Raw genomic sequence first — 69,006 nt, 5'->3', positions numbered from 1 at the left:
TAAATAATTTTGAATTTAAATATATATGTTTTATACATTGCCGAATTTGATTTGTATATAGATATACATTGGCAAATTTGAATTGTTTATAGATATACATTGTCGAATTTGATTTGCATATAGATATACATTGCCGAATTTGAATTGTTTATAGATATACATTGCCGAATTTGATTTGTATATGGTTATACATTGCCGAATTTGATTTGTATATGGATATACATTGCCAAATTAATTTGTATGTAGATATACATTGCCGAATTTGATTCGTATATGGATATATATTGTCGAATTGATTTGAGCATTGGATGACTTGTTTCGTGCACGAATTGATTTAATTACGAAGTCGAAAGCTCCGAATGAACCTTAGTAAATGTATTGGATATTGATGTCATGATATTAGAACTTCCGAGGTGTGATTTCGTGTAAGACCATAGCTAGGCTATTGGCATCGATTTGAGATTCTCTGTAAGACCATAGCTAGGCTATTGGCATCAATTTGAGATTTCGTGTAAGACCATAGCTGGGCTATTGGCATCGATACGAGATTTTCATGTAAGACCATGTCTGGGACATGACATTGGTACGATACATTATGTATGAGTTTTCCCAAGTACACTTAGTGTTCCAAGTGGTCCAACGGGTAATCTAAAGATTATGTCAAAGAAAAGACAATGTATGATCATGTTGAAAGGATACAAGTATGTACGAAAAATTCATGAGTAATGAACTCGATGTATATTGGACATTTTGGCAAGAATGTAAATAAGTAAATCATACTTATGAGAATGATCTTGTGATGACCTTGTGATTATAGGTCTATACTTATGAGGTATAAATATGTGGTAAATTTGATTGATGAATGTGTGAGGCTTTTAGGCCAAATTAAATTGAGACATGATATGTTTAAGTCTTTGTTGTTGATGTATAGGTGAAATTGGCCAATGAATGGCATGTGAATATATGATAATGATTAGCTATTGGAATGGCTAGTTATGGATATGCTTTGGTGTTATGTGTGTCGAAATAAATGTTAACACAAAGAAATCATGAAAGATTAAAAATTGCAATAAAATAGTTTTGAACAACAACAATTGTATAACTTTGAAAACTCACAAAAAATTGTGGAAATCGCATTAAAGGTTGAATAATACATTAAATTAAAGCTTATTGAGTCTAGTTTCACGTAGAAGAAACGATGTAAGCAAAAGAATCTCATATTATGAGATATTTGAATTTTTGTGAGATAAGGTTAGAATAATTTCGGAATCTCCTATTCTGACTTTGGAAAATCATTAAAATTTGTATAAAATAATTATGGGTTAGAATTTATATAATTAGAATTATTAATGAGTCTATTTTCAAGATAAATAAACGGAAACATCATCCGAATTCCATACTAAGAGATAATTAATTTTTAGAGAAGAAAGGCCAGAACTGTCAAACAGCAGAACAGAGACGACTTTGAAGAATTAACTGTACTTATTGGCAAAACCAAAATTTTTTAAAATTTTATGATAACAAGATATGTGAGTCTAGTTTTGAAAAAATAAGCGGATCTTAATTTTAAGTTCCGTAGCACAAGATATAAATAATTTAGTGACTATGACTCGAGTAGACAACTTGATGTGAACATGAGTAAATATTGGAACTATGTGCAATTATGATTGTATTATATTGAGAACATATTGTGAAGATTGATAAAAGCATGTTAACAAATTATTTATTATTTACATACCAACTTACTAAGCTATATAGCTTACCCCATTTATTTATTTAAACCTCTATTGGGTCATAAATAATACGAATCAAAACTTTTGGGAGTGGCTTATCTAGGTTTTCAAGAGGGGTTCTTGTAAACAGTGCCGACTTTTTTGCTGTGCTTTATGGTCAATCTGGAGTTCAGGGAATCAGCTAGTACATGAGGGAAAGAACACGATGGGAAGGGAATTATCACAGAGAATACATATGTATATGGCAGAATTATATGGTTTGGGAGAAAGGAAGACTACCTCAAATGAGGATAGAAGCCACAGAAAACGAGAAGGGAGCACGAGGGTGACGATTCAGTTTGATGCAGCTTTTGACAAAAAAATTCCAAATCGGCTTCGGGTCTGTGGTTCGAGGTCTGATGGGCGAGATTCTAGCATCGAAGACAACCCTACATAACGACATTTCCTATCCGTTTGCGGCAGAGGCATATGCAGGTTTACAGGCCATTAAGTTAGGAATCTCAATGGGTATCCTCTCAGTAACAATCATGGGTGATTCATGAACAGTCATCAAGAAATGCCAAACAGCAAAGCCAGATAAATCGGTTATTAGGGTGATTATTATGGATTTTCAAAGAAAAAAATCTCGTTTTCAAGAAATTATTTTTCAATTTATTCATAGATTAGAAAATGTTTGTGCCTATAAACTTGCACAAGAAGCTTTAGAAAAGGGAGAAGAATCGCACCTGATGAGAGTAGTTTCGGATCACAATTGATCTACTCCGGAAGGAAGATGGTCGAGGAACCCTTATTGAGGAGGCTTCGTGGAGAAATAAAAGCAAAACATATAGCAGGTAAGGAACATATCTTGGAAATGGCTATTGTCTGAACAGATAGGACAAGTGATGTGAAGAGACGATGGAGTTATAGTGTCCAGCTGTTGCGGTTGACTGGGTTAGATATTTGGTTTCCTTTTTATTTATTGCTTTGTCTTTTGCTTTGGTGTTTTTTAGGGGTGTTCACTGATAACGAAATTGCGAGGCCCGATTTTACATTTAGGATTGATTTGTTTTAATAGGCCTAAGCCCAGCTTCTAGGAAACAGCTTATGTTTTTCTATAATATAATTTTAATAAATATCCAGCCGATTTTATTCAAAAAAGAATAATTATTTTTATTAATTTATTATATACAATTTGTTAAATTATTGATTTTGTTAAATCTTTACATAAAATAATTGAGTTATTGATTTTTAGGAGCGATTTAATACAAATTTTAACAATTTTCAAATTTCGGAAATGATTACAAAATTATGATAAATTAAAATAAATGAATTATCTTTAAATAATGCATATATTAAATTATGTGATTATAATAATAACTTTAACACTGTTTGAATAGTAAAGGATAGGAAATAAAACAATATTTTAATAATAATAAAAAATAAAGATCCCTTGAAATTTTTTAATTTTCTCTTTATTACCTCAATTCGAACACGGTTAGTTTATAAAACAATATTTTAATAATAATAAGTGTTATTAGAAATGATTGAAATTAATAAAATATATTTTTTATAAAAATAATTATTGAACCAAATCGAATTTTCTTTTTCAGCATCATGTAATGATCGCATTCATAGGACACGTGACAGCATCAGTAACCACCAGATGGACAGATATCTATTTCTCGACAAAATATTTTTGTAAGCATTATGATTTGTGAAGGCAAAAAGACAATACAGACACAGTAGAAGCAGAGAGGTTCGCCACAGAAACGCAAAAAAGCAAACCCACAAAAAAAGAAAAAGTCGCTTTCAGCTGGAACTTTTCGAGTAATGGCATCGGCAGCACCATTATTAAATGGCCTGTATCAGTTATCAAATTATCAAGCCACTCTACTTCACTGCACAATACTCGAGCAAAAATGGCAATTCCGATCCCCAGTCGGCAACTGTTCATCAACGGCGATTGGGCTGAGTCTTTGCTCAAGAAACGCATCCCTATTATTAACCCTACTACTGAAGAAATCATCGGTTTCTTTTTCATTTTCCTGTTACTTTTCCTTTAGTCTTTATAAAAATTGTGGTTTTCTTCTTAATTCTTCTTCTTCTTCTTCAGGTGATATTCCGGCGGCGACTGCTGAAGATGTGGATGTTGCGGTGCAGGCTGCTCGGAGCGCACTTACTCGGAACAAAGGTAAAGATTGGGCCTTTGCTTCGGGTGCTGTCCGTGCTAAGTATTTGCGTGCCATTGCTGCTAAGGTAATTGCTATTTTAAGTCTTCCTTTGTTTTCTTAGTTGTTATTATAGTTAATATACTACTTGATTTTGGTTTCAATGTTGAATTTAATACTGATTTTTAATTTCATTTGGGTACCTGAGTTTGGCCTCAATAGTCAAATTGATACCTGAGTTGAGTTTTTTCTTTTTCCTATTAAGCACCTGAATTTGGCTCCGATCTGGTACATGAGGTTCTTTTTTTTCAAAATTAACCATGCTTTTTTTTTTACTAAAGCACTTATAAGAACATTAATGATTTTTTTTTATTACTAAAGAACATATATAAATATTCATTGGATCACTTGATGTTATTTGGTCTGAGTGCCAAATTGAACATTGGAGCCAAATTTAGGTATCAAATTGGAAAAAGAACTGAGATACCAAATTAAACATTGAAGTCAAAGTCAGCTACATAGTGTTATGTTAACCTTTGTTATATTTGCTTTTGCTTTTATTTATTTATTTTTGGAAGAACTTGATGAATTGTTATTTAGCTATGCTGTTCGCTACCAGAGATCATATCGCTAAAAATTACCGTTGTACAATTAATCACAATCTTCTAAAATATGAGATAAAATCCATGGTTTTTAAGTGGTGAACTCTTGGGTAATTCTTCAACTTTTACTGTTTAGCCCTTTAGTTAGTTGCTTTTTATCTTTTTTTGGAGGAATTTTGCTATAGAATGTAAAGCAATAGCAACAAGAAGAATTATAACTTAATTGGAATGGTTAAACAATATAAAAGTAACATCATTCAATCATAATGGTCGTGATTACTAATGAAAAATTGGGAATTTTTTTCCCTTGGAAAGCTGGTTATTTGAAAAAGAGCGCTCAAATGAAGTGTTACTTCACTACTTGCCACTGTTTACTAGTGTAAATAATTGAAATAATGAGCCTGATTTATCTGAATAATGGTCCACAATTTTGAAATTTCACTTCTGCAATAAAGCCTAATGTGCGAACTCAAGCCCAGATACATCAGTGTAACTTAGCAAAAATTGTAAATTGCACCCTTTTCCTACGATTTTCTTTTTAATATCTCAGGCTTATCCTTCCTACAAAACAATCTGTTTGCTTTCATGAAATTTATGAATACGCTATTGGGATTATGGTCAGACTGAAATCTGTTTCCTTTTCTTTAACTAAAAGTTCCTTCTTGTTAGATTCATTACTTTAGTGGACTGAAAGAATGGCTTCAGATATGCCAGGTGTAATTGATTCAAGTGTAACCATTCTTGGTTCAACTGATGAAGAACTTGCGTTGTCCTTTAAAGCAGAATATCAAACAGAGTTTACTTTTAACCATGATACTTGTATGTTTATTAGCTTTTGCAATTGTTATGCTTTGTTGATGGAAATGACTGCAACCTTTTTAATGTCATGACCTATATTCAATGTTTTTTTTTCAATAATGCAGATAAAGGAGAGAAAACCAGTACTTGCGAAACTTGAAACAGTTGATTGTGGGAAACCACTTAGTGAATCTGAAGCAGATATGGTATGCCTGTAATGAATTTGCAAATGTTATGTTACTATTTTTTTGTTGGATTTTGACCTTTTCTTTTTGTGAGTTTTAGGATGATGTCGTCGGATGCTTTGAGTACTATGCAGACCTTGCTGAAGGTTTAGATGCCAAGCAAAAGGCTCCTATCTCTCTTCCGATGAAGACATTTAAGAGCTATGTGATCAAGGAACCCATTGGGGTTGTTGCGTTGATCGTCCCATGGTACTTCCAGTCTGTCGCGGTTGTTATTTTCACTTCTGTTTTTTGTCTTAATAAATTTGCTGCTTACTTGGCCTCACTGCATCTGTTTTCCTGATGAACAATCCTTGAGTATTGCTCTTCTCCATTTTCCGATACTTAGTTGAGATATCTGGTTAACCTGGTTTCTTTGGTTTGCTTTATGATTTGCTTAAGACTAGTTCCATTTGCTATATAAATGAGTGAGTGGATGTGGTGGTCTTTAACTTCTATGTCTCTTATTAGTGGACCTAGTTAGTAAATAAATTCGCTTAATTGTTTCTCCTGATATTAAATTATAAACTTATTATGGATGCCAGAGGCTGCATGTTTTAAGCACAATACCTTCCTAAGTGTTTTTATTAAGATGATTTATGATGATTGTGGTCCTAAATCATCTGAGGCCATTTAAGGGCTTGCAATAGTTTGGTGCATTGTTTAGTGCATAAAATTTATGTGGACTCATGCAGTTTGATATTTAGTGACGGTGATCTTTATCCTTGGCAGACATGGTGCTCTATGGTTCAATGATTTTTGTCATCTCATTTTTAATGGTTATCCTGGTATTCAATAACTAAGAAATTTCTTTTGTTTTGAAGGAATTACCCACTTTTGATGGCTACATGGAAAGTTGCTCCAGCCTTGGCTGCTGGTTGTGCTGCAATACTGAAGCCTTCTGAGTTGGCATCTGTGTACGCTCTCCATTTACTTGCTTCAGTTTCATGTTACTTTCTCATTTGTCTTAAATTATATACAGAAATTTTGGCTTGATTTTGCATTTGAGATTAATGTTGTCCTCTCATTTTTTTATCCCTTTTCCACTTCAGAACCTGTTTGGAGCTGGGAGAAGTGTGTAGGGAGGTTGATCTTCCTGCTGGTGTCCTCAACATTCTGCCCGGACTAGGCCCTGAAGCTGGTGCATCTTTGGCATCTCATCCCCATGTTGACAAGGTTAAATCAATATTGATCATTTTGTTCAATGATCCTTTCTCCAAGACTGAATTTCATTAGATGATTGGAAGTTATTTCAATTCTAGTTGCTGATAATTTGTTGCTAACAGATTTCATTTACTGGAAGCACAGTCACAGCGGTTAAGATAATGACAGCTGCTGCTCAAAGGGTCAAGGTTTGTTGAAGTTCTAGCATATGATCACTGAGTTCTTTTTTATGATCCAGTGCGTAAAATCTTCTTTATTGTTTCTACGGCAGCCTGTTACCTTGGAGCTTGGTGGCAAAGGTCCAATAGTTGTGTTTGAGGATGTTGACATTGATAAGGGTTAGTGCCATGTGAATCACTTTTAAGCCTTCATATTGCCTGTATATCTCTTCAGAATTGATTGTTCATATTTTACTCATATGAAACTGTCAATGCAGCAAAATAGTCTCTTTATTCAGTTTCTAATTTAGCCACCTGTGCTTGTAATAGCTGTTGAGTGGACCATATTCGGTTGCTTTTATACAAATGGCCAGATCTGCAGTGCAACATCACGCCTTATTGTGCATGTAAGTCCTGGACCCATTTTGTCCTTTTTAGTTAATAATATATATTTTTAATTTCATATTACATGTGGCTTGAGGTTATGATACATATGAAAAAACTGTTTTAATATTACCTTGTTCACACTTGCCACAACTAAGAGGGGAACCAGTCCAGTCCTTTCATAAACTGATAAACTGGCTAGACTAGGCACGTTAGCAAGCATTACTTTTGGGTCCACTTTAGCAAGCACCTAATCCAGGAAACCAACCCTCGTAAGCATAAATTCAAAAATTTCCAAACACCATTGGACAAGCATTACTATGTTATGGAAGTACTCCAAAGATATCGACAGCCTAGAGAAAACAGAAACCATCCCAACCTCATGGACTCTTCCATCCTTCCTTCCTCTTGTGGATGCAGTAGTTTGTGCATTATCTAGCTGTGAATAAGTATGAACAGATCTCTTTAGTGGCTCCATGTTTCATTGTTATTTTTACCTATCTGATAAGCTCCTAAAACAGGAGTTGTCATGGAAATTATTCTATTTCTCCTTCCTCATAACTTCATAACTCTTCTTGTATGGGAACGTGGTTGGATGAAAATTATTGTTTTTATGATTCAAGTCAAAGTCACACCTTAGATCCAAGAAGGGAACACTAAGATTCTGCTACCACGAGTTCTTGAACTAAGCCTGTAGCATGTCTTCGTCAGTTTTGTTATATATATTTTTTTCTATTTCCAATTCATGACGAGGCAAAGCTTGTTATTTGTTTGGCAGGAAAGTATTGCGGCAGAATTTTTGGACAGGCTTGTGAAATGGAGTGAGAACATTAAAATTTCAGATCCCTTGGAAGAAGGTTGCAAGCTTGGCCCCATTGTTAGTAGAGGGCAGGTATTATTTCATTATTTTAACTATATATTTATGTTGGATGAAAATTATTTTAACTGATGTAACTCAAAATATAACTGTTGGTAATATCTAAGGTTTCATATTTGGAAAAGAAATTTTCGATTTAATATTTGATTAAATTGCTGCAGTATGAGAAAGTAATGAATTTCATTTCGAATGCTAAGAGTGAGGGAGCAACTATTTTGTATGGTGGGAATCGTCCTAAGGTATAATTGTCTGCTTCTTAATTATTGACATTATTCTCCTTTTAAAATCCTTCACCATTTCCTATTCATAAATGCTTGCCAGCATTTAAAGAAAGGATTCTTTGTTGAACCAACCATCATCACTGACGTAACAACCTCCATGCAAATATGGAGAGAAGAAGTTTTTGGACCTGTTCTTTGTGTCAAAACATTTACCACCAAAGAAGAAGCCATTGAATTGGCAAATGATACCCAGTAAGTTAACATATACAATCCAATGAGTTGATCCTTCCATATCGATAATGAGAATGGAGTGTGATTTAGTAATTTATTTTGTCCTTCCTCTATCCTTTTAACCAATTCTGACCTCCACTCCCCAGACTAGAAAAGCCACTTACTGTTTTGATCACAGAATTCAACTAATTCCTTTCTAATATTTACTTAGTTATGGTTTGGGAGGTGCTGTGGTATCGAAGGATCGAGAAAGATGTGATCGTGTAAGCAAGGTAAGATCAATGCTTGAAGCATCTTCCAAGCATGCAACCTAAGCATGCTGTAAGATTAAATACCTTTGCTTCTTTCATACAGCTTCTGCAGAATGGTGCTGTGTGGGTCAATTGTTCACAGCCATGCTTCTGCCAAGCTCCATTCGGAGGCACCAAATGGAGTGGCTTTGGGCGTGAACTAGGGGAATGGTATTTACCCAAACTTCAACTATTATTTTCAGATAACTATTATCTCAACTACTTGGAATATCCTGTTTGTCAACACTCAAAACTCAGGGATTTAATATCTTCTTCCTCTTGCTATTTTTATGACTAATCGGATTTGTAGTACTGACTTACTTTTGGCTTTTTAAAAATATTGTGGCAGGGGACTTGAAAGTTACTTGAGTGTAAAACAGGTAACAGAGTATGTCTCAGATGAACAATGGGGTTGGTACCAGCCTCCAAATCAATGAAGTTCAACATGGAAATACAAATAATATTTACTGCTCTACCAAAAATAACGGTAAAAAAGTGTGGAGAGCCAATTTGTTTTCGAGTATGTATGTTTGTACGTATGTTATCCCGTCCTGTTGGAGGTATGTCTATGGATTTTAGTTTCACGTTTATACGTATGTTTGCATGTACGTAATCCCTTTGGGGGCTATGTCAATGGCATTGAGTCTCGTTTGTATGTATATTCTATATTACATTTTGGCTGACCTGTTTGGAATGTAAGTTACGAATGCATGTTACCTACTAGTTTTGTTTTGCTGGCTCATTGCGTGGGCCAATTTTAACCAAAGTGTCACCCGAGGCAGGCAGTTTGGGGTTTATTCTAAATCTTGCCGTACCTTGCTTCGATTCTGATAACATAGATAATCTATGTACCTAATAGAGATTACATTAATTTAAATTTCCACAGGATTATGTTGGTGGTTGTGACCAAATTGCAACCAAAAGAATCACTATTTTATTTTATTAGGGATTCGTTGTTATGTATGTGAACATGAAAGTGAATGTATTCTATTCTAATTTTATTGTATTGAAATTGGTGGAAGGTGTAGATATAAAATATAGTTGATACTCAACAGTTAAGAAGTACCAACTACTTGATGCTTTGCTCTATGGTCTAATATATGTCTCCACAAATCTCGGTGCAATCGATAGGTAGTTTATAATTGTCACTCCCCAAAGTATTACAAAGAGAAATTATGCCATTCATCGTATTTATGAGGTATATTAAAAAATATTTAATACCAGTTGATGAGTTATTGTCGGTGTAAAGAATTTGAACTCTTAAAAAAATTTAGTAACAGAAAATATGCTTATAATGAATAAGAAAAAATCTAGTTTTGTTTAAAGTTAGTATGGGTCGAATTGTATTTTGTTTTTTAATTAAAAAAATTGTCTATTGATTTTTATATTTTTTATTAAAAAAACTGTGTATTGAATCAAAGATTACATTGATTATTATATTAAAATTTACATCTATTTTTATCAATAAAAGTTGTCCTTATGTATCAGGATTGGTAACTTGATTATTTTATCAATTACATTTCAGTGATACTAAGAGATGCCTATGATATTTTTACATCTAATTTCCCATCTCGATGTGGTTCATTATTTTCAAAGAAAGCAGCTAGGCTAATGCTGTTGTTCAATATCAAATGCTTCCAAGTCTACGGTCTAAGAATAAGAGTTGGAGACTCGTTAATCCGCTTTAAATGAAGGGGCCAATTCTGAATGCATGCCAAGACTTTTGGTGTTATAAGCCGTTCTTTCCACATTTTTCTCAATTACACACATTTACTAATATCCATATTTTAAATATCTTTAGAAAAAAAGAGAGAATGATATATCATAGCTCTTGATTCTAATAGTTAATATATATATGTATATCAAAAGAACATGTGATGATTGTCCATACCCTGAAGTCAACTACTGATAAGTCTTATCTATGGTAAAGAATAGCTGATTCTTTGACACACTTTTAAAGTCTTTTTAGCTGCTCTAAGGAATCATTTGGCAGGTTAGGTATCCATTGCTTCATACTTTCAGTGTACGCAAAATGCAAGTTGAAAAGACAATAGTCCCTCAGTCAACGTGTGATCATATCCTCTTCACTCATCAACAAAATTGCACAGTAACAGTAACACCTTAATTCTATATTGAAAATTCACAAAATTTTAGAGTTACATGCGAAAAGTCTCCTGCATTAAAGAAAAGGGATATCTGTGAGTCAGCCTAATAATAGGAACCATTCATTCATTCATTGGCATTGGCGTTGGTCTTGCCCTGACCCTCTTTTAAAAGCTGTTATTCTCAATGCATTAAATTACTAGGGTCATATTGTGACAGGATTTTATGACACCTCCCTCTCTGTACACCAAAGCTAGCTCACGACCTCAGTGAAAATTTAGTAGTATATGTGCTCTCCAACCCATCTTATCTCTTTGTATTTTTCTTTTGTTCAAATTCTTCGTATTTAATACTAATGGAGACAAAGTTTGTATCATGCAAAAGCATTTACTTTAATTGTTTACACGGCAAAAACCGACACTGCACCCACTGAAAATAAAATGGCATCCTGTATGTGTGCTTCAACTTTCAATACTTGCAAGTGTTGGTATTTTCTGTGAATCATCACACTAGACAACAATAAAATTTAAATGTACCTAAAAATAAATTTGAAAGTGATTAATATTAACTTAATTAAAGCTTGCTTCATTATTGTTCTTTTGTAAAAAAAAAAAGTTTAGGGTTTAAAAAGTATCATGAGAAAATACAGTGCAAAAACTTTCTATAAGGGTAAATTCAACTATTGGTATTTCTTTTATCACCCAACTATGAAAAGTTATAAAATGATCACTTAATTATTCAATTTTGTTTTTTTAGTCACCTAGCTATCTTGGATTTTCGGCTGTTTCAATTTTTACATTAGTCCGCTTGTAACTAAAAAAGATAAAATTGAATAATTGAGTGACTATTTTATAGTTTTTCATAGTTAGATGACAAAAATTTTTTTTTACTAATAATTAGTAGCTATTAGTGCAGTTTATCCAAATATGAAAAATAAAAGTGTCTTTTAATATATAAGTCAACTTTCATATTGTAAAAAAATTATTTTCATTCATCTTCTTTGAACTCGAGTGATGCAATTAATTTAATTCCAGGGGTGTAGACATGGACAGATAATGACATTGTCCTAGAACAAAATGAAAAATATACACTTTAAATCCTTAAAAAAATTATTATTTATTTGTGTCCCTAAAACAATTTTTTTGGCTTCAGCTTATGGGTAGGCTAAAGGGTTATTAACCCTAATTTTATTATTAGTTGTCAAATAAAGCCAGTAGGCCATTTTTAACGTTTAGCATTGTGAAAAAATGGAAATTTTAAAATCAGAAAATAAGCCAAAATACACTACTTTTTTTCATGCTTTACGCAGAAGGTCCAGACACATTTTAAGTTGTTTGCAGTTGTCTCACTGTGAGTTTTATAATTACCTTATTAATCAAAGGCCAAAAGGAATCGATAATGCGGCAATCAAATCAAAATTAGAAAAAAGATTCCTCTTCTTTTAATGTGCTATTTCTTTATTTTTAATGATCAAAATAATCTGAATTATGGTATAAAAAATAATATCTACATAATTTAAATTTCAAACTAGGAATTATTAAGCTATTAAAGGAGGGACATTATCACCTGGGATATGCACTTTTAATAATCTATTTCACCCTTTAACTCCTTATGGACTTTAGGGACCATATAAGAGAGAAAATAAAATTTAAAAAAAAAAACAGAGGAAAAGCTATGGTCCAACAAGGCAATTATTGCAGCCTCGATTCCTTTGTATTTTAGTAGCCTATTGGTTTTTCAAATATATATAGAGTGGGTTTATTTATTTATAGTATACAGGAGAATTGATATGATGTGTGGCCTACTTGCACAAAACAACAATTATTATTGATATATACCTACCTCTCACTCCCTTTGCCTTCTTATATTCATATTCTCTCAATTCATTTGCTTTCTCCCTTCCTGGAACTGCCTTCTTTCTGTATTTCATTTAATTTAAGATAAGATAAAACAAATATCTGATTTCTATAATGTCAAATGAACAAACACCTTACAACTCACCATCAAGGTTGAAGTGTATAAATTAATTTGATATTTAGATTAAATTTGTACGGATATATTAATTTTATTTAGGCAAGTAACCAACTAATATATATTTTAATTACAGTACATTGATGGTACTGATATATAAAAAACTTCAAGAGTTGTATTGAGAAAAAAACACTAACATTCGATTACATAATAGTGCTGGATCACATAACTCTGGTTTTTTTTTTTTTGGATGTACAATTATGCATAGCTCAGATCTGCGGCATGAAGAAAGTAGTGGGGTTTTTTTTTTTTTTTTATGATTTGCTAGCGTATACCTGCGATCCTAAGTGAGAGAAACTGTATTTGGTTTTTTACAGGTTAAAAAAAAGGCTTGGGTCTCTTATGCAGTCATTGATGTGCCGAAATATCAATCATCCTTTTAGCTTGCTGCCTCAGAGATGCTTTGTAATGAAGGCTGCCATGTCTTTGATCTAGAACCGGTGTTACTTGATGTTGTTGACCTTGCTCTCTGCCTGTCATGTTTGCTCACCTGCAGATGTTTCAATATTTTAAGCATATATAACAGGGATCCAAATTAAAGATAAGATATAATATAGGTGTTTTTAGGGAAATTCACCTTATTTTGTTTATCTGGTTCAGATCTCTGATCAGCTTTCTCATTTGGGTCTGATTCTTGTTGGCTTTTCTTCATCTTTGCATGTTTCTTTGCATACAATCCCTTCATAACCTCTAAGAACCCCAACAACTCAAAATCAGATCACAATCTCAAATAAAAACATTACCCTTTATTACCAATACCAAAAAAAATGGATACCTTGAGTGGTGATGAGCCTGTAAACATGGCCAAGAAGAAGAGTATCAGTGGGGCGGAGAAGCTTAATCCTGGTTAAACGAACAGGGTTGACGTTGGTCTTGCTGCCGGTTCCTTGTGGAGCTTTATCGTTGTTATTTGGATGTGAATGATATAAGGTGGTAGAGATAAGCAGAGCAACATAATGACCAGGGTTCGTTTTCATAACCTCACGAGCACTCATCGGCCAATAAAACCTCTCGACTTTCCCACACGGGTGTTGAAGAACCAGAGTGGCTGCATCAGTAGCTTGGCAGTTCCCCATTTTTTGTGTGTGTGTGTGTGTGTTCAAAGGAAGGAAGAGGGAGGAGGTATTTGGCTGAGAAGGAGAAATATGCTATTCGGTATCTTTATAGAGAACCACATCCACCCACCAAACTTAATATCATAGGGAGGGACTTAAATATTAATAAATCGAAGGTATTGGTGAGTCAATTAAAGTGGGAATAAAGCAGTGACTTTGGTCATTTTAATTGAGGCGTTGGCCCTATTATGCAATGATTTAGTGAGCTGTGACTGGTTGTCTAAAGGGACAAAGGTGAAAGCCGCATGCCCACAGGCTATACTTTCTCCTAACCTCTCTACTTTAAAGTTTTTTTAACTTTTAAGCGATACGTTATTACTAAAGCTGCCAATATATTAAAAATTATTAAATTACGTTTCAGTCCATTACACCATTGTCAAACATCACTGTTCCATAGAGGCTATAACATTGCCACGTCAACCGAGTTCATCCAACTAACTCATGTTGGAATGGACGGTTATGAATGGATACGTGGACTACATTTTTTTCAGCAACGTGGCAAAGATATATAAATGTTAATTTATTTATTCAAGCAGTTTTTTATAAAAAAATAACATTTAATGAGTCAATTCAAATTCAACATTGATCTTTTCTTTTTCTTTCTTTTCAGTATGGTGCTGACTATTTTGCTATTCTGATCATTATATTTTAAATACAATTTTTTTATAAATTTAAATTATTTAGATTTAGGTTTAACAAACCCTAATAGTAATATTTTACAAAAAAAAAGCGAAGTAAAAAATATTGATAAGAAGTTATGATATTTATAGTATTGAGTTCGAGATAATTTTGATTACTAAAATTAATATTTCAAAAAAATGCTTTATTTATATTAAGTATTGTAAATATTTAAGCATTAATTATATTATCAAATTAATATTTAGATACTAAATTAATAAGTTTCATAAAAAGAATCAAATTAAAAACAACTTTAGAAGGGTGAAATATAAATTTATTTTATTTTTAAACATTGATTATAAGATCAAAATAAAACAAAAAAAACTTTTAAAACTTAAATGCTACAACATTTAGGAGGCCTTCTTAAATTCGACCTTGATCCCAAGGGTAGGTTAAAGAGGGAGAGGCGAAATGTGGGTGAATGAAAGAATGTTAATGTAGTTTAATGTAAGTTCACCCATATCCTAAACAAAGATATTGTATTTTATAACCATCAACAATCAGTCGATAAGATGTTTAAAATAAAAAGCTCCTTAGAATATTTACTTATCTCAACTTGCTTTAGCCAAATCTCATCCATACAAATGTTTATCTTAATTTGGTCATCCAGGTTTAATTATTATTTAAATTTGTTTGATTTTTAATTCAAACGATAAAAATATTACTTTTGTTTGAAGTAAATAGGTTTTTTTATTTATTTTATAATTCTTTATAATATAAATTTGATTAGTATTGTAGAAAATAGAAATAGTGCAAAATATACAAACCCAATACAAAAGTTTGCTCCTTTGGAAGGCAACAATAATTGAGACAAGTATAGAAGAGCAAACAGGCACGCTCCAGTGATCGAGAGAGTGTGACGCCGCGGTGGACCATGGGCCATTTCATATGGATCTGCCATCCAACCTGAAAATCTAGGCGTGAAAATTTATGTGCGTGCGTGTGAAAGGACCCTCAAACGTCTTCTTTATAATAAAATATATATTACATTAAAATAATAAATTTACATTTTAATTAAATGTGTAATTTAAAAATTATTATTATATTTGTATATCTAAATTCGAGTCTTCCAATTGAGAGTTGCCACGTATAAATCTCCAATTCTACTATTTATTATTTAATTTAATTATATATTATAATTATTTCATGGAAATCTGGATATAAAAAAATTGAAAAAAAACATGCATGAGCGGCGTGATTACGACTGAGGGAAAATGGAACTCGCCTGTAAAATTTTTCGGAAAAAGAAGGATCCAATTTGCCTAAAGCAAAGGCTTTTTTTCTTGCAGGCGTGACCTACTAAAGGCACATTCTTTTCCTAGATTTGATAATTTTATTTTTATAATAGGCAAGTAGATTAGAAAATAATCTTTTATATCACAGACTAAGCTATTTCATACATTAATGGTTTTTATAACAAATTTTAATATAATCATATATTATGATTGTATTTATATTTTAATAATTTCTCATATTATATTAATATTGTATATAATTACATTTTCTTTTATGATAAGCTAGATCTACTTTTAATTGGAGCGCACGCTATGATAAAAAAAATATTTTCTTGATTTTGCATGTTAATTTTTACTACATTGTCAAAGGAATCAAGTTGTGTCGTGTGGATGCATGAGGAAGTTATATTTTGTTCAAACATCATTACTACTTAACCTACGTTTGTTTTTTCTTTTTTTCATTTCAATTTTTCAAATAACTTATGCTTATAATCATATAAAAATTATTTATAAATTAAAAAAAAGTAAAATTGAATTGGAAATTTAGAATACATATAAAATATTAATAAATAATTTGTAATTGTATCATCTTTATTTAAAAAGAACTATTATTTTGATATACAAATGATCATAATTGTATAAAAAAAAATAAGTAATCGGGTATTCCTTTATTAATTTCCAATATGTATAAAATATATTATATTATCAAATTAATTTCTTTGGAATATTTAAATTTCAACTATTTATCTACATATACTAAATAGTTGAAAATTAATGATTTTAATGATAATTTTCAGCTTGAGTTGACCATGCATGACTTTATTGTGTGTACTTTTCAAGCACAAAACGACTCCATGAGATCAAACAAATATGATTATGTTTTATACTTAAAGAGAGACCGTGTGAGTTTTCATGCTTGGTTGGTGAAATCGGAAACGAAAACAATTCATCATTTGTCATATGAAATTGTGGGGTTATTCAACCTACCAGATTTCTTTTATGTCCCTGAAATTTGATGATAAAATTTTAAAAAAAAAAACAGTTACAATTAAACATGATCATGGGCTTGATTAAAAGCAGTTACAATTAGACATGATCACGAGCTTGATTATCTATTGAAGTTTGAAGGCCCACTCGAAAAGTAAGAGTGTTTGGATAAAAATATAGGTTCGAAAAATAGATTTGGACAAAAAATAATACTTGTTTTCTAAATGAGTTGGGCATCGGATAAGATTTTTTGGCTCGAGCCCAACCCGAACTTGCCTAAATTTTTTGTCACTGATGTTTGTTGTCATTTTGATGTTGTTTTGTTGCCATTTTACTATTATATTACTACTATTTTAAAGGTATTTCCTTGTTAAGTTGCAACTATCTCAGTGTTATTTAAATATAAAGATTTTTTTTAAATGCATTTTCAATTTGTTGGGAAACATTTATTTTAATATTTTTTTGTGTATTTGTTATATTACATTTTTTAAATTTGTTTTTATATAAAAAAATTAATACAAGTGGGTCGAGCCAGGCTCGGATTTAGCATTTTTTTTATCTGGACTAAGCTTGAGCAAAATTTTAAGTCTATTTTTCGGGCTGAGACAAGCCTGGACCTAAAAAATAGGCCTAAAATTTTGTAATAATCCGACCTAAAATCGACTCAACCGATGATCAAGTTTAGTTGCAATGTAATATAATAATTGTTATTTTGACATTTCAATTTTATTTGTTACCGATATTTTTAATTCAAGATAATACTCATTATATTCACAATTGTATTAAATATAAACGCGGCCAAAAACACGTTTATTATTATAATTTAAATCTTGGATTTTATTTTTTAGTTGAAACACAAGATTTTTGGGACAAAGTCTTAAAAGATTAATTCATAGCAAATCTCACATAAATCTCCTAACTTTAACCTTTTGGACCACAATAAATCTCATTATGTGTGTGGTTCACAGGCTGCTTAATTTCCCTTTTCTTCAATCCCTCTCAATGTTGTTTAATTATGATTTGCAAAGCAGAATTCTCCAAACCACAAAATATTAGAATGCATCTGTCAGTGTGTATTATAAATCTTTGGTTTGGTATTTTTATTTGTAGACAATTATTCTCTTATGCCTTTGAATTGACTATTCCTATATGGCCTAAGAACAATGTATTGGTATAATTAAGACTAAGACCATACCTAGAAGGAAAAAGAAAATAAAAGAAAAGAAAGCACCCATTTTAAATGCTCTTTGCAATTTTCCCCTAACTTGATAATATTAAAAAAAAAACATTAAATACCAGCAAGTGGTTGGGTGTAATGACAAATCACATTACACTTTCGATGGGAAGATTCAAGTTTAAACTTTGAAGACAGTATTGTTCAGAGGCGAATCCAGGGGGGCTGGCAGGACCCCGATCTCCTCTAAAATGGAAAATTATTGTTTTGACCCTTTAGAAAATTTTAAAATTTTAAATTAGTAAAGGTAAAATTACACTTTGACCTCCCTAAAATTATGAAAATTTAATTTAATCCTTTAAAACTTATAAAGATATAGACTATTAAAAATTAAAATTTCATTTCGACCCTCCCGAAAAAATTTCCTGACTTCGCCCCTGGTATTGTTAATATATAAACGAACAAGAAGTAAATAAATAAAAAAAGACATTGAAGAATATCAACATCTGATATTTTATCTTGTTAAATATTTTAAATATTCATCCGAAGAGTTAATAGATCTTGTTAATTTTTTGTTTAAATATGCTTGTGCTCTTCGTAAATTTAAAATTTAATCGATGTATTTTTATTTCAAGAAATTTAGACCCTTTACATTTAGATTTAAAAATGTAAGTCTAATTGTTGAAATTGTCAAAAATTATTTTCTTAGATTCAGGTTAATTACAATGTCAATTTTTTCAGTTATGTGATTACCAAACGAGTATTTCTTTTAATTTCAAAATGTAACACTAATAAATTTAGTAAAAAAAGTTAACGTGTTAAACGATTGAATCTGAAATCTAAAAAGTAGAGACATTAAAAACTTGTAAATAAAAATATATGGACAGAATTCTAATTTACTAAAAGTATTGGACTTAATAGTATATTTTAACCTTAAGCTTGTTTCTAGCACATGCAAGATTTTCTCAAACCAAATAAATCTAAATCACATGCCAAATTGAACTGCAAAGCCATTTCCACGACCTAGCCATAATCGATCAATCTGCAATTACTTAATGGGCATTTAAAATATAAAAACCTCTTGCAATTTGGTCTCCTGTACAAGAAGCACTTTTAACACTTCAATTATTTTTTTATTCGTAACATTTTGAAGTGATGTTAGTGCAATTGTGCAAAGAATGACTAACTCAAAATTATAGCTTTTTGGGTGGAAAAAATATATTCATAAAAATATCAAAATTAACTGTATTCGATTTAAATGGTAAAATTAGGGTTTTGTTGTTCATGAATCAAGACTCGTTAAGTTCAAATCTCATCACGGATGATTATTCTTTTAAATTAAATTTGAAAAAAAATTGGCGGCTTAACTATTTCTCAACTGAATTAATATTCGATTAAGTCGTGACACCAACTCAAGAGCTTAAATATAATTAAATTAATGGTATGCTATATGACGTAAATAAAAAATAATGTGACAAATATATTTATTAAAAAATTACGTAAAAAACTAATTAATTACTTTGGTTACGGTAGTCAAATTAATAATTTGTATTGCATGATGTTCCGAGTTCAAAATCCACTAGAGTTCAAATTTTATTGATTTATTATATTAAAAAAGAGACAAAAACACTTTTACAAAAATATAATTTAATTCGCATATGAAAATATTTTTAATAATTTCATGAATTAATATCTGATTGACCAATGATATAATTCAATATAACACATATAAATCATGACTTCATAAGACTTTTATTTTGGCTTAAATTAAATTTCCGCTTCGTTTCAATAAAAATAAACTATCATTTAGTTAAGGGAAATACAAGTGTCAATAGATTTTAAAAATTTTACAAGTAAGGTTGATATATATCAAATTTGTGAAAATTTGTAAAATTAAAAAAACTTAAAATAATTATGAGCTGGTCGAGGGATTTTTCCTGTGTATAATATCACACTGCCAATTTGAATAGTACCGCAACCTGTCTTGTCTTTTCTCCATTTGTTTTTTCACTAGATGACAAAATAAACCTTGAAACAATTTGAATAGTACCGCATTTACGCTGCTTGAGTTTTATGCCATTACGCTTCACTGGGCTCCTCTAGTTTGGTTGGACAAAGCTGAATTGCGATGGCACCTTTTTGGAGAATCCAGACTCTGCATGTAACACCCCTTACCCGTATCCAACACCGGAATAGGGTACGAGGCATTACCAAAACACATACACTTGTAAACGTATTTAACCGAGTTATAAAATTTCATCAAAATTAAAACTTTCAAAATAATTAACATGTTTCTATAACTTTTCACAATATATCCTCAAAATATTATAATCATAATAATTAGGGCCTGCGAGACCCGATACATACTCATGCAATTTAATGCTTCATTTCCATTTCATTCAATTCGCAATTTTCTCATGCTCATAATTTAAATCATATCACTAGAAATTTCCATTTAATTCACGTACAATTCAATGACATCAAATTCAAAACTAATACGTATTTACCATTTAACTCAATGTTTATTGATTACACCATTCAATAACACATTTATGAAATTCTCAATTTAGCAATGAAAATATCACTTTAGTTTGAATAACAACATCGTCCTGATATAAATACACTACCACTTATCCATTTACTTTAATTCTTTTGGGCCCATTTGTCACTTACCATCCTTAATCAAATTAGGGAACGGTCACGGAAAATTGAGTACTTCACTTTCACTTTGCCATAGTATAACTATGGTCTTACGTATGATCACTTATCACTTGTCCCTGATCAGATAAGTGTAGCCACCTATCACTTTGTTTCTTGATCAGATAAGTGTAGCCACTTATCACTTTGTCTCTTGATCAGATAAGTGTAGCCACTTATCACTTTGTCTCTTGATCAGATAAGTGTAGCTAAAGCTATCACTTATCACTTTTCACTTGTCACTTGATCAGATAAGTGTAGCCGAAGCTATCACTTATCACTTTTCACTTGTCACTTGATCAGATAAGTGTAGCCGAAGCTATCACTTATCACTTTGTCACTTGATCAGATAAGTATAGCCGAAGCTATTACTTATCACTTTCCACTTGTCACTTGATCAGATAAGTGTAGCTAAAGCTACCACTTATCACTTTGTCACTTGATCAGAAGTACTCAAATCCGGCGTTCCGCTCAATTTGATCATTTATTCATATATCAGGCTTACCAACATGTGTTAATTCATAAACCATTCATGGTATTATTTCATGCCAAATCATATACTGAATATACCATACACACATACTATGAAACTTTATTTTCACACATGAGCTTAAACCATGACCAATAATGCACAAAAATAAGCATCATTCATATTTCATCGTTTATGAGTTATAATCAAACATATGACCATTTATACACGAATCATTCATATATTTCCCAATTTTCCTCCTCCTCCTCTCCATTCCACATCCTTAATGTGTATAACACACTTAAACAACATTAACCATAATTTCAATATTCACTAACATGTATATTCAAAGCTGTTTATCCGAGTCAGAGTCACTAAATTATTTTTATCTGGAGCTACAGAGATCCAAATTAAGATTCGTTAATTTTTCCTGAAACTAGACTCACATATCTTCATACCATAAAATTTTCATAATTTTTGGTTCAGCCAAATAGTACAGTTTATTCTTTAAAGTTTCCCCTGTTTTGCTGTCTGACAGTTCCGACCACTCTTCACTAAAAATTAATTATCTCATTGTACAGAATTCGGATGATGTTTTAGCTTGTTTCTTATAAAAATAGACTCATTAAGGATTCTAACCATATAAACTATAACTCATAATCATTTTTGTACAATTTTTAATGATTTTCCAAAGTCAGAACAGGGGAACCCGAATTCATTCTGACCTTGTCTCACAAAATCTATTATATCTCATGATTTACAATTCCATTGCTCACATCATTTCTTTTATAAGAAACTAGACTCAATAAGCTTTAGTTTCATATTTTATTCATCCTCTAATTCAATCTCTACAATTTTTGGTGATTTTTCAAAGTTACACTACTGCTGCTGTCCAAAACTGCTTTAGTGCAAAATGTTGATTTCCATTTTGCCCCAAATTTCACAGTTTATACAATTCGGTCCTTTCTCAATTAACCCCTCAATTAATCTAATTTTCTCAATTAGTACTTTACTAGACATTATAAGTTGTTACACAACTATTGAAATTCAGAATTTCCACATATAACTCTATCTTCAAACTCTTTTACTATTAGGTCCCAAACATTCACTTTCTATTCAATTCTTTCAATAAAATCAGCATATGAACAATTTAAAGCTCTAATTTCATGCTAAATCATCATATACTTCCAGCACATATTCATATCAACTTTCAACTTCTTTCATAAAATCAAAAACTAATGGATTTAACAAGTGGGCCTAGTTGTAAAAGTCATAAAAATACAAAAATTTCAAGAAATAGTCAAGAATTGAACTTACTTGTAATAAAAATATGAAGAACCAGCTTGAAGAAGCCCTTCCATGGTGTTTTAGCTGATGAGAATTCAGAAAAATGAAGAGAAATCTGGATAATTCCACTTGGGTCCTAACTTTATTAAGCAAAATTTGCAATTTTCCAATTTTGCCCTTAATTCTCCTTACTTTCATGCCTCTGCCGTCCAGCCCAAATAGACCTTGGGTCTATTTGCCTTTTAAGCCCTCTTCCTTTTATCATTTAAGCTATTTAATCATTTCCCAAAATTTTGCATTTGTTACAATTTAGTCCTTTTTGTTCAATTAATTATCGGAACTTTAAAATTTCTTAACGAAACTTTAATACTAACTTTTTAACACTCCATAAATATTTATAAAAATATTTATGGCTCAGTTTAAAATCCCCGAGGTCTTGATACCTCATTTCGATTCTAATTATTTTAATATTTATTTCTAGTGCACTATTCACTATTTCAAAAATTTTCCTAACTTCATATTTAACTTATACTTACTAAATTAATAATATTTTCTACCCATTTGTCGAATTTAGTGATCTCGAATCACCGTTCCGACACCTCTGAAAATTCAAGCCATTACATTTTTTTTCGTCGGATTTGTGGTCCCGAAACCACTGTTCCGACTAAGCCTAAAATCGGGCTATTACACTGCATGTTCGGGAAATGGATAGTGAGATCACATCAATTATATTTCAATATGGTTGCGAAAAGCCATAGTCATTCTTTTGGGGTTAAAAAATGAAGCCCAAGAGTTTGACTTTTATTTTTGTAATATATAAAACTGGTGATGTATTGATTGATCTGTATATTTTACTTTTAAGTTGTGGTTAGGCATTTAGGCCAATAATTGAAAGTTGTTGCAGCCTCCCTTTGTTATCCTTTGCTTCCCACGATAAGTAACAACACGAATAAATTATTTATTTGTTAATATACAAAAATCGCTTTCAAATCCTGTACATAATGTCATGGCAGTTGAAATATATTCCATGTAAATTTTTTTAAAAATTGAACAATGTAATTCCATGAGCATTAGCTAAAGTCCATGGGAAAATTAAGTCAAAGCTGTCATATGGTATTAAATCGCTAAGAACTCCTTGTTGTCTCCGGGTTTCTGCCCAAAAAGACACGAATCTTTACAATCTAGCTTTGCAATCTTCGTCAACCAACAACAATATTTCGTGATTTACTCAAGAAAGGTATGACTTCATTATGCTATCCAATTTTCATTCCTTTGGGGAAGCATTGCATCGTCTTCGGATCAACGACAAGCCAAAATTCCAATGACTTGAACGGTAATTACGAAGAACTACGGCCATGAATTTAGCTCTAAAACTTGTATCCCTGCTTTCGTGTATTACGACGTGGAGCAGTGTCCTTGCGTTAATACCAATTATAGGCCAGTACTACCCGAACGAACAAGCAGCATTGTGGCAATTGAGGGACTCCGTTGGTTCTTCCAACTTGTACTCGAACTGGACGGGGCCTCCTTGCATGAACAACCAAAGCAGATGGGGTGGCATTGCTTGTTCGAATGGCCACGTCGTACATCTCGTCCTTGATGGGATTCGGCTAATGGGATCTCTTCCGCCGGCGTTTTTAAACAACTTGACTCTCTTGACTAAACTAAGCATGAGAAACAATTCGATTTCCGGACCACTTCCGAATCTGGGCAACCTCGTAGGTTTGGAATATGTTTTCCTTTCGCGTAATCTGTTTACGGGTTCAATCCCTTTCGATTACGTTCAACTGCAGAGCCTGAAGGAGATAGAATTGCAAGAGAATTATTTACAAGGAAAGATTCCGCCTTTCGATCAGCAAAGCTTGATCGCCTTCAACGTCTCGTATAATAGTCTCGAAGGCCCGATTCCTCAGACCGATGTGCTTCGAGGGTTCCCGGAAAGCTCTTTTTTACATAACTCAGGTCTTTGCGGCAATCCTATAAAGAAGCAATGCCCAGTTCCGCCTGCCCCATCACCATCGCCATCGCACAGCGGTAAAAAGAGTAGTTTTGAAACACGGGATTTGGTTTTCATTATCGCTGTCTCTGTCCTGGTTCCTTGCGTAGTTATTTTCGTCTTCTTATGGTATTATAAGAGAAGGCATAGAAAAGAAACAGCCAAAAACTCAGGTATGAACAAGTACCATGTAGATTTCAATTATAATTTCTTTGAATTTTATGTTGCTACGTACTGGCTCCCCTGTCTTAGCAATTCTTTATTTTAATGTAGAACTAGGAGAAACTGCTATAGAGTTGGAAACTAAGAAAATGAATGCTTCTCAAAGGGCATTGGATCCAGAAAGAACAGCTGAATTAGAATTTTTTGAGAAGAGTATACCAGCTTTTGACTTGGATGATTTGCTAAGGGCATCGGCTGAAGTTCTGGGCAAAGGGAAATTAAGCACTACGTATAAAGCATCGTTGGAATCAGGACTTGTCGTTAGCGTGAAGAGAGTTAAAGACATTAAGGGGTTAAGCAACAAGGAATTTATTCAGCAGATGCAGTTGTTAGGGAAGCTTAGGCATGAAAACCTGGTACAGATCATTTCTTTCTACAATTCCAATCAGGAGAAGCTCATAATCTACGAATTTGTACCTTCTGCCAACTTATTCGAGTTATTACACGGTCAGTTTAGTTCTTTCTTCCCCTCCATTTTCCTCTTTATTGTTTTCTTCAAAATTTTAAATTAATTTCACCATTCATTCTCAAGACCCATATTTTAAACTAGGTTAAGATGCATTTAATCTTTCATAAAATTTCAGATTTATTCCATATATTTAAATTTTTAAAAATTAAGCTTTTTTTATTTTTTAATTAAAAATTCTTGGTCCAATCATTAATTTCGTTAATATTTATCAACTTGACATATTAATTAAGATGTATTCATATGACGCTGTTTTTGTCTGTGACTAACAAAAAATAAACATATTGACGAATGTCGACAAAGATTATCAAAAATGATAATGTTTGGACTACGATTTTCAAATTGAAAAAGTAAGATGGTTGGGATTTTTAATTTTAAATTATAGGGATTGAATCTCAAATTTTGTAAAAGTACAAAGACTAATGTCATATTTTAACCTTTAAATTACTCTCTAAACTTTAAAAGGTTTTAATTGAATCATCATAGTTTTACTATCATATTGATTAGGTTTCTCCATTAATTCAACCGTTAATGTAAGGAAACATATTTAAAACATGTGAACCAAATTGTATTATATAAACTGTTCGAATTTGACTTATTGAAGAAAAAATATCTCATAAATTTTATTGATGTTGTCTACTTTTTTTCAACTTGTAAGATCCAATTTGTTACTTCATAAATCTAAATTGAAATTTAATGCTTAAATTGATGGATAGTTTTACGAAAGAAATGTTATTGATGTAATATTAATACTTTGAGGGTTTAATCAAAATAATTTGAAGTTTAAATACTAATTTAAAATTTGAGGGATAGTTTAAATGCATGCTGCAATTAAAACTTACATTGGTATATGGCATGCAGAAAATAGAGGTTCGGCAAGAATACCACTAAATTGGGGTATAAGACTGTCTATAATCAAAGATATAGCAATGGGCATGAATTTCCTGCACCAGTCCTTACCTAATCACAAAGTTCCTCACGCCAATCTCAAGTCTTCAAACGTTCTGGTCCTTCGCCAAACCCAAAACTACCATTCCAAGATCACAGATTATGATTACTACCCGTTGCTATCATCTCGAAGATCCTTAGAAAAGCTAGCCATTAGCAGATCACCAGAATTCTGTGAAGGAAAGAAATTAACGAACAAGGCCGACGTGTATTGCTTTGGTATTATGTTACTGGAGATCATAACAGGCAGGATCCCGGGAGACGAGATTTCGTGGGGGGATGAAGAAAAAGCTGAAGACCTGTCGGAGTGGGTTAAAGCTGTGGTCAACAATGATTGGTCGACGGATATATTGGACGTAGAGATTTTAGGAACGAAAGAAGCACACGATGAAATGTTGAAGCTTACAAATCTGGCTCTGGAATGTACCGCCGCCGCACCGGAGAAGCGGCCTAAGATGACTGATGTTTTAAGAAGGATAGAAGAGATCGAACAAAGAAAAAGTGATAATGATTGACGCTCTTTTTTACTATTTATTAAGGTTTAAATGCAAAATTCGCCCTGAAATTGTACATTTTTTTCACTCAAGTATTTAAATTTTTTTAAGTATACTTAAATTATCATTTTCTTCTCATTTTATCTTACTACGTAATATCAATCAATAAGAATATGATTGTCAATATTGCACTCAATACAATCAGATTTAACATCGTATGTAATTAATAAAATATCAAATTTTGAGTGTCCTAAGTGTAATATAACATTTTTATATGTAAATTAATATATCTTTGTAAGAATTTAAATTGATTTCTTTTATAAATGATGATTTCATAGATGATCATCACACTTAATTAAAAAGGTTTAAGATGTTGAAGGGTTTTTTTTTATTTTTAAATAACAACGTAAAATACAATATTTTTACATTAATTCTTATCACTAAAATGCCACTTATAATATCAAAAAGTAACTTAATCCACATCTTTAAAAATATAAATTTTATGATAGTTAAAGCTTTGAAAACGTAAACGATTGATTATGAAATGTAGCCACCATTTTCATAAGCGGAGATTATACTTCTTACCACAAAATTAAAGAATAAAATGAACAACTATGGGTCCACACTTGCCTCATTTTTTTTCTCGTCATATTCTAACTTTTCCTTAAATGGAATAAACTTTAAATGTTAATTATCCAATTTTATAAACATTCAGGTGTTATGCATGTTACAATTTAAAATCATTTTACGTTAAGAAGTTTATTTAAGCTGTGATGCTTGATTAATTAAAAAAAATATATTTAGCCAGTGGGTTAATCAGACTCTATTATTATGGGACGAGGCTGAATTTTTGAGAGCATTCAGTCAAACTCTTTGTGTTTTCTCTTTCTGTGGATTTTTTCTTTTTTTGAGTTCTTTTCTCTTTCGAATTGTTTCTGCTTTGTGTTGGTGTCTTAGAGAATTCTAAGAGAATTTTAAATTTTGAAAGTTAAGTTGACTTAGGCGTTTTTGAAATGAAGAAATCATTTAAGACTACACGGATTGTGAGATGAAAATTCTAATCTGTGACACTAATATTTGCTTGTTTAGGAAAGGGATAGTGAGAAGAAAAGAATAGAATAGATAGAATAAAATACAAAGAGTTAAACCAATCTAATGGACTTCCTTATTAGCATTCTCAAATTCTCCTTTACTTTGTATGATATCTTTGGAAAAAGGCAATCCCATTAATGAACAATGAAATTGATGGGGGTATCTTTTCTTGTTTGTAAGAAATAGAATTTCCCACCAATGAAACTAAAGAATAATGTTCCTTTTCCTCTTCCTTTTCCTACTCTCACTACCTCTCTCTTTATATAAATTCTTCCAACTAATAACACAATATTCATGTCTGATCTTGACATTGTTAAATTCATAATCGTTTGTGCTATTATTTGCTTTGCTTTTTTCTTTTTTTCTTTAAACTAAAATGGCTTCCAGACAATCACTCAAACGATCGGATACAATAGCTGAAAGCATGCCTGATGCTTTAAGGCAGAGCACCTCCCATATGAAGATATGTTTCAGCAGGTACATACATAACATACATACATTCACACATTTATATATAGTTTGATCCTCTAACTAATAACATGCGAAATCGAAAAAAAAGGTTGGTCGAATCGGGAAAACGGCTACTGAAACGTCAGCAGTTGATGGACGAAGTTGAGAATTCGATAGAAGACAAGGCAGAGAGAAGCAAGATCCTGGAGGGACTAATTGGTTTCATTCTTGTATCCACGCAGGTCTTTAAGTTTTAATTAATGCTATCATTTTTGGGGGGTATAGCTGGTATGCATGCATGCATTTTAGCTGTAAATTTATATATATATTTTTTGCAGGAGGCTGCTGTCATTCCGCCGTACGTTGCTTTTGCCGTAAGACCGAACCCGGGATTCTGGGAGTTCGTCAAGGTGAACTCGGAAAACCTCCTTGTTGATGAAATTAAAGTTTCAGAATACTTGAAGTGCAAGGAAATGGTTTTCGACCAAAATTGGTACATAATTCATGTTACTTATCTCTGCAGTTTAAATTGGATATCCCTAGAAAGTTCTTTAAGTATCATATTATTATGCTATGGTGCAGGGCAAAAGATGAGAATGCTTTGGAAATTGATTTTGCATCCATCAACCACAGTACCCCTCATTTAACCCTTCCTTCTAGCATTGGCAATGGAGCCAGCTACATCTCAAAGTTCATGTTCTCAAAGTTATACGAGAGCTGCGACGGTGAGAAGCAGGTGTTGGACTACTTATTGTCCCTTAATCACCAAGGGGAGGTAAATACACATGTGCACATACACATACACATACACACACATATGTTTGTATTGCAAACAACATTGAGAATCATACATGAATGTGCTTGGAGTTTCAGGATCTCCTGATAAACGGAAATCTAAATACGGTTGACAAGCTTAAAACAGCTTTGAGGGCAGCTATCAGTATCATTTCGGAATTGCCCAAAACAACACCATATGAGAATTTTGAGCCAAGGTTATATATATTTAGATTGCAACTACTACTTCATGCATAATTTACTTATTTTCTGAATGGTGGCAATGAATATCAGGTTGAAAGAGTTGGATTTTGAGAAAGGATGGGGCGATAACGCAGAAAGAGCTAAAGAGAGTATGATGACACTTTACGAGGTGCTACAAATGCCGGAACCGGCAAATTTTGAGTCACTCTTTAGCTGGCTCCCGGCTGTGTTAAGGATCGTAATCCTGTCACCTCATGGTTACTTTGGGCAGTCGGATGTCCTTGGCTTGCCGGATACTGGAGGCCAGGTACAACATAATTAACATAAAGATGTGGTTCAACTGAGGTAATTAAAGTACTTACACAGAATTTTTTTTGCAAATGTAATAGGTGGTTTACATTCTTGATCAAGTAAGAGCTCTTGAGGAAGCCTTGCTACGTAGAATAAAATCACGAGGCATGACCGTAAAGCCTCAGATTGTTGTGGTAACTCGCCTTATACCAGATGCTCGAGGAACCAAATGCAATCAAGAGATCGAGCCGATCATCAATACCAAGCATTCCCACATTCTCAGAGTCCCGTTCAGGACTGATAAAGGGGTGCTTCAGCAATGGGTCTCACGGTTCGACATCTATCCATATCTAGAGACATTTGCACAGGTATATACTGTCTTGCCTCTGTTATGTTCTAATTCCATGGACTTAAAACTTACTTGTTATCAATGTGTCTCTACGACTAGGATGCTCAAGCAAAAGTCCTTCAACATATGGGATGTAAACCGGACCTCATAATCGGAAACTACAGCGACGGAAATTTGGTGGCATCTCTAATGGCTTCCAATCTTGGAATCACTCAGGGAACAATAGCTCATGCTTTAGAGAAAACCAAGTATGAAGATTCAGATGTGAAATGGAAAGAGGTTGATGCTAAGTATCACTTTTCATGTCAATATACAGCTGACATACTAGCAATGAATGCAGCTGATTTTATCATAACAAGCACCTATCAAGAAATTGCCGGAAGGTTATTTAGCTTTTTATATGTTTATCATGTTATACAACATTAGACTGATTTTATATTAACTAAAAAGTGGTGAATTTCCTATTTGAAACAGCACTGAAAAGCCTGGACAATATGAAAGTCATACAGCCTTTACCATGCCTGGACTATGCCGGGTTGTCTCTGGCATCAATATATTTGACCCCAAGTTCAACATAGTTGCCCCAGGGGCTGACCAGTCGGTCTACTTTCCCTACACAGAGAAAAACAGGCGTTTATCCTCTTTTTATCCAGCCATTGAAGAGTTACTCTACAGTCAGGACGATAACAATGAGCACATGTAAGTACGGAGCGATTAGTATCTGCATTGTATGTTCGTTGTTAGTTGGAATTAAAGGCGATTTTAATCATGTTATGCTTGCAACAGAGGATATCTGGCGGACAGGAGGAAGCCGATTATCTTCTCTATGGCAAGACTTGATACTGTGAAGAATATTACAGGTCTAACTGAGTGGTATGGAAAGAATAAAAGGCTTAGAGATTTAGTAAATCTGGTTGTGGTTGCTGGTTTCTTTGATCCATCCAAGTCCAATGACAGAGAAGAACAAGCAGAAATTAAAAAGATGCATAGTCTGATGGAGCAATATCAACTTAGGGGTCAATTCAGATGGATTGCAGCCCAAACTGATAGACATCGCAACGGGGAGCTGTATCGATGCATTGCTGACACGAAAGGAGCTTTTGTGCAACCTGCCTTGTATGAGGCCTTTGGTCTAACTGTTATTGAAGCAATGAACTGTGGATTACCCACCTTTGCAACTAACAAAGGAGGTCCAGCAGAGATTATTGTGGATGGGGTCTCGGGTTTCCATATCGATCCGAACAATGGAGACCAATCCAGCAACACCATAGCTGATTTCTTTGAGAAGTGCAAGATGGATGCTCAACATTGGAACAGGGTGTCAACTCAAGGACTTCATCGCATACATGAATGGTACCAAAACCATACACTAAAATAGCACCAATGAACAATTTTCATTGAAGGAATAGCTTCAATTGATGTCTGTTTTTTTAATTATTTGAAAACCGCAGCTACACATGGGAGATCTATGCAAACAAACTGTTGAACATGGGATCCATGTATGGATTTTGGAGGCAGTTGAACAAAGAACAGAATCTAGCTAAACAAAGATACATTCAACTGCTCTTCAATCTGCAATTCAGGAAGTTGGTGAGTGAACTTAGGCCATTATTATTTATAAATGGCAAGCGAATACAATTTTCTCACACAAGTTAATGTAACAGGCAAAGACTGTGCCTGTTCCAAGTGAGCAAGCCCTAGTATCTGTTCCAGTGCCACCTGAAACTCCTAAACCAGATACAGTTCCCGCTCCAGCACCTGATGCAGGACAACCCAAATCACAACCAGCTGTGCCTAGACCAAAAAGGCATGCCCTAACTTTTGGCTTCTACTCAAGCTTATATAATCTATAAGTACACTTAACCAAAAATATTTTGTCACAGGTCTCCAAGTTTGCGGAACATGGATGGCTCTCTTATGGAATTGTGCGTCATAGTTGGTTTCTTTTATCTTGTTTATTATTTCATAAAAAAGTTGTTTTACGGGCTTATGTGGTAAATGGTGATTGTATAAGTTGATGACAGACCAGAGCATTCTTTCAATTTGTATGCGTTAGTTAATGAAGAATAAGATACTTTCAAAGCTTTAATTAATACGTGATCAAAAAGTTCTTGCAGAAATGTACTGACTCCCTAGTTAGAATATTTTCATCATTTTTACTTTTCATAGCTTTTTACCATTAAATATGCTTCTAATAGTACGTCTTTATCCAAATGCTTGTCAAAAGCTGAATCTCTTGGCATTTGCTAAGATCTAAATTCTTCAAATGTTTTTATTAAATTGACTAGATTGAAAATTTTTTTATTTTTAAAAGTCCGATTAATGGATCAATACCAATCAAGTAAAAGAACATTCCTTAAATGAAAATTTTTAAATAATTAATGATTATTTTGCAATTTTTTAAAGTTGAGTGACCAAATAGTTTAATTACCTTTGATGTAAGCTACCCTTAATAAAATAAATAGAAAACGACGGGTACATCTTTGCAATTTCAAATTTCTATTCTGAAATTGTATAATGATTTTGTTAAACAGACTGACAGACTGCACAAACCTAGTGAGGAAGCAATCTATCTACAATTAGTTTAACTGCCAAACTAACATCTTCTATCTGTTTATTTGTAAAGCTTAACAACATAATATAATAAACTGAATTGAAATCCAATAATAATCTGTGAAACCTAAACATCCTACACCACAACACTAGGATAATTGCCTTTAACAAACCCTCAAATGGTCTTCTTGGGGGGGGGCACATAGCACACCACCAACTCTAGGCTGAAACTACCAGGGTCTCTTCTTTGCACCGAGAGATACAGCATTTGATCCTGATATCATAGCCCGGTTACCGTAGCTGCCACGTCCTCGGGCACGAAAGTTTCCTCCAGAACCTAAAACCAAAACAAGTACCATTGATCATCTAGAACCAAGAATATACCCAGGAAGTCTTGTTCACACGTTTGTTTTGCCAATAAGCATTCAAACAAAGTATTACCTCCAAACTTCGAACCTGCAGAACGAGCCAATGTAGACAATGCGGGGGAGACAACCTGCCCAGCATCTTGCAGGAGCTTGATAAGGTCCCTAGCATACTTTGCATTTGCCTGTGTGAAGAAGGTAAAAGCAGTTCCCTTAGCTCCTGCTCGACCAGTTCTACCAATCCTATGTACATAATCCTCCAGACTCGAAGGAAAATCGTAGTTGATCACACACTTTATGTCCTTCACATCTACAAGGAAAAAGAAGGAACATTAGCACAACAGATGTACTGAGTAAGACATAGGTAAAGATGTTATAAATTGAAGGCTCCAAGAAAACCCAAGTAACTTGTATGCTTGAAATAATTTACGAGACAGCCCAACAAACAGCCAGCTACTAAGATTGACATTGTTTTAATATTGAAGGTCATTAAAAACTTATATTGCATGCAACATTCTTTTCATAAGCAGGCTCAATGCATAAAGAACCCTAGGAATTTTCAAGAACTCCCTTATCCCTGCACCCTAAGATCCAAATGATCAATATTAAGATAACACATTCACTAGATAAATGTGCCCACCTTAACTTTGCAGGGATAAGGTCTACCGCCACCATTTCTGTACCCAATCAAGGAACATAAGCAAATCTGAGTCAACCAGGCTGCCACAAAGACCAGCTCCATAACCGTGGATGGGCGACACTACAACTTCAACCATATTACTTACACTTGATTATAAGGAGTCGTGCCAATTCAGACAATTCAAGCAAGTACATACAACTAGACATAACAGAGCTTTCTAATTTTTCTTTTCCCTCAACCTAAAATCGGGATATAAAACTTCTCAAACAAAGGAACAGAGTTGCCTGAGCTTTGTATTGCACAACCATCCAAATTATAGATCACCACCTCAGCTGTCTAAGCAAATTATGCTCCTTGTGTCCAGTAACTCCCCTAAAGTGGAGGATCATGCCTATCAGTCAAAAATATAAATGTACATCATGGCAACTCGCACCCAAGCCACAAATTACTGTCTCAGGAAACTGGAAAGCAGCCGGCAGACTCGCTTATCTTCACCATTTCAAGACCTACATGAATATGCTAAGACTCCTAAAACACAGTGATCCTACCAAGACCCCGTGCAGCCACATCAGTGGCAGTCATTATAGGACTTCTGCCACTTTTAAATTCAGCCAGGACCCAATCTCTTTCAGCCTGGTTTTTATCACCATGGATCGACAGGGCAGGCCATCCATCCATTCTGAGCTGCCTAGTAACTTGGTCGCATCCCTTCTTTGTCTCCATGAATATTAGTATTCGGTTCCCATCCATCAGATCCTTCAGCAACTTGATTAGCCTGCCCAGAGAGAGGTCAATATTTAATATCACAATACAAATAAAACTTTCCCGGAACAAGTTGCAAAGACAAACCTGTTGTACTTTTCTAAATCTGTTATGACTTCAACAACTTGGTTAATAGATTGGTTTGCTTTCAGATCAGGTGATCCAATGATAACCTGAACATCATAAGAATTTGGGCATCCCAGAATAAGCATCTAGGCACATCAAACATATAATATATATATGAATCAAATAAAAAAGGATGTGCAAACATAGATGCCATGAAACTTCTTTACAAAACCTTATATGGGTTGCTTAAAAACTGCCTTGCTAAAGATTCAACTTCTTTAGGCCACGTTGCACTCCAATACAATGTTTGTCTATCAGGCCGAATCTGATCACGGAAAAAGCCAAAATTGTTATGTAAACCATTTTCTTTTGACAGGATGTGATGCCTAGGATTAGTAAATAAGACCAACAGTCCAAATAAAAAAAGACAACCATATAAAATTAACTAAAAAACATCAACCTTAGAAACAAAAGATGCAATTTGGTCAAAAGTGTAAACACAAAGAATCAAAATTGATTTAAAATATGCAGCCTTGTTCTAAACTGAAAAAACAGAACATGTAAGCAGTTTCTCTGCTTCACAGTTTAATCTACCTTCCACATCTAAATCATTGAACTACACAGATTCTAAGATATTTGCAGAATTGAATGCCTACTATCTTTTCTACAATATATACATATATATAAAAGATCACCCGTGCAATAATTAGAACTTTTTTAATTTCTACATTGCTAAATCCGGAACAAAGTTATAGCTTCAACCTTGAAGAACTGATTAGATACAAAATATTTCTATAAATGGGCAATGGACACTAATCCAAAAGAAGACAAGTGCTACCTGAGAATCAATCTTTCTTATTTGAGGCTCAAACCCCATGTCCAACATTCTATCAGCTTCATCCAGAACAAGGTAAGTCACTCGTTTCAAGTTTGTGTTTTGAGCTTCTAGCATATCTATCAGTCGACCAGGTGTGGCAATTACAATCTCAACACCTAGCATAGAAAACCTTCAATTCAATACTGCAGTAACAAAGTGCATAAAGGTACTCACATTTCAAAGAGAAAATTAGGAATACCTCTTTTAAGATCCCTAGTTTGTGGTCCCTTAGGAGCACCGCCATAGATGCAAGTACTCCTTATGCTAGCATTATTCGCAAACTTTGCAGCTTCTTCTTGAATTTGAACAGCCAACTCCCTCGTAGGTGCTAATATTAATACAATAGGACCCTCACCATGCACTATACAAGTATAGAAACAAAAATGAGCAATTGTATCCGATAATTGAAAACAAAATGATCTGATTAATGGCACTAACCCAATGGTGGCTGTGCTTTAACATGCACCAATGCCGGCAGTAAGTATGCCAGTGTTTTTCCAGAACCAGTCTCAGCAATCCCAATGAGATCTTTACCCTTTAAAGCCATAGGCCAACCCTGAGCTTGAATTGGAGTTGGCTCAACAAAACCCAAATTGGCAATCACCTCAAGACAGCAATCTAATGCACAGTTTTAAAAATAAAATTAAACTCAGATCAAACCAAATTTTAACTTTAAAAAGGAAAGTGAATAGGAATGAAAATATAAATACCAGGAAAATTAGCATCACGGAACATCCTTATCGGTTTTGGAACATCATGTCCTTGAACTTTAATGTCCCGTGTTCTACGATAAAACATTACTTCTTGCTCTGTCATTTCTCTAACTGCAGGACTTTCGATATAAAAGTTCTTCTCAAAAGGAACCAACTTGCCAAAATTTTTCCTTGGAAGCGAAACATTGTCTAAATCCCCTCTAGAGGACCCTCCGTGCCTCCCTCCATAACCTCTTCCGCCGCCGCCACGGCCGCCACGGCCACCACCGCCTCTACCGCCTCCACCACGGCCGGCTTCACGAACTCTTATCCCATCACTTCTCCTGTCTGCATGAGAATGACCTATGTCCCCACCGCGGCCCATCTCGAATCTTCCCGCGGGTGGCCGGAAGCTCGAGTACGAATCGAAATCCCCTTGACCTCGAACGGGCCCGTGCACTCTTCCATGAAAAGACGGAGGGTGCGCTGTTGGAGGGCCACCGTAAGGAATTTGTCCGCCGCGGGGGTAAGAGGACGGCATGACCATTCCTGGACCCATAGTAGGTGGACCTACCGGAGGCGGTTGGCCCATAAAATCACTGCAAATAAAGGCAGAATTTTGCAATCACAAAAATAATATATCATAGAGGGAAGATAGATCTGAAAGACGGGAGTAAGTACCTTCTACGCTGACGGTAAGATTGGGGGTCGCCATATCTTCGGTCGTAAGGAGTCATTGGGGCCGTAAACAAAGATTCAAAGAAGAGATATTTCAAGAAAAAAGAAGACTTTAATATTAAAGAAATAGAAAACACTGGTTTCCGAGTTGGGAGATTTTTTTTTTCTGAAAGCTCCGAATTTGTGAGCGACGGAAAGACCCGGACTGCGCTGTGTGAAATATGACCTAGCTGATTGTTATATGTTGGGCTGGGAAGGAATAAGGGTGAGTATTTGAGTTGAGTATATAAAAAGAAAAAAAATTTTAAGTTACATTAATACTCATTTAATTATATTTTTTTCACTTAATTATAAAAAAATAACAGAATAATCATGGAATTATTTTTTATCACTCAATTATCTTATATTTTTAGTTTTTCCATTTTTATGTTTTTAAATTTTATAAGCTTGGTTTGGTTAAAATATTTACTATGGTAATTTTTTTATTAAGTGCATATTAAATTATATTAACTCAATCAATAAAAATATACCATACTAAAATTATTTTCTCATTTAATTATAGTGTGTTCTTGTTCTAGTGACAAATTATTAAATTTTTTTTATCATTAGCATTATGAAATTTGACTTTTCTTATCATTCCTTTGTTAAATATATAATGAAATGCTAACGTGGATCATTTTGATACACATAGATGCATTAAGTGGATTAATTTTTATTACCTAATTTTTTTTAAAATTTATATATTTTGTCATTCAGTTTACTCACAGTATTCTTTGCTCTTTTCACAAGATACATAATTGATACGTGTTGATTGGGTTAAAATGTTTACTATGATAATTTTTATTGTGCGATATCGATAAAAGAAATTATTAAATTAAATGATAAACTACCTTAATAATTACTCTTCTTTATAGAAAAAGTTAACATGGATATTAGAAATGATATCATTGGAAAATATATTCAAATTATTATTTTTAAGTGAATCAATGCTTTTGGTTTAAAATTTTTATTAAGTAAAGTAGACTGTTTTTCTCAATTCTAAGAAAATAAATCGATTTTGTAAAGAAACAAAAATCACGTCTTATTAGAAGCATTTTTTGCTGAGGTGGTAGCCAAGAGTTGAAAGTTCTTTCCAAATTTTCAATACACATAAAAAAATTTCCCTTAGCTGACTCTTCACTAAAAAACGTTTTCAGTTAGGGGTAAGTATTCAATTGAGTCAAGTTGGATTGAGTCAAAAAATTTTGAGTTAATCGAGTTGATGAATCCTAATTTAGCAACCGAAATCAATTTGAATTTTTCTAAATCGAATAAAGTAAAAAAATTTCGAATCGAGTTAAAGAATCCTATTATTTATACTCAATGTTGCGTTTACATGGACAGATTATTTAACTAGTAGACGAAGTGCAAGATAATTTAATTACATAAACAATATAATGATTTTACCTTTTAACTACATAAACAATATAATTATGTAATTCATATTCGAGTTAAACTAAAAAACTTGATTTTTTGTATTCAAAATGATTCGAATAACTCGATTAACTCAAATAACTATAACTGTTTAATTCAAATTTAAATTTTTTATCGAGTTTTTCGAATCGAATCGAATTCCTCCTATTTCCAATAAAACTCGTTTTTTATTTTTCTCCTCAAAATCAAATTATTTCCTTAAACTTTAGAAAAAAAACCGCCTACTTCGCTTATTAAGTTTTAAAACATTTTTTTTTGCTAATTTACCCAATGTTTTTAATGGTAATTATTTATGGTTAAATATAAAAAGAAAAATGTTGAAAGAAAACATAGGTTAAAAAATATTAAAAAAGTGTAATGTATATGAGTAGGATGTTGGAAAGGTGGAAGGTGGTGTCATTAATGGGACTTAAGAATTGTGAGAGGCGATAATATTAATGAACAGGTGATTGATTAAAAATAAAAATAAAAATAATTAAAGAAGAAAGTCGTTAGTAAATAAATAAAGGGTAAACTATACCCATGGTCACTTTTGTTTCCTTAGCTTACATTTCAGTTATTTATGTTTGAAATGTTACATTTTAGTCACTTACGTTATCATGTTGTAACATTTTAGTCACTGAGCCGTTAATTGTCGTTAATGGTGCAATGGTAAGCTGACGTGGCACGTTAAATCCTCATTTCAAACAAAAACTTTAGGTTAAATTATACAATTGGTCCCCATAATTTTTCTTTTGAGCAATTTAATTCTTTTATGTTCTTTTAACTTTCTTTTTTTTTCTTTTTTTCATTCTTTTCTGCTTCTCCCTCTGTTTTTCTACATTTTTTTATTTCTTTTAACATACCAGGAAGTCGAATTGGTAGTGAAAAAAGAAGCATGGTATGGGTTTATGGGTTTTGGTTATAGGCAAATGATGACAGTCGACTTCCTACTTCTTTTTTCATTGCCAATTCGACTTCCTAATATGTTAAAAAAAAATGAGAAAGGTATGAAAACAAAGGGAGAAACAAAAGAGAATTGAAAAAAAGAGGAAAGTTTAAAGAACATAAAAGAAAAAAATTAAATTACTTAAAACGAAAAAAATATAGAGATTAATTATATAATTTAACCTAAAATTTTGTTTGAAATGATGATTTAACATGCCACGTCAGCTTACCGTTATACCATTAACGACGATTAATGGCTCAGTGACTAAAATGTTACAACATGATAACGTAAATGACTAAAACGTAACATTTCAAACATAAATGACTAAAACATAACCTAAGATAAACAAAAGTGACCATGGGTATAGTTTACCCATAAATAAATAAAAGGCAAAAAGTTTGTTTTTGTTGGAAACTGAGAGAGAGAGCTTGCGCTAGAAGGAAATTCCGCGGCTTCCGATCCGTATGCTCTGCTACTCCCTGAAGGAGAAACAGAATATGGAAACCTTCAACATAATAATACCCCTACTATTATCCTCTCCCATTCCATCCTTTCTATTTCCTTAATCTAAGACTTAGGTTTACATAACTTCTCTTTTATCTCTACATCTTTCTTCCTATTCATTGCCTAACCCATGGAATCCGATCTCGTTATCAAGGTTCTTTTTTTTTTTATAATTCATCCATCTTTTTTTCAGGCTGCTTTTTTTTTTATTTCGTTGAAAAGTTTCTATTTTACACTTTACAGTACTCGGCAGTCTTAAGGACTTTCCATTTCAAACTGCCCGTTGTCTTTTCTTTCATCATTTAATTCTGTTTGTTTCCCGAGGAAATGGGGAAGTTTTTTTTTTTCCTTTCCAAAATGAGAATGCGATTGTGCTCATAATTTTTGTTTTCATTGTTTTGAATTGTGGTTATCGCATGCACGTGCAATAGACGTCTTTTTTTTTTTTTACCTCAAAACTATGAGTTGAGGGGAATTTCATGTACCTGTGATAATTTCAATGACGTTTCCCTATCTCCGGGGTGATACATGATCACCCCTAACTGTTCTATGTGAAATCTTTAAATTGATTTCTTGTTCCCTTGATTTATATATGTCATCGAAACTTAAACCGTAATCCATGATGCTTTGTTTAAATATCTTTTATTTTATATTCCTTGTTTATAATTTTTTGTTTTCTTTTTTGCTTCGCTAATGATATGGATACAGGTTAAGTATGGAGATACACTAAGGCGTTTCACTGCTTGTATTGATGATGGTGAACGTCGTGGTCTTAACATGGCTGGACTGAGGGCAAAAATTTCTGGGCTTTTCAATTTTCCTGTTGATACTGAACTTACTCTGACATATATTGATGAAGATGGGGATGTTGTTACCCTTGTGGATGATGATGATCTGTATGATGTGATGAGGCAACGCCTCAAATTCTTGAGGATTGATGTGCAGCCGAATAATGATAAGCTTGGTGAACCATGTGCCGCATCAAGCCAAAGTTCTACCCCTTTGAGATCGCCGTCTTTTCAGCTTCCATCGGAGGGCTTTAATACTGTTGCTGCTGATATTCTGAAATCTGCACCGGAGCCTCTACGTGGCACTCTAAGTGAAGTTTTATCAAAGCTCTCCTCTGATGTTGCTTTGATAGTGGCATCTGCTAGTCCAGTGTTGGGTGATCTGGTGGAGTGCTTGTCTAAGACGGGACAATCCTACCTTGGTCCTGTTTCGAACTCTGGAGCTGCTGCTGATTCAAGCATGCAACCTGTAGCATCTTCTGTGAGCCATTGTACCACAGTTGGTGCTACTGACCCAGATCCTTTAAGGGATGGTGGCTTGCGAGTGGTTTTACCTAAATCTACAGATGTCAATTCAACTTGCAAGGCTAACAAGGAAGGCAATACTGGAAATGCAACAAGAGGTGTGAATGTACCTGCTGTTCCTGATTCTGATTCTATTGATTTGAATGTTGACCCACTTTCTGATGCCAACCTGACCGGATGTGCTCCCATGGCTTCTGAACCATCTTCATCGAACATTTTTGCTTGTAATGACCAGAAAAACGCTAAAGAGATCATCGGTCGTAAGAAGGGAAAGAGTGTTAGCTTTGATACATCAGCTTCCTTTATTGATGCTACGGTGAAATTTTATCCCATCAACGTGATGGGTAAGGATCCTTCAAATGAATGTCCCTTCAGTGGAGTGCCAGTAGCAAACGACCCTGTTGCGCCTCTTTCCTTTAGTCCAAGTAAGAGGGTCTTTTCTTCGACTGCTGGAAATGTGATGTTTGGTACATTCCACAAGGGAATTCAATGTGATGGTTGTGGGGTTCTTCCCATTGCTGGACCCCGGTTCAAGTCCAAAGTGTAAGAAATGTTCTGTTTTGAGCGACTGGTCATTCCTTTTGGATTCTGTTTTCAATTGTCAGTGAGTATTTCTCTCAATTTGGAATGCAGAAAAGACGATTATGATCTTTGCAGCATCTGCTTTTCCAAAATGGGAAATGAAGCTGATTACATCAGAATGGACAGGCCTGTGCATTCCTCTAATCCATGGTTTTGCAGGGCATCAAATGATCCTGTAATTTTCTTTGCCTGTAATTTCTTCTTTAACTGTAAACTTCTTTTCAACATCGTATTTGTGCTTTTATAATTTATAGATTCCAAGTGCACTCCCACATGTCTTGAGGAATCGTGCATTGATGTCAGCTCAGCCTAAGCTAGAAAGTCGCTTCGTCTTGGATGTCAATGTAATAGATGGGACTGTAATGATGCCATCTACTCCATTCACAAAGATCTGGCGGATGCGCAATAATGGTACTGTACCTTGGTTTCATGGTATGCAACTGGTCTGGATTGGGGGAGACAAATTAAGAAACACAATTTCAGTTGATATAGAGGTAGAGTGTTCTTATCTTTTACATTATTTGCAAGTGCACTGTTTCATGATTTTTGTTCAAGGCTGAATGTAATTATTTATCGGTGTTTCCAACTTATGACAACAGATTCCTCCTGATGGTGTACCTGTTGATGGGGAACTAGATATTGCTGTTGATTTTACTGCACCACAGTTGCCAGGTCGATTTGTTTCTTACTGGAGGATGGCATCACAAGCTGGCATAAAATTTGGGCAACATGTCTGGGTTCTCATCCATGTAAGCCTTCTGTTTCAGAGCTTTCATCTCTTGAGGATAAAATCACATTCATTTTTATTATGATTTGCCTGTGCAGGTTGATGCTTCTCTTAAGGATATGAATACTGATAACGCTCAGGGATTGAACTTGAATTTGCCCCCTGAAAATAGTGGCTCAAGAGACACTGAGGTTTGCAACTCTAATGTAGGCCCTGCACTGGTGGAGCCCCTGATTAATGAACAATCAACAAAGGAGCAGTCATTAAACAACAGAGATGTTACAACCCCTATTCACACATTATCTTCATTTGCGGCATATTCTCCCATCATTGATCACCAAGATATCTCACTCCTTGCATTTCCGGAAACTCCATCTCCGTCATCGTTATCATCCTATCCCATCATTGATCTCTCAGAAGCAGCTCTTGATGAGCCGGTGCCAATGTCACCCCTGCCTGCACCATGCGAACAAGCACCATCTGAAGAGGAAAGTGAAAATGCTGTTGAGCAAACACTACTAAAGGAGCTTGAAGATATGGGATTCAAGCAGGTCGATTTGAACAAGGAGATCTTGAGGATGAACGAATACGATCTGGAGAAGTCTATAGATGATCTATGTGGAGTAGCTGAATGGGATCCCGTACTTGAGGAACTGCAAGAAATGGTAAATTGTCTGCATAATTTGTGGTCTCCCTTTTATGTTTTTTACTTGGTTGATTAGGGTTATGTATTGTTGCGTGGGTGCAGGGTTTCTGTGATGCAGAAATGAACAAAATGCTGCTGAAGAAGAACAATGGGAGCATCACAGCAGTTGTCATGGATCTTCTAGGTGGAGAAGGGGCTTAAATGAGAGATATGACGGTTGACTCTTTCCTATGGTTGGACAAGCCTTTTATATATATGAATGAATAAATGAAGCGTGCTTCTAAACCTGGTCATCTTATTCCAACATATGATATCCATGAATTTGTATCCAGAAAGAAAGAAAAAAACTTTTAATATTAATTCCATGACACCCTTCTCTCTCCCTCTTTCACAAGTGACCAATTATATATATATATATACATAATACTAATGGATAAAAAAAACCATTAAGTCAGTTTTAATTAATTTTGATATTGAGTAAATTGATCCCTCTAAAAAATATTAATATAGTTTTATTAATTTTGAAGACAATTATAGCTAGCATTTACTTTCTTTGTCAATTTATCTTATTTTTATTTGATATAATAATAAATTTAACTTTTACAAATTTTGTTGGTCATAATTTTTAAAATTTCAACAAATTTAACTTTTATTATAAATTGACAAAATATGTAAATATTAAGTGCTATTATATAGTAATCAAACTATGATAAATTAACAGAAAAAAATAAGCACCATCATTATTTTTCCTTAATAGCTTGCTTTTAAAATTTAAAGAGATTAAATTACTTCAATATTTTTAGAAAGATCAATTTCAAAATTGAAGGGACCGAAAAGATTGCTTTACCAAAAATATACTAATGATATCGGGTAAACTATTAAAATAGTCATTTTTATTTATCTCAAATTATATTTTAATCACTTATGTTTAAAATGTTATATTTTAGTCTAACAAAATTTTAGGTAGTGGTGAGTATTCAATCAAGTTGAGTCAAAAAAATTTGAGTTAATCGAGTTGACGAATCCTATTTTAGTAATTGAACTCAATTTGAAATTTTTTTGAATCAAATCGAGTAAACTTTTTTGAGTCAAATCGAGTTGAGTTAACGAATCCTATTATTTATACTCAATATTGCATTTACATGTACCGATTATTTAACTAGTAGGCGAAGTACCAAAATGAAGAAGTTTTGTCTTTTAATTTAATGGATTTGACTTTAATTTTAGAAAAGGTAAACATTTATCAAAACAACGTAGTTTTAACTTTTCTTATTCGGATTTTCAGATAACTCGTACTGTGTAATTTATATTCAAGTTAAACCGAAAATTTTGATTTTTTATTCAAGTTGATCCGAATAACTTGATTAACTCGAACTATTTAATTCAAATTTTGAATTTTTTATCGAGTTTTTTGAATCGAATCAGATTTTACTCACCTCTAATTTTAGGTTAAATTACACAATTAGTCCCCATGTTTTTTTGTTTTGAGCTATTTAATTTTTTTTCTTTTTTAATCAAGTTTTTTGAATCAAATCAGATTTTGCTCACCTCTAATTTTAGGTTAAATTACACAATTAGGCCCCATGTTTTTTTGTTTTGAGTTATTGAATTTTTTTTTCATTCTCTTTTGTTTCTCCCTTTGTTTTCCTCCCTTTTCCATTTCTTTTAATGTATCAAATAACAAATAAATATCGAACAGGATGGTCTTAAAATACAAACTAAGTCTTAATAATGTAAGCGACGGAAAAAGAACTCTCTAAATCCTGAAATGAAATGTGTCATAACTAGTCTCAATAAAGAATAAATTATTGTGAAAACAAAGGTAAACCCAAAAAAATAGGTAATTAAAAAACCCAAGATCCTTTCTAAAATTAAACCATTTTTTTTCCTTCCCATTTTCCTAAACTATTTGAGCATCCAAACACCCCAAAGAGTCCACGAAAAAAAAAACCCTGCTGACGACTTTAGCAAGGGTTTTGATATTGCAATCGATCATTTCCTGCTTAGTAGCTCCTTCTTCACTGGGCTTATCCATAATGATAAGCCAGTGTGTAACACCCCTAACCCGAATCCGTCTCCAAAATAGGGTTACGGAGCATTACCAAAATTTACAAATTAATTTTTAGACATTTCATTTCATCTAGCATTCATATTTGAAATCAACCAAAATCAAAACATTAATGAGCCAACGTTGGCCAAGTTAACTTATACATGTCATTATAACCAAAATCAAATCATCCAAAATTACCGATAGAACCAATGGATAGTGTAACATATCTCTGACAAGCTTCCAACCCAATCGAGCTTTCGATAATATGTAGGGTAAATAAAAAAATACGTAAGCAATGGATGCTTAGTAAGCTTGTGTAGTCTTTAATCATATTAGTTCATTTAAAATATGAAATCTATACATATCAAGAGTAATCCAATATTAATACCATAGTACTCATGAAGCTATATTCATCAACTCACAAGGTGAATAAATTCACAATATCACTTACATATTATCCCAAGCTTAGTAGGACTTTATATAATTTTAACTCTTCATAATTTCTTTATTTTCATTTGCATTTATTTACTTTCCACACTTATTCCATATGCGTGACACACAAGTCATAAACATATCATTCAATAATAGTCACAAGCTACTGCATTTAACTAAAGCCTTTACCGAATTGATCACATGATAAGTCATTTCATAAGAAATTGCATAATTTAAACCATACCACTTTTTCAAGAACACTAGCATATTTTCCTTCAAATACTTAACAATTCAATGCATCCATTAAATAATCATATTACTATTCAACCAATAGCTTGGCACTTGCCTAAGCATCAAACAACAACACTGGTTAGTGTACTTGCACACATTACATATAAACTCGCTATGCATAATTTTCTTGTATCAACATATTAAAGATAATCATACATTTACATGTCATGATACATATCATTCTCTTATCGTTTCTTCATAGGTATATATCATTCATTTTATTATTTCGATATTTCATGTACCATCATTTTCATGAATTTTGCGTACATACCGGTAATAGTTCATTTCAAACTCATGTTATCTCACTTCAAAACTTTACCCATTATATCATTTAAATATCAATGGTTACATTTATTTTAGATCAATACTAATAATAATCTATAAATCTTTCAATTCAACCACATAAGTCTTTTACCGTTTCTTTCTGTATCGAAGAACGACTTACGGATATGAGTACATCATTTTCAGAAGCCCGAAGGCTGAACTTAAGCTCATGAGAGCTAAACAGATAGTAAACACGAAAGTCCGCAACAAATGCTGAACCTCGATTTACTTGGGTAATTTTCCGTCAAAACATCCTTTACATTTGTAATGCCATAACCCAGTTATGGTCTTATCTGTCAATCATCCTTTGGCACAGAACGATTGTACTCAATCCCGCGTTCAATCCAAACTGGGTATTAAATTCGATAATATATTTCCAATAATAATTCAATTCCATGTTTTCTATTACCCTTATTATTTTCCATATTTATCTCGTTGAATTTTCAGAAATTCGATGGATTTTCAGAAGTACACTTTTAATGTACAAATCTGGGTCCGTCAATTCATATTCATGTGTGCACATTTCCATTTCAGAGAGCACACTCCCGCGAACCTTATCCTTACAGTGGGATTACCAGTCCAGGCTAAATCCCCTGCAATGACAATTACTCTAATGAGCTTGGATTTGAATTACCAGTCCAGGCTAAATTCAGACCCTAATTCGGATTACCCGTCCGGGCTAAATCCATTTTTCACATATTCTTCGGGAGGGCTATATTAGGATAGGATCACCCATCCGGGCTAGATCCTTTTTACCGTCAATTCCTTTTCAAAAATCCATCGAATTTTCTTTCCATTCAACGGAGATTTCTTCCTCTTTTTATCTAATATATCAATGTTTCATCAATTTTCATACAATGAACATCCAAATCATATTCACATCAATAACAAACATTTCAAGCATTTAAGAATATAATTCAAGTTATACAAACTTACCGGGCTAAATTGCAGAAATATCAAAATTTAGGGACATTTTGGTAATTTTTTTATTTTCTCGAGTTTCTACCCAAATCTTGATATAAATTAATATTTCATTCAATTTATTAATTTAAATGATAAAACAATTCATTTCATGCAATTTGGTCATTTTTGACATTTTTACAAAATTACCCTTAAAATTTTACTTTTATTCAATTTAGTCCCTGAACCTAAAACATGTAAATTAGCTATTTTAAAATAAAATAATATTATATGAATATTCACATATATTTTTCCTCCTCCTCCACTCCATTCCACATCCTTGATATATACATAATACCACTATTTACATGTTTACTCATAATAAGCTGTTCACTTGAGTCATAGTCACTAAATTAATTATATCTTAAGCTATAGAACTCCGAATTGAGATCCGAAAATTTATTGAAACTAGACTCACATATCTTATTAGCATAAAATTTTCAGAATTTTTGGTTTAGCAAATAAGTACAGCTTATTCTTTAAAGTTTCTCCTATTTTACTGTTTGACAATTCTGACCCCTCTTCACTAAAAATTAATTATCTCTTTATACAGAATTCGGATTATGTTCCTATTTATTTCTATTGAAAATAGAATAATTAAGGATTTTAAACATATAAATTTAAGCCTCTAATTATTTTTATTCAATTTTTATGATTTTTCAAAGTTAGAACAGGGGAACCCGAATTCATTCTGACCTTGTCTCACAAAATTTATTATATCTCATGATTTACAATTCCATTACTTACACCATTTCTTCTATGATAAACTAGACTCAATAAGATTTAATTCCATATTTTGTTCATCCTCTAATTCGATTTCCATGATTTATAGTGATTTTTCAAAGTTAACCTACTGCTGTTGTCCGAAACTCTTTTAGTGCAAGATGTTGATTACTAAGTTTATAACTTCCTTATTCCCTTTATCTATAATATTTCTCATCACTTTCACTTATTTTCCTTCACTAATATATCAAGAACACAAGACCATATATAAGAAAACTCTACTATAACATTAATTTCCTACTTTTTTAATAATATCAAACTCAAAAATATATTGAAATCTTGATGTTCTTACCTTGCTCTATTGATTTCAATCTTTAACTTGATTTTCTCTCTCCTCCAGCCTCTATTTCTTGAATCTAATTTGATATTCTAGCTCCCCATGGTCTCCTTATCAATTTTCTCTCTTGGTGGCTATGGAAATTTCTTTGATTTCTAAGTGAAAATAGTGAATTTTTGGTGAAAGGACCAAAGTGTAAAGAAAGCAAAACTTTCTTTCTTCTCTTCTATTCTCTTCTAACGTTGGTTGCATGGAAAGATGTTAATTTTTCATCATCTTTCTTCCCTTTTATATTAATCATTTAATAATAAAATAATACTAAAAATCTTAATAAAATATTAATTAAATAACATTTATCTATTTAATTAATTAAAAATATCACAAACATCATCATTACCTTCTAGAATTCTCTCACTCTCTATTTGGCCATTTTGCCCTTTATAATCTTTTGAAATTTCATCCTTGAATCATCACTTAATTTGGTAAAATTATAATTTAGTCCCTCAAAATTCTTCACCTTTTCAATTTGCTCCTAATTCATCTATTTTCCTTAGTTTCTAGATTATTCCACCCTTAAAATATTTACACTATTGGTCCTTTAAATTTTTCGTATTTACACTTTAACCCCTCAAATTTTGAGTATTTTCTCTTGGACAACAAAACTTTTCTCACTTTTGTAATTTAATCCTTTCTTGAATTAATATGTCATAGTGTACTTCCCAATGTTGACATAACATAATATTACCCTTTTTATCACTTTATTTTCTTATTTTACTATATCAGAGATATTATATTACTTTCCTTACTGTAGAAAGTTTCGGGGTATTACACAGTGCTCATAATCACAACCTGAAAATAGCGGGGCCATTTCAATCGGTAGTTGGTTGTTGAAGTTCGATCCAAAGTTGAATGGAGAGTAAACAGAGTTCTCAAAGTGGTTGACGTGGCACCGGATGGAGGTGAAGCGCGTGGGGGCAAGAGGGAGACATCAAACGACATGTGAAAGAGGGGTAAAAGGGTAGCGGGAGAAGTAGAAAGAAGGTATGGGAGGAGGATAGGTGATGATTTTGGAGGATAGGAGAAGATTGAGGAGGAGAAAGGATAGAGTAATGTGGCATGTGAGGGTGGATGTGGCGACACATGTAAGGGTTTGTGCCATGATGAGTAAGAGATTAAATTTGATCAGAGTCAAGAGTGTAAAAGAGGATAAGCAGAGAGAAGGTTTGTGCCATCCTGTTTGATACGCTAAAAGAAGTGGAGAAGGAAGGAAAATAAAAAGATAAGCAGAAGAGAATGAAAAAAAACCAAAAAAGAAAGTTAAAAAGAACATAAAAGAAAAAAATTTAAATTGCTAAAAACGAAAAAAATATGAGGACTAATTGTATAATTTATCCTAAATTTTTTGTTTGAAATGAATATTTAACGTGCCATATTAGCTTACCGTTAGCGATAATTAACAATTCAATGACTAAAACTAAGAGTGGGCAAAACTCAATTTGATTCGAAAAAGTCGGAAAAAATTTGAATTTCGAGTTAATCAATTCTAGTTATTCAAGTCAATTCGAATAAATAATTCAAGTTTCGAATTCAAATTGAGTTAAATTTTACAATTCGAATAATTTGATTAACAGATTGATGTAAATACACTTTTGGTACGTATCAAATTTGAAAATAAACAAATTAGTCTCTTAATAAAAATTGCAAAAAAAAATCCAAAAAAAAATTCAAAATAATTGTTAAAAATCAAAATACTTATAAAAATTTCAAATTTTATATTTTTTAAAAAATTATAAAAATTTCAAAAATAATTCTAAAAAATATATAAGAAAAGTTAAAAAATTAAAAATTTTCTAGAATAATAATTTTGGACCTAAATAAGTTAATTTGACATGTTTCATTTTTTAATTTAACTCGAATAATTTCACTCGATTTGACTCGACTCGATTCAAAACAAATTTCAAATTAAATTAGAATGATAAAATAAAACTTGCTAACTCGATTAACTCAATATTTTTTCACTCGATTCAATCGAATGCTCACCCCTAACTAAAATGTTACAACACAATAACGTCATTGACTAAAACGTAACATTTCAACATAAATAACTAAAATGTAACCTAAGGTAAAAAAAATGACTATTTTGGTAGTTTAACCAATGATATCAATTCATTTTGAGAAATAAAATTTAAGAAATTATAAGGCGAAATTCCCCTAATAAGATTCATCAGAATCTTACTACCCACAAGAGAAAAAAAAATGGTAATAAGCTGAAATTGGTCATTCCATCTATCTAAGAAAGTAACAAAGCAAAAAATCAAGCAGTAGATTTGGTACCAAAGAGTTGAGATGTTTTAGGATGATTGCGAATATGATGAGGTAATTTATATAGCAGATCTTGTGCCTCAGTATGTCTACCTTCCTCCAAAAATGATTCAAGAGTATGAAGGTAAGCTCCAATGCTTGGATATTCCTTCACACTCAATGCTTTCAAGAACTCCATAGCGTCCTCCACAGTCCCCTGCTTTGAAATATATTGAACGAAAGGTTCAAGGTAAGGTGGGTAGTTTAGTTTCTTCATCAACTTAAGAAGGTTCACCGATTCTTCGAGTTTTCTTTTCCCCAGAAGCTTCTCTATAAGAAGTTTAAATGTTGCTTGCCAAGGTCTTAAGTGAACTACATTTACCATCTCCACCAGCAATTTGTATGCACCATCTACTCTATTCTGACTGATGAAACCGTTTATTAAGACATCCAACAAGTCAGCATCGGCTTCGCAGGTTTTTACCATCTTTGCAAAACACATCAATGCATCATCGATCTGATTAGCATCACAATGGCCTTGAATCAAAATAGTCCATGTCTTGATATCCGGACAGCATCCATTTGCTTTCATTTCATCCAACACTTTGCAGGCTTCTTCGAGTCTTCTTGCTTTACAAAGTCCAAACACCAGTTGGCTGTACGTAATGTTATCAGGTTCGCACCCAGCATTTTTCATTGTTTTCATGATCTTCTCCGCTTCATCAAACTTACCCACCTTGGTTAAAGAACGATGAATCCCGTCATAAATAGCCTTGGACAGTGAATATCCAGCAGCCTCGTATTTATTCACTACCCTGAACACCAAACTCAAATCTTGTCCATCAGCCCTGGAAATGCTCCGTAAGAGTAAGCTGCAAGCTTGTGCTGAAGGCTTATATGGACCATCCATCATGATTTCATAAAGTTTCACAGCATCCTCCAACATCTTAAACTTCTGAAAGTTCCTCGAAACTTTTATATACGTATCGATATCCATCCCAAATCCTTCACCTTTCATCTCATCAACAACACCCCAAAACTCAGCAATAGAATCACGCCTAGCAAGAATCCGTATAAGAGCATTGTAAGTAATTGTATTATGCTTATAATTCGAACCCTTACTGGCCCAATGAAAAAACTGTAAACCTTTCCTAGGGTAAGTTCTAAGTTCCTTCAACACCCTTATCACTAAATTATCAGACAAATCAGTTCCCATACCTGTTGGGTTGAAACTGAACAACCGAAACAAAGCGAAAGCACAACCAGTGTTCTTTCTCTCCTTATAACTCCTGTCAAAAATTATGGCAAGCACAATAGCACAAGATATGTTCTCTAGCAACCTTAATCAACCACAAATCAACTAATGCAACCACAACAAAAATAAATAGAAACACCGATATTTTAACGTGGAAAACTCCTCTAAATCAAGGGTAAAAACCACGGGACTTTAGAGTCCGATAAAGAGCTCTACTATCATCAAATGTTCGACTACAAGATCACAATATCAAGCCTACAACAAGCATTCAACTCCGACAAGGCTAACAATATGTAATCTTTAGCAAAAGAGAGAAAAATGAGAGAACATCGCCAAAAACGTAGCTGCTGAAAAATGGGTATTTCCGACGCTACAAGTCTCGGATGAAAAATCCGACCGTACAAAGTCAAGAACACCTTATCACCTAGCTGCTGTCCAAAAATCAACTCAATCGAACCACGGATGGACCTTCGATCGAGGAGTTGATCACTGCTGCACCAAGCTTGAAAAACTGATTTTTTTTATTCTCTCTTTTTCTCCAACGAGCTTCAATCTCACTCTCTGTTTTTCTCTCTTTTAAATTGAGAATTTGACACTCAATAATAATAGAAAGGCTGCCCACATCCCACACATAAAAAAAATTGGCTTTTGACAAAATCAAAGAAAGACAAAACATTATGGTAGAAAATATGGGTTTCCCACATAGTGGGACCCATACCCAACAAATCTCCCCCTCCAACTATGTGGGGAATGCCTCCATGCCGGAGGTCAAACAACATGCTTCAAACTTTCCTCTTGGTAAGGCCTTCGTCAACATATCAGCACCATTATCATTAGTGTGTATCTTCTCAAGTTCTAACAGCTTAGCTTCAAGAACATCTCGTATCCAATGGTACCTCACATCAATATGCTTAGATCTAGCATGAAAAGTTGAGTTCTTACCAAGATGAATAGCACTCTGGCTATCACAGTACAGGACATACTTCTCCTGAGTAAAACCAAGCTCATGCACAAACTTCTTCATCCAAAGCATCTCCTTACACGCTTCGGTTGCTGCAATGAACTCTGATTCGGTGGTGGACAATGCAACACACTTTTGCAGTCTCGATTGCCATGCCACAGCTCCCCCTGCATAAGTGATTAAGTAACCTGAAGTAGATCTCCTCGAATCAATGTCTCCGGCCATGTCTGAATCTGTATACCCAACAAGAACAGGTTTCTCATTGCCGAAACAAAGTTTCATGTTGGAAGTGCCACGAAGATATCTCATAATCCACTTCACTGCATTCCAATGCTCTCTGCCTGGATTAGAAAGAAACCGACTAACTGTACCAACGGCATAAGCCAAGTCTGGTCTCGTGCAAACCATTGCGTACATCAAACTACCCACGGCTGAAGAGTAAGGAATTTTCTGCATCTCTTCCTTCTCCTTTTCTGTGGAAGGACTATGCTTAACACTCAATCTAAAGTGCATAGCAAAGGGAGTATTCACCGCTTTAGCTTTGTCCATACTAAACCTTTGAAGTACATTCTCAATGTACCTCTCTTGTGATAACCATAATTTCTTGGCCTTTCTATCACGTGTCAGTCTTATGCCAAGAATTTGCTTTGTTGGCCCCAAATCCTTCATTGCAAAGGATTTACTCAACTCTTGTTTCAACTTCTCAATTCTAGAAGCATTCTGACCAACAATAAGCATATCATCAACATAGAGCAAAAGAATAATAAAATCATCACCAGAGAATCTCTTAACAAACACACAATGATCAGAAGTAGTCTTCTTGTAGCCTTGCTCCCCCATAACAGACTCAAACTTCTTGTACCATTGCCTTGGAGCTTGCTTCAAACCATACAAGCTCTTCTTCAATCTGCACATATAGTCCTCTTTCCCTTGTGCAACAAAACCCTCTGGCTGCTCCATGTAAAGCTCTTCTTCCAAGTCACCATGAAGAAAAGCAATTTTCACATCCATTTGTTCAACCTCTAGGTCATAACAAGCTACCAAACTCAGTATAGTTCTGATAGAGGACATCTTCACAACCGGAGAAAATATTTCTTCAAAATCAACCCCTTTTTTTTCTGAGTATAACCCTTGACGACCAATCTAGCTTTGTATCGTGGAGATGAAGACTTCTCTTCTTACTTTAACCTGTAAACCCACCGATTATTCAAAGCTCTTTTGCCCTTAGGCAGTTTCACCAATTCAAAAGTATGGTTCTCATGCAAGGATTGAAGTTCGTCTTTCATCGCTTCAACCCACTGATCTTTGCATTCACTCTCCATAGCCTCTTCATAACATTCAGGTTCTCCCCCGTCAGTCAAAAGAACATATTCATCAGGAGAATACCTGACAGAAGATCGTCGATCTCTGGAAGACCTTCGAAGTGGAACTGCTGGTGGAGCTATAGGTGTTTGTTGTTGATCATTCACAACATCATCCATGGGAGTATCAAAGTCACCTATAGTCTGATGGTCACCACTAACATCACCATGCACATCATCCTGGATAGGATCTGGTGAAGAGTCTAGGGGAACCGGATTCACATCGATCAAGTCACCACTAGCTTGTGAATCCACTTTCTCCGTCTTATCAATGTCATCAATGGTCTGATCCTCAATGAAGACAACATCTCTGCTTCTCACGAGTTTCTTCTGAACTGGATCATAGAGTCTATAACCAAACTCACCATCCAGACCATAACCAATAAAAATGCATTGTCAAGCCTTGGCATCCAACTTGGATCTTTCATCCTTTGGAACATGAACAAATGCTTTACAACCGAACACACGTAGGTGATCATATGACACGTCTTTACCAAACCAAACTCTATCTGGCACATCACCTTTCAAAGGAACACTAGGAGACAGATTTATCACATGTGTCACTGTATTCAAAGCTTCAGCCCAAAATGATCTTGGTAACTTTGCATCTGACAACAAACATCTGACTCTCTCAATCAATGTTCGGTTGATCTTGGTAACTTTGCATCTGACAACAAACATCTGACTCTCTCAATCAATGTTCGGTTGATCTTGGTAACTTTGCATCTGACAACAAACATCTGACTCTCTCAATCAATGTTCGGTTCATTCTTTCAGCTAACCCATTTAACTGTGGAGTCTTTGGTGGTGTTCTCTGATGTCTGATTCCCTGTCGCAGACAATACTCATGAAACGACCCTGTGTACTCGCCACCATTATCAGTACGAATGCACTTCAACTTCTTCCCAGTTTCCCTTTCAACTGATGCTTGAAACTGTTTAAACACCTCAAAGACTTGATTTTTAGACTTCAAAGTGTAAACCCATAGCTTTCTTGAACAATCATCAATGAAAGTCACAAAGTAAAGTGCACCACCATGTGATCTTACTTTTATCGGACCACAAACATCTGAATGGACCAACTCTAGCAACTCTGATTTCCTATGAGAATGATGGCTTCTAAATGAAACTCTTCTCTGGTTTCCTGCTAGACAATGAGCACAATTCTTCAGTGTAGCATTCTTTAAACCCGAAAGTTGATTCTTCTTCGCTAAACAGCTAAGCCCCTTCTCACTTATGTGACTGAGTCGTTTATGCCACAACTCAATTGAGCTGTCATTCAGTGTCACATTCACCGTCTCTCGAGAAGTCAAAGCTTGCATCAAGTACAAATTTGAGCTCTTCTTTCCTCGAGCCACAACCAAGGAGCCTTTAGTCAACTTCCACTGCCCTTCACTGAAGGTGTTACAGAATCCCTTATCATCAAGCTTTCCTGCAGAAATCAAATTCAAACAGACATCCTGTGCATGTCTGACATCCTTGAGAGTTAACTTTGTTCAATTGTTACTTACCAAGCTAACATCTCCCATACCAATAACCGAAACCAAACCATCATTACCCATCTTCAATACCCCAAAATCACCAGGAGTATAAGATGTGAAGAATTCCTTCCTCGACGTGACATGAAGTGATGCACCAGTATCAATCACCCAACTAGTCTCGTCGCATGCTAGGTTGACCAAATTCTCATCACAAATAACTAACAGATCTTCACGAGTAACAGTAGCAACACGCTTGAATTTTTCATCGTCATTCCGATCGTGTTTATCACCACCACCTTTGTTCTCTTTCTTCCACTTGAAGCAATATTTCTTGATATGACCTTTCTTACCACAATGATGACACTCAAGATTCTTGTATCTCGATCTTGACTTGCTTCGGCTTTTATCTCTACCCTTTCCATCTTTGTCTCTGTTTCTCCCCCTGTTCTCGATAACCAACACCTCGGACTGTGATGTAGAACCCTGAGATCTTCTTCTAACCTCTTTATTCAACACACCACTCTTAGCCAAATCCAAAGTAATAATACCCTGTGGGGCAGAATTAATGAATGAGACTCGAAAGGTCTCCCAAGAGTCTGGTAGAGTAGCAAGCAACCAAAGTCCTAAAATCTCGTCATCAAATTTGACACCCATACCAAGCAACTGATTCATCACACTCTGAAATTCACTAACATGGTCAGCTATAAACATTCCTTCTTTATATTTCAGCGCCATCATTTTCTTCAGCAAAAACAACTTGTTATTGCCCGACCTCGAAGCATACAAGCTTTCAAGCTTCTCCCACAATGTTCGAGCATGTGTCTCTTGATCAATGTGGTTGTAAACATTTTCTTCAACAAATTGCCGAATAAAGCCACACACTTGTTGATGCTTAAATTCCCATTCTTCATCACTTTTCGAATCGGGTTTTTGAGTAGTAAAGACCGGAAGATGCAAAGCCTTCACAAACAACAAGTCCTTCATTTTATTCCGCCAAAGTTGATAATTTGTGCCATTCAACATAATCATCTTGCTCGTATTAATTTCCATAATTACCTGACACAATAACCAAGCTCTGGTACCAGTTTGTTGGGTTGAAACCGAACAACCGAAACAAAGCGAAAACACAACCAGTGTTCTTTCTCTCCTTATAACTCTTGTCAAAAATTATGGCAAGCACAATAGCACAAGATATGTTCTCTAGCAACCTTAATCAACCACAAATCAACTAATGCAACCATAACAAAAATAAATAGAGACACCGATATTTTAACGTGGAAAACCCCTCTAAATCAAGGGTAAAAACCATGGGACTTTAGAGTCCGAAAAAGAGCTCTACTATCATCAAATGTTCGACTACAAAATCACAATATCAAGCCTACAACAAGCATTCAACTCCGACAAGGCTAACAATATGTAATCTTTAGCAAAAGAGAGAAAAATGAGATAACATCACCAAAAACGTAGCTGCTGAAAAATGGGTATTTCCGACGCTACAAGTCTCGGATGAAAAATCCGACCGTACAAAGTCAAGAACACCTTATCACCTAGCTGCTGTCCAAAAATCAGCTCAATCGAACCACGGATGGACCTTCGATCGAGGAGTTGATCACTGCTGCACCAAGCTTAAAAAATTGATTTTTTTTATTCTCTCTTTTTCTCCAACGAACTTCAATCTCACTCTCTGTTTTTCTCTCTTTTAAATTGAGAATTTGACACTCAATAATAATAAAAAGGCTACCCACATCCCACACATAAAAAAAAATAGCTTTTGACAAAATTAAAGAAAGACAAAACATTATGACAAAAAATATGATTTTCCCACATAGTGGGACCCATACCCAACAATACCATCTAATATTTTCTCAGTCTCATTGCTCCATTCATCCCCAGCAATAACATCAGCTACCTTACGAGCAATACTATCCTTAGCATTCTCTTCAACCATCCTTTTATAAAAATGGGTTAAGGCCACAACATCACTAGGCATCTTATTGTTTCTAAAAGAAGAATGGATTGTATAATAAGTTTCTTCGTCAAGATAAAAACCCAGGTCCTTCATTTCCCTTAAAGTTATCCAGAACTCTTTCATTGTGGCTTTATTAGCAAAAATCCTAAGCATAAAGCTATAGACAGAAGAATTGGGTTTAAACCCATTTTCTTGACGCACCCAATTGAAGAAACTCGATGCCTTTTTGGAGTCTTTATCGAGTTTCTTAAGAACATAGATGACAGTTTCATGAGTCAATGCAGATTTAAACTCGTGTAAGCAGGTCTCTAACTCGCCAGACCAATCGTTGGTCAGAATGAGTTGAAGCAACGAGTTGGGTTTTGTAGAGAAGGAAAGGCTTTGATGGATGTTGGTTAAAAGAGAAGAGTGTGATTGAAACGAGAGCTGTGAAGAGAAGCGAGTCACCTGAGACGAGAAGGAAGGAGTTGAGGTGAGTCGAGTGGAAAGAATCGAGTTGGCTAACCTGAGTGAGGAGAGGATTGCCTTGGACCGATTCATGATTGCTGTTCAGAGATAGAGAGCAGCGAAGACAAGGATGGCAATTGGAAATTTGGAATAGAAGGGGATTTCAAGGGTTTAAGACTCGATGGAAGTTCTTTTGTTTGGCTCCATGCACCTGTGAGGGAAGAGAAGGGAAGGTTACCCGGTTACTTTGGGTCGAACCCAGCCCATCAATTTTGGGTAAGCCCTTTTATTTATTTCAAGGATTTTTTTCTAAAATATTATTAATTACTACTACAAGGTTTATAAAAAAAAGTATTATTTTAAATGAATTATTATTGTCGAGGCTTTAGGTTATTGAGTATTAAATTCGATACACATCACGCATAATTATTATGTTTATGCGTGGGTTTCTAGTTTTATTAGAGTGTTGTTTTCATGTTCATTTCAGTTTGCTTCCTTTATTTATCTTTTGTATTAATTTAATTTTACTTTGTAATTATTTGAATATGTATTTCTGTTTAAAAATAATAATTCTATGAGTATTCGTATTATTAAATAAATTTATACTATTACCTACATCTATATATTATTATAATGGTCATGAATTAATCTGGCAGATGGAAAAGATTTAATTTTTTTTAAAAATAACTATTATTATTATGACGGTGTTTTGTTTTTTTGTTTTTATATTTTTATATGAAATCTTTAAATAAAAATTCTAAAATAAATCAAAAGTCTAAGGATGAAACACAAAATTGTATGTAAAACTTTTACCCCTTCAATTATAGTTCATTCATAATAATTTATAAAAATATAATTTTTCCATTAAGATTTTAGGATTCCTCAACCAATCCGTTGGGCCAATATAGGGTTCTGCTGTTCCCATATTGCCCGTAAGACCTTTTCTGGCCTTATTAATCGTACACCGATACTCTTCTTCAAGACTCTTCTTCGAATAGAGCTTTGATGGGAGGAAAATAAAGGTCGTGGTGAAGTGCAAGTGTAAAGTTACCCCATAGCGGAGAGTTTAAAGTGCGAAAAAATAAGGTGGTGCCAAATCTTTAGCGTTGTTGTTGTCTAAACACATTCATTTAGAGATTCGTCAGTTGGATAATTTTAATAATGTTTTGAGAAACAAGGTTATTTCGGAGGATGATTTTGTTGTCTAACTTAGTTTATATGATTGAAGATTAGAAGGACGGTGATCAGGATAAGCGGGGTTAATGCGGATAATTCTATTTAGAAGTCTGGTTTTGAGAACTCTTTCCTAGTTGAAGCTTGGGAGCATAGCTGTCATGATGTGTCATTAGAAATTGATTATTTGAAAGCGCTGTATCATGTTAAGGATATTTTGATGATACAATAGTTAGATTTGTATGTCATTCGTGTCATTGAAACCTGTATTATTGAGATTAAAATATTAGTATTAGGCATGTGCATTGAAAATGTAATACGACGGTTGCTTGCTTAGCAAAGATTACAAAAAAAATAATTATTGACTTTTAGTTTTGATCCCAACCTCTTGATATTATTTTGAATATGTTATATAATGATATTGCTTATTTATCTTTTTCTAAATTGATTGTTATGTACTTAATAAAAAAAGTTCTCCCAGTCTGGACATTTATTGGTTACCCAGGCACGGACAGGCAGGTAGCAGCCTGGCACTGGCAAATGGCATGCAAACAGGGGGTGTTGAGAGAAAAAATATTCCAAGTACAAAGCAAGAACGGCATTTCATGTTTACTTTGAAGGACAATTTTTATACCATGGATGGATGGATGAATACATTAATGTATTAGCCCAATCAGATCCTGACAGTTGCCTTACCTCACATTCCCTTTTTACGAAACTAAAGCAAAGCTCCATTTGGCTACTGTTTTATTTATGCACTTGGACTAATTCACACAAACAAACGACTTTTTACTTGGCAAGTGGCAACTACAAAAAGCACCGCATTCATACAATTTATACATACCTTCCTTCCGAGTCCCAACATATCAGTGTCTGCCCGCCAACACCACACTATTTTCATACCCTAAACCACCTACCTACATAACACTAGAATCATGTTTCTATTTTCAGACATCATTAATCTCTGCAACTTTCCTATTTATATAATAAATAATATATACGGCAAAAGTAGCAGTGAATATATATATATATATAAAAGAAGACATCCAAGGAACGTGGAGAAGTTGTCTGTAAAGTACAGATAAATACTTGCATGCTCGGTTCCTCAAAACCTTCAACACCTCTTCCTCCCTTTCTCTTTTCCCTTTCAATCCGTAAAATTAGAACAAGGAACCAAATCAAAAGTTTTCAGGAAGGTTATTCTAAGTTGATGGAAAAAGAAAATGAAGGCAATAAAATATCATCATTTCAGGGTTTCCTTAAACTAACCAAAAGAGTTAGAAAAAGCAAAACAAATTCATTTACAACGTCCATCTTCTCACTTCCAAATGAGCTACTCATCACAGAGGTTTTAGCTCGGGTGGCTGCCACTTCTGTCTGTGATTTCTTCAATCTCATCTTAAGGTGTTTTTATTTTTATTTTTTTGGGTCTCCATCTATATTTAATTAAAGTTGATTAATTACATTTTGTTTCTGTTTCTCTAATTAATACCATTTGATCAGCAGCAAGGCTTTTCATCAAACGGCTAATGATAACTACATACTTGGACATGTATCCCTTGACAAGGTTCCTGTTATTCCATGGCGTTTACCTAAACAAGCTTTCTTCTTGGAAAAATGCAAAGAGACTGGACATCCAGAAGCTTTATACAGGGAAGGAGTGGTTCGTATTACATTCTTCTTTCTTTCGTTCTTTTCTTTATGTGGGTATTTATTCGATCCTGCCGAGAAATTAATTATGGAAATAAATTAATACCAATATCAGGTCCAATACTTCAGCTTTGCAAAGGAGGGAGAGGGACTAAACTGTCTAAACAGTGCAGCAAAAGTAGGGCATGTGGGAGCTGCTTATGTGCTGGGAGTTATCCTACTTTGCATAGAGGAAGGAGGAAAGGGTAGACGACTTCTAAATTACGTAAAATCAAAAAAAGGAATCGGAGAAAGTCGAAAGAAATTTAAGGATGTAATTAATAGACTTTGGCTCAACAATTTCTTGGAACCCAAGCCTAATGCTTGTCCAATGCAAGCACAGCACAGAAGAAAACAAAGGTGGCCTAGCGACGATGACGATGACAATGATGTGAGTTGTGAAGCTTGTGGGTGCCACTTGCAAGTAATTTTCGTTTGTAATCTTCTACGTGGGAGTTAACTTACTAAACAACAAATAGGAAGCAATCATTGTCTCAATGCTTTTGCATAGCTATTACTTACTAGCGGTAGCGGTGCTTGAAAGCAGCCGAGAGCGCCTTGTATTGAACTTTAATTTTGGAAGTGGGAAAGTTTGAACTGTAGCATCTCTATGGATTATGGACTTATGGTTCAATCATCAACGACTTATTGTCTTTAACAGTTTTGATGGCTTGACAAAACGTAAGAAGAGACCAGGTGAATGATGTCTTAAGTTGTTGAGCAACTGCCTCTTTAACCTGTGTTTATTGAAGATTCTGTATTCTCTCTGTCGTTGATATTTTGAGTAACGCATGTCTTCTTTCTGGGGTAATAAATAAATAAGAGAGAACTATCTACAGGCCTTTTTCTGTCTGGCGCCTGGCGGGGGAAAAAATCGAGTCAAAGAAGATTCAATACTAGCACTGTTGTCATTCGAGTCTTGCATCCATGATTAAACATTCAATTCAATCACCACTAATAATTTCCTAGGTGAACTGATTTGAAAAGTGTTCCCACTTTTGGCTTAGAAAGAAAAGAAAATGAAATTGACGTTAACCTAAAAGATTAAAACTAATTATTCAATTATAAAAGAAAATGGTCCTTGTGGCATTCCATCACAATTTAATATTTATATATTATGAAACCGTCTTTATTTGCGTATGATACAATGGAGTTTTGATTACCCAGTCTAGTTATTTATATCTTAAACCAAACAAAAAGTAAAGAACAATCTGTTTCATCAATTTACAAGGTTACTTCAAGTCAAAGGTATTTTCCCAACAATTTATCTCAGATTCTTGTACTATTCACAAAGGCAAGCCTTTGCAACTCAAATAATTGATATACAACAAAAGCAAGGAAAGTAATATCTAGATGTATATGCAAGACATGTCACTGAACTGGCGTGATGCTATGGATGAAATTTAGTCTGTTACCTCAAAACTGGAAAGATTTCAATCTTTCTCAGAAGCTCGACTATATGGATAAAAAGCATATCAAGGAAAGGAGCTATAAGAGACTCAACAATTTCCACATCTGCAAACTATAATTTAGTCCAGACAAGATTTAAAAAAAAAAAAAAATAGTTGCAAATAATATTGTTTTACCTACCTCAACCCTTTTCTTCCCTACGAATGTTGACAAAAGGGATTCGGGGTAGTATCAAGAAAGCTGTGAGAGCCAAGAAAAATGCTCCACCCGTGAACGACCAAATTTGCACTACTCCATAATCGCAAGTTTATAAACTAGAAAAAGTAAAGGAAAAAAAAAGTTGTCTACCTCATTGGATTTCAAAGCAAAACATCTACCTACAGAATGCACTAATATCGGTGAACTGGACTTCTTGAGGACCTCCTGCGACTATGTCTACTGGGGGAACGGGACCTGCTGCGTTTCCGGTGTCTATCCCTGCCTCCATCTCTGCCATTCCTGTACCTCCAATCCCTCTCTCCATCATGAATACCTCTCCCATTCCGCTCTCAAGACCTTTCGCGATACAAATCACGTTCGCAATATCTGTCTCGGTCCTTGTCTCGATCATGATATTTGTCCCTATCACCTGAATCGCTTCTCCTCCTACTCTCATATTCCTTCTCCCTGTGCTTTCTCCGTTCTTCGGCTTCTTTCTCTCTTGATAAATTTTCCTCTTCCCTTGCTTTCTCCTTGGCTTCCTGAAAAGTTCATTCAGGTTCCCCCATTCAGCGTAAAAGGTTGAACCAAAGCCAACAATTCATCCTGGGCAGAAACACTTACCTTGAACTCAGAGATGAAATCCCGAACCATGCCATAACCAATATGTTGCTTTCCTGTAACATGTGATTGAGTCCTCTCAGCAGCGTCATTAGCTACTAGAAAAGATCCACAAACCTCACATAGGGCCATTTTTTTCTCCTGTGCAAGCATCAATACTTTACCATTCTGAGGTTGTTAAGCCAAGGCCGTCTTCTCAGCATTAAGCGCCTCCACCTATAAACAAATAACACAGAAGGCCAAAATTCAAAATCTGAACTTCCTGTCATGATTTAAAAATTAGGAATGAAATAATTAAATAATCATAAATGAAGAACCGGTTAAACAGAGACATAATTTTCAAGGTGGTCAAACACCAATCCAGAATGTCGCAACATTGAGCAACCAATATCTCATAGACCATTTTGGATCAATTACAAACAGAAAATGGAAACTCTCAACAGCACCTTTCTCATAAGCGCCTCAGCTTCATCCACCTTTCCAGCTTCACCAAGTGTCTCCACTTGTTCCAGCAAGTTTTTTATTTTTTCCTCCATGACAGATAGTTGTTCGGATTTTTCTGCAGATAATGGAGCAGGTGGTGCAGGTTCCACCTCTTGAGCAAGGCGCTCTCGACCGCGCCTAACTCTTCTGTCAAGGTCCATCACCTAGAGCAGAATAGGCAGGTTACATACTAGATAAAAATGACAATTGTTGTCACAGGAAATTGAAAGAGAAAAAATAACTTGGAAGGAGAGGAAAATGGAACAAACCAATTTCTCACAAAACTGAGCCAGTTCAGCTTCAAATTTGGGCACGTAAGCATCATGTCTTGGAGACTTCTCAAAACTAGTCAGAAATTTCAAACACCACTTAAATCACAAATCCAACAAGGCAATCATGTAGTGTATTTTGATCAGAAAACGCAAAACTGGTTCTGACAACTCAACCTCCAAAGCCAGAGGCTGCAAATTAGCTCATAGACAAGCTATATTTGTAAAAAAAGCAAAGTAGTATATACAATTTCCAGGGAAAATAACAAGCAGCAAGGGAGCAAATGGGAAAAACCAATAATGTAGCATTGGATGCCAAAGCAGCAGCAAAAAAATAACTAGAACCATGGGCTATTTAGAGTCACAAGTTTTTACACCTTCATAACAATAAAATTTTTAAAAAAATAAAATAAAATGTCAAAGGTCGATAGTCTTTAGCAAAATACAAGCATTAAACCTGGCAAGTAATTACAATTTTAGAAAAGATAGCAAATACAAAACCCATAAAAGAGAGGATAAATAATAGAAAATGCAAAGAGGTTATGTTGGAAAGATCAAGAAAAAAAAATGCAGTATAATGCAATTTAATTGCAAGTAAGGAAGCACCAATTATCTCCGATGATGCCAATCACGATGCCAATGTCTTTAAGTAAGGATACTAGTAAGAAGGAAATAAGTCCAGTACCAAGATGTCAAGGACCAAGCATCAAGGGTAACGAACAATCAATCACTTGCATGTCAACTGTACAATATCAATTTTCATGGATATTACCATTCCAAGTAAAAGAAATACTATTTCTTCCATGTCCACTTCTACAATAAAACTGAGGTCTTAAGCATTTCTTTCTGAGAAAATTCATAGGTTTAGGAAGGACCCAATGTAAGATGGGGCAAGAACCAATAAATTAAACTCCCAAGCAAACATCCTATGCTTCTGAGCGTTCGATTATCTCTCCCTAACCCTTGCAAGTATCTGATCAAAATGGTTAGACCAGTTACCTCAAAATGAAAAACCAGCAACACCTTAGCATACCGCGTGTAATGCATATATAAGTTCCATCCTACATGGACATATGAAGTAGCTAACTTAATAAAGTAAATACAATATCAATAACGTTCTTACGGGAAACAGACATTTTGATCAAAATTTCACTATTAAACAAGAAGGCTACGCAAAAGGTTAAAACAAACAGAAGAAGCACAGGCATTTTAACAGATTATTGGATGCATTCATTCATACGAAAGTATATCTCATAGCATAGAAATCCAAATTCAATCATACCTTTCTTTCAACTTTTGGTCATGAACTCTAGGGCATGGTCCTGATTCACAAAATAGAAAAAGTTATTAAACATCTGCATTGTCTAAAAGCATATTGATGGCGTAATTACTGATGAATATAAAGAAAATAAATATTCATAACCAATAAAACTTAAACCATTTTAGCTATTAGCTACTATAAGAATAGAATACGCTAAAATAAGTTAGAAAAATCCTATTATTTTATCAATTTTCTCAAGCATAAATATTTCCTTCTTTGCTTAGGATACAAAACAGAAAGTAAAAAATAAATCAAATACAGAATTTAAAACGCACCGAGATCACTGCGAGTGTTGACGAAGAGATCGTGAGGACAAAATCGAACCATGTAGAAAGCACAAACCTCTTTATCATCCCACCGGATTTCCCTATATCCCTTCTTCTCTTCGTCCGTTAAATTACGAGCTATAAAATAGAGAACGTCAAAAAGAAATACAATATCAAACTCATATAACCACGAAGAAATAAACAAGTGTTACCAAAGTACAAATAAGGCATCTAAAAAGTACCAGTTCCCATGAGTTCGTCAAGCAAAGCTCGCTGTGCATCCATTGCTTAGGGTTTTTGAGATTAAAGAAACTTGAGGGTCTTCGCGTAAATAGAGAAGTTGAAATTATTGCTTTTAATAAGAACCAAAAAAAGAAGCAAATCGAAATTTTAAGTGAAACAAAACAATGAGAAAGAGAGAAGGATTTTAAGGAAGCAAGAAAGAAGAGGGGCAGAGCACTTGATTTTAATGTTTTAGGCAACTGTGAGCGATCTGTTGATCTGAGGTTCGGTCTTTATTTAATAGTTGGGAATGGGGGCAAGGCAAGAGGGAGAATAAAACGGCGCCAACTGTCGTACAAAACGACGTCGTGGTGGTGTAGATAAAGTTACTACAGAACTGTGGTGATTGTTTACTTTAGTGCTGAGTTGAGCAATTACGACCAAATCAAATGGTAAAACTTAGTACTTTAATAAGTTTAAATAGCGAATAATTAGTGCAAAACCGATTCAATCGATTAAATATTTATTAGTGTTGATGTTTATATTGTTATTTATTTATATTTTTAAAAAAATTATTTTGTAACATTTTTTCACATTCATTCTCTTTACATATATAAAATTTGAACTTCAGATAATTTATTATTTTATTAGTAGCAATTATCATTCTATTTTTTTTTCTTTGATTAAGGTTCTCCCTCCCCTCTTTTACTAATAAAATTAAAATCTATTATTGGTTTTGGTCGAAAACTTGGTTCAAAATTATGGTTAAAGTGACATTGGTTCACAATTTGCTACAACAAATTGCATTAGATGAACACTTTCAAGTTCATTCAATCTCATTTGTTCATTCAAGTAAACCTTGATTTACTTTCAATAAGCGAAAACATTCACTACTTTCAAGTTCATGTTTAACCAACAAACACAGAATAAGTCAGTCTCAAAGCATTACACTAACTTTTCAATAGCCTCATCATAGAGTATTTCAAGAGGTCTACTAAACATATAAATATATAATCGTCTCAAAATTCTCACCCTTACAAAAGAAATGAAGGTAAGTAGGTGAAACAAAAACAGCAAATATAATCCATGGGAATTAACGGTAGCGGCGAAGAGAGAGAGTGTTGTTCCTCTTCCAGTTTGCCCTTCTTGAAGGTCGAGACTTGTGGTGCAAGTGTCCCTTGCCACGAAGACCCCTGTATTTCTTTCCAGCAGAGGTGAGTCCACGGAGTTCCCTGCGCTTGTGCACTGGATTACAGATCCAGTTGATTCGTGGGTCATTGCGGATAGCATTGTGGGCAGTATCAACCAAGATGACCTCGAAGTATTTGTATGTTGAATCCTGCAAAGACAAACTCGAAACATTAAGAAACAAACTTGACCAAGGAATCTAACAAAAAAGTTGGCCACAAGTAGCTTACGAGCATAGCTATAATATCTTTAAAAACATGTTCTTAATTTGCAGCAGAACTCACCTCGTTGATCCAATATGAGTTTACGACCCTAAGGCCTCCAAGCTTTCGACCAGCTCGCTCCTCTGCAACTGATCGCTTGCTGCGCTGAAATTTCAGCTGAGTGACACCCTGGTTTGTGGGTTTCCCATACACAATACCCTTAGGTACTGGTCTCTTCCTTCCACCCCGTCTCACACGGACACGATAGACAACATAACCCTATTACGAACCATAGAGGATTAGTCACCAGACATAACAAACAGGCAGAGAAAATATCAACAAACACGTCCTTGAAGCAAAAATGATGCCAAATTACAACAGTAAATATAATAAACCAAAATTTACAATTTCAGAAACTAAGGCTCACAAAAATGCAGTGGTGGAAAGTAGATTAAAGAATCAGTGGATCAGTTTACCTGCTTGGCTTTGTATCCCAAGCGACGAGCCTTGTCAGGACGAGTTGGGTGGTTAACTCGCACAATGGACGGGTGTTGGCGGTACTCCCAACACCTCACTCTCTGCAAGAACCTCATAACATCGGATTGCTTCTTCCTCCATAGCTCTGACACGTACTTGTAAGCTCCTAGATTCACAAAATCACAACAAAAAATGAAATCATTAAAAATCATAACTCAAAATGCCAAATCAAATATAATTATTTTCATTTTGAGAGACCTACAATGATCAATTTAGCATCTACTCTTTGAATCTAAAACACATAGCAAAACAAAAACAAAGCTGATAAATTACATTAGTGATCAACTTATAACCAGACCTTCAAAAGTCGTTAGATTTACTCAATAAAGGACAATAAACCAAGCACAGAAAATCCCATTATTCTGCCTGAAAAATCCTAGATATAAATCATCGTATCAACAAAAAACGAGAAAGAAATGAGGAAAAAGTTAGTGCTTAAATCATGATTTTTAGATGCGAAATGCTATAAAAATGGCGTACCCATGGCTGCTTGAGCTCCCTGCGGTCTCTGGTTCCGGATAAGGAGCTGCCAAGACTTGACATGAATAAATATGACGATTTTGGAGTCGCATTAGGGTTTTAGAAGGCATGGGTAATTTTATTTGACGACGTTACCCTTTTGGGAGTTCAATCTAAGTGGTCTGTTTGGTCAATCCAATAACTGGACCAAGATTGAAACGGGGTCCAAGTCGACTCAGTTTAATTTTTATCGTATATAGTACTAATGGGGCAACAGTATTTTGGGCCAACCCCAATAGCTATTTGGTGAAGGGAAGAAAATCCAAGAAATGACAAGAAAATAAAAAGTAGAAGATGAATAAATAGATTAAATATAAAATAAAAAAATAGATTTGTATATTAATTAATTATAAATATATAATTATTTTTATTTTTAATTTAATTTAATTTTAAAAAGTGATATGTAGTACAATAGATTAATTAATGAATCTTTTGTAATTTTTTTAAGAAATTAGTTCCTCTATTTTTCACTTTTCAAAATTCATGTGCAACCGTTAACATTGCTAAACTTTTTGGTTAATATTTTTGGTGTGACATTTTGAAAAATTAAATTAAAAAAAAGTAATAGGGTTAGTAATTAGACCTAAATTTTAAAATTTGAAAAATATATAAACTATAATTATTTTTAGACTGTCACCACAACCAATCGAATAAAAATTTAATAATTTAATCGATATAACCACAAATCTAATTTTTAAAGTATTAATTTTAATACCGAAGAGATCACGTTTTAATTTAATTATAAATATATAAATTTAATCAAAATTAACTTAATTGACATTGTATTCTTATTTTAAATTTAAAATCAGCTTTGTATTTTTAATTTAATTTAATTATAAAATATATAATTTTTTAAATTTAATTTAAAAATGTGATATGTGTCACTAAACTATTAGTATATTTACGTTTTAGTCATTTAATTTTAAAAATTTACACAAATGGTCATTAAATTATTCAAAAATGTTCATTTGAGTCATTGTATTATTCAAAAGTTTTTATTTAAGTCATTAGACTGTTAACGGTTTTTTTTTTAAGTTCAACTAGCAAGCTCCAAGTGATGATCCGACGATCGGTATGTTGGACCAATACCTATCGATGAGTAGAAGAACATACATTAGATCCAAGTCAATCTACTTGTTAGTGTCAAAGATTAGAAAATAATGCTTTTTGGAAATTGATTCATAAATTCGTGATATTCAAAGTTATTTTATGAAAAAAATGAATTGTAGAAGAGAAGGGGAATGAAAGCTTTCAATTGGTGCAGGTAGTGCGTGTTAAGAGTAATGCAGTTGTAACTGCATGCAAAAAGTAGCTAG

General features: G+C 33.9%; 9 protein-coding genes, 2 long non-coding RNA genes and 1 pseudogene across 13 annotated transcripts; 5 read left to right on the top strand and 7 right to left on the bottom strand.

Moving 5' to 3' along the window:
• Nucleotides 1-1,703: 1,703 nt before the first annotated feature.
• LOC121223637 (uncharacterized) lies at nucleotides 1,704-2,861 on the bottom strand. Its single transcript, XR_005920931.1, has 2 exons — nucleotides 2,013-2,861; nucleotides 1,704-1,914 (listed from the first exon to the last, which is right to left on the bottom strand). It is a non-coding gene; the product is annotated as an uncharacterized lncRNA (long non-coding RNA).
• A 520-nt stretch (nucleotides 2,862-3,381) lies between these two features.
• On the top strand, nucleotides 3,382-9,555 carry LOC107912041 (betaine aldehyde dehydrogenase 1, chloroplastic). Its single transcript, XM_016840081.2, has 15 exons — nucleotides 3,382-3,743; nucleotides 3,829-3,971; nucleotides 5,409-5,489; nucleotides 5,569-5,717; nucleotides 6,332-6,424; nucleotides 6,560-6,683; nucleotides 6,794-6,859; nucleotides 6,943-7,009; nucleotides 7,160-7,236; nucleotides 7,992-8,105; nucleotides 8,252-8,329; nucleotides 8,412-8,563; nucleotides 8,754-8,814; nucleotides 8,897-9,003; nucleotides 9,182-9,555. Exons 1-15 carry the CDS (start codon nucleotides 3,635-3,637, stop codon nucleotides 9,267-9,269), a joined length of 1,509 nt encoding a protein of 502 aa, XP_016695570.2. The 5' UTR covers nucleotides 3,382-3,634; the 3' UTR covers nucleotides 9,270-9,555.
• A 3,529-nt stretch (nucleotides 9,556-13,084) lies between these two features.
• On the bottom strand, nucleotides 13,085-14,382 carry LOC107912042 (uncharacterized). The gene is made up of 3 exons (XM_016840082.2): nucleotides 13,742-14,382; nucleotides 13,544-13,656; nucleotides 13,085-13,456 (listed from the first exon to the last, which is right to left on the bottom strand). The coding sequence occupies exons 1-3, from the start codon at nucleotides 14,040-14,042 to the stop codon at nucleotides 13,346-13,348; spliced, it is 525 nt and encodes a 174-aa protein (XP_016695571.1). The 5' UTR covers nucleotides 14,043-14,382; the 3' UTR covers nucleotides 13,085-13,345.
• A 5,556-nt stretch (nucleotides 14,383-19,938) lies between these two features.
• Nucleotides 19,939-22,725, bottom strand: LOC107937467 (uncharacterized). Its single transcript, XR_001694683.2, has 2 exons — nucleotides 22,639-22,725; nucleotides 19,939-20,310 (listed from the first exon to the last, which is right to left on the bottom strand). It is a non-coding gene; the product is annotated as an uncharacterized lncRNA (long non-coding RNA).
• A 954-nt stretch (nucleotides 22,726-23,679) lies between these two features.
• Nucleotides 23,680-26,982, top strand: LOC107937466 (probable leucine-rich repeat receptor-like protein kinase At1g68400). Its single transcript, XM_016870351.2, has 3 exons — nucleotides 23,680-24,777; nucleotides 24,878-25,273; nucleotides 26,154-26,982. The coding sequence occupies exons 1-3, from the start codon at nucleotides 23,964-23,966 to the stop codon at nucleotides 26,753-26,755; spliced, it is 1,812 nt and encodes a 603-aa protein (XP_016725840.1). The 5' UTR covers nucleotides 23,680-23,963; the 3' UTR covers nucleotides 26,756-26,982.
• Nucleotides 26,983-28,108: 1,126 nt separating this feature from the next.
• Nucleotides 28,109-31,987, top strand: LOC107937480 (sucrose synthase 6). The gene is made up of 13 exons (XM_041105553.1): nucleotides 28,109-28,303; nucleotides 28,386-28,518; nucleotides 28,615-28,769; nucleotides 28,859-29,051; nucleotides 29,150-29,268; nucleotides 29,345-29,561; nucleotides 29,644-29,913; nucleotides 29,994-30,277; nucleotides 30,369-30,593; nucleotides 30,681-31,247; nucleotides 31,346-31,484; nucleotides 31,559-31,701; nucleotides 31,778-31,987. The coding sequence occupies exons 1-13, from the start codon at nucleotides 28,203-28,205 to the stop codon at nucleotides 31,890-31,892; spliced, it is 2,661 nt and encodes an 886-aa protein (XP_040961487.1). The 5' UTR covers nucleotides 28,109-28,202; the 3' UTR covers nucleotides 31,893-31,987.
• Nucleotides 31,988-32,376: 389 nt separating this feature from the next.
• On the bottom strand, nucleotides 32,377-36,788 carry LOC107912045 (DEAD-box ATP-dependent RNA helicase 20). The gene is made up of 10 exons (XM_016840084.2): nucleotides 36,531-36,788; nucleotides 35,868-36,448; nucleotides 35,596-35,775; nucleotides 35,357-35,518; nucleotides 35,119-35,273; nucleotides 34,513-34,605; nucleotides 34,302-34,387; nucleotides 34,001-34,227; nucleotides 32,889-33,122; nucleotides 32,377-32,784 (listed from the first exon to the last, which is right to left on the bottom strand). Exons 1-10 carry the CDS (start codon nucleotides 36,584-36,586, stop codon nucleotides 32,678-32,680), a joined length of 1,881 nt encoding a protein of 626 aa, XP_016695573.2. The 5' UTR covers nucleotides 36,587-36,788; the 3' UTR covers nucleotides 32,377-32,677.
• Nucleotides 36,789-39,316: 2,528 nt separating this feature from the next.
• Nucleotides 39,317-43,080, top strand: LOC107937455 (protein JOKA2). 2 transcript variants are annotated; one of them, XM_041105552.1, is made up of 7 exons: nucleotides 39,317-39,586; nucleotides 40,141-41,288; nucleotides 41,379-41,502; nucleotides 41,636-41,821; nucleotides 41,927-42,076; nucleotides 42,153-42,719; nucleotides 42,803-43,080. In XM_041105552.1, exons 1-7 carry the CDS (start codon nucleotides 39,563-39,565, stop codon nucleotides 42,899-42,901), a joined length of 2,298 nt encoding a protein of 765 aa, XP_040961486.1. In that variant the 5' UTR covers nucleotides 39,317-39,562; the 3' UTR covers nucleotides 42,902-43,080. The 2 variants fall into 2 exon arrangements, with proteins under 2 accessions (XP_040961486.1, XP_016725829.1); XM_016870340.2 differs by having other exon boundaries at nucleotides 41,582-41,821.
• A 7,051-nt stretch (nucleotides 43,081-50,131) lies between these two features.
• On the bottom strand, nucleotides 50,132-58,064 carry LOC107910906 (pentatricopeptide repeat-containing protein At3g48250, chloroplastic). Its single transcript, XM_016838829.2, has 2 exons — nucleotides 57,027-58,064; nucleotides 50,132-51,336 (listed from the first exon to the last, which is right to left on the bottom strand). The coding sequence occupies exons 1-2, from the start codon at nucleotides 57,682-57,684 to the stop codon at nucleotides 50,132-50,134; spliced, it is 1,863 nt and encodes a 620-aa protein (XP_016694318.2). The 5' UTR covers nucleotides 57,685-58,064.
• Nucleotides 58,065-59,451: 1,387 nt separating this feature from the next.
• On the top strand, nucleotides 59,452-62,283 carry LOC107912049 (putative F-box protein At1g67623). 2 transcript variants are annotated; one of them, XM_016840086.2, is made up of 3 exons: nucleotides 59,452-60,168; nucleotides 60,268-60,427; nucleotides 60,530-62,283. In XM_016840086.2, exons 1-3 carry the CDS (start codon nucleotides 59,858-59,860, stop codon nucleotides 60,911-60,913), a joined length of 855 nt encoding a protein of 284 aa, XP_016695575.1. In that variant the 5' UTR covers nucleotides 59,452-59,857; the 3' UTR covers nucleotides 60,914-62,283. The 2 variants fall into 2 exon arrangements, with proteins under 2 accessions (XP_016695575.1, XP_040961485.1); XM_041105551.1 differs by having other exon boundaries at nucleotides 59,453-60,168; nucleotides 60,271-60,427.
• Nucleotides 62,136-65,531, bottom strand: LOC107937486 (luc7-like protein 3; annotated as a pseudogene).
• Nucleotides 65,532-66,174: 643 nt separating this feature from the next.
• On the bottom strand, nucleotides 66,175-67,782 carry LOC107937456 (60S ribosomal protein L15). Its single transcript, XM_016870341.2, has 4 exons — nucleotides 67,652-67,782; nucleotides 67,111-67,277; nucleotides 66,716-66,913; nucleotides 66,175-66,582 (listed from the first exon to the last, which is right to left on the bottom strand). Exons 1-4 carry the CDS (start codon nucleotides 67,653-67,655, stop codon nucleotides 66,337-66,339), a joined length of 615 nt encoding a protein of 204 aa, XP_016725830.1. The 5' UTR covers nucleotides 67,656-67,782; the 3' UTR covers nucleotides 66,175-66,336.
• Nucleotides 67,783-69,006: the final 1,224 nt, after the last annotated feature.

Source organism: Gossypium hirsutum, chromosome D11, assembly GCF_007990345.1.
Source record: "Gossypium hirsutum isolate 1008001.06 chromosome D11, Gossypium_hirsutum_v2.1, whole genome shotgun sequence".
Lineage (NCBI taxonomy): Eukaryota > Viridiplantae > Streptophyta > Magnoliopsida > Malvales > Malvaceae > Gossypium > Gossypium hirsutum.
This window is presented reverse-complemented; position numbering and strand designations above follow the sequence as displayed.

Excerpts from the sequence above, each read along its gene's own strand:
- LOC107912041 (XM_016840081.2), top strand. The coding sequence starts at position 3,635 with ATGGCAATTCCGATCCCCAGTCGGCAACTGTTCATCAACGGCGATTGG. Across the intron at positions 3,744-3,828 it reads TACTACTGAAGAAATCATCG|GTGATATTCCGGCGGCGACT; the intron begins GTTTCTTTTTCA and ends CTTCTTCTTCAG. Across the intron at positions 6,860-6,942 it reads CTGCTGCTCAAAGGGTCAAG|CCTGTTACCTTGGAGCTTGG; the intron begins GTTTGTTGAAGT and ends TTTCTACGGCAG.
- LOC107912042 (XM_016840082.2), bottom strand. The coding sequence starts at position 14,042 with ATGGGGAACTGCCAAGCTACTGATGCAGCCACTCTGGTTCTTCAACAC. Across the intron at positions 13,657-13,741 it reads CAGGCTCATCACCACTCAAG|AGGTTATGAAGGGATTGTAT; the intron begins GTATCCATTTTT and ends TGGGGTTCTTAG. Across the intron at positions 13,457-13,543 it reads AACCAGATAAACAAAATAAG|GTGAGCAAACATGACAGGCA; the intron begins GTGAATTTCCCT and ends AAACATCTGCAG.
- LOC107937466 (XM_016870351.2), top strand. The coding sequence starts at position 23,964 with ATGAATTTAGCTCTAAAACTTGTATCCCTGCTTTCGTGTATTACGACG. Across the intron at positions 24,778-24,877 it reads AGAAACAGCCAAAAACTCAG|AACTAGGAGAAACTGCTATA; the intron begins GTATGAACAAGT and ends ATTTTAATGTAG. Across the intron at positions 25,274-26,153 it reads CTTATTCGAGTTATTACACG|AAAATAGAGGTTCGGCAAGA; the intron begins GTCAGTTTAGTT and ends TATGGCATGCAG.
- LOC107937480 (XM_041105553.1), top strand. The coding sequence starts at position 28,203 with ATGGCTTCCAGACAATCACTCAAACGATCGGATACAATAGCTGAAAGC. Across the intron at positions 29,052-29,149 it reads CCCTTAATCACCAAGGGGAG|GATCTCCTGATAAACGGAAA; the intron begins GTAAATACACAT and ends TTGGAGTTTCAG. Across the intron at positions 29,914-29,993 it reads ATCTAGAGACATTTGCACAG|GATGCTCAAGCAAAAGTCCT; the intron begins GTATATACTGTC and ends CTCTACGACTAG.
- LOC107912045 (XM_016840084.2), bottom strand. The coding sequence starts at position 36,586 with ATGACTCCTTACGACCGAAGATATGGCGACCCCCAATCTTACCGTCAG. Across the intron at positions 35,274-35,356 it reads AACTAGGGATCTTAAAAGAG|GTGTTGAGATTGTAATTGCC; the intron begins GTATTCCTAATT and ends TTTCTATGCTAG. Across the intron at positions 33,123-34,000 it reads TGTGGCTGCACGGGGTCTTG|ATGTGAAGGACATAAAGTGT; the intron begins GTAGGATCACTG and ends TTTTCCTTGTAG.
- LOC107937455 (XM_016870340.2), top strand. The coding sequence starts at position 39,563 with ATGGAATCCGATCTCGTTATCAAG. Across the intron at positions 41,822-41,926 it reads CAATTTCAGTTGATATAGAG|ATTCCTCCTGATGGTGTACC; the intron begins GTAGAGTGTTCT and ends TTATGACAACAG. Across the intron at positions 42,077-42,152 it reads ATGTCTGGGTTCTCATCCAT|GTTGATGCTTCTCTTAAGGA; the intron begins GTAAGCCTTCTG and ends TTGCCTGTGCAG.
- LOC107910906 (XM_016838829.2), bottom strand. The coding sequence starts at position 57,684 with ATGAATCGGTCCAAGGCAATCCTCTCCTCACTCAGGTTAGCCAACTCG. Across the intron at positions 51,337-57,026 it reads GACTGAGAAAATATTAGATG|GTATGGGAACTGATTTGTCT; the intron begins GTATTGTTGGGT and ends TCAACCCAACAG.
- LOC107912049 (XM_016840086.2), top strand. The coding sequence starts at position 59,858 with ATGCTCGGTTCCTCAAAACCTTCAACACCTCTTCCTCCCTTTCTCTTT. Across the intron at positions 60,169-60,267 it reads TTCTTCAATCTCATCTTAAG|CAGCAAGGCTTTTCATCAAA; the intron begins GTGTTTTTATTT and ends CCATTTGATCAG. Across the intron at positions 60,428-60,529 it reads CTTTATACAGGGAAGGAGTG|GTCCAATACTTCAGCTTTGC; the intron begins GTTCGTATTACA and ends TACCAATATCAG.
- LOC107937456 (XM_016870341.2), bottom strand. Across the intron at positions 66,914-67,110 it reads TGGGATACAAAGCCAAGCAG|GGTTATGTTGTCTATCGTGT; the intron begins GTAAACTGATCC and ends GGTTCGTAATAG. Across the intron at positions 66,583-66,715 it reads ACTCATATTGGATCAACGAG|GATTCAACATACAAATACTT; the intron begins GTGAGTTCTGCT and ends TTGTCTTTGCAG.